General features: G+C 40.2%; 4 protein-coding genes across 7 annotated transcripts; 2 read left to right on the top strand and 2 right to left on the bottom strand.

Moving 5' to 3' along the window:
* Positions 1-12,237: 12,237 nt before the first annotated feature.
* Positions 12,238-26,083, top strand: LOC131356189 (insulin-like growth factor-binding protein 3). Its single transcript, XM_058395091.1, has 4 exons — positions 12,238-12,742; positions 16,171-16,430; positions 22,818-22,937; positions 24,593-26,083. Exons 1-4 carry the CDS (start codon positions 12,388-12,390, stop codon positions 24,713-24,715), a joined length of 858 nt encoding a protein of 285 aa, XP_058251074.1. The 5' UTR covers positions 12,238-12,387; the 3' UTR covers positions 24,716-26,083.
* A 1,608-nt stretch (positions 26,084-27,691) lies between these two features.
* Positions 27,692-32,990, bottom strand: igfbp1b (insulin-like growth factor binding protein 1b). 4 transcript variants are annotated; one of them, XM_058395093.1, is made up of 4 exons: positions 32,419-32,983; positions 32,231-32,346; positions 29,304-29,432; positions 27,692-29,104 (listed from the first exon to the last, which is right to left on the bottom strand). In XM_058395093.1, the coding sequence occupies exons 1-4, from the start codon at positions 32,774-32,776 to the stop codon at positions 28,979-28,981; spliced, it is 729 nt and encodes a 242-aa protein (XP_058251076.1). In that variant the 5' UTR covers positions 32,777-32,983; the 3' UTR covers positions 27,692-28,978. The 4 variants fall into 4 exon arrangements, with proteins under 4 accessions (XP_058251076.1, XP_058251077.1, XP_058251075.1 ...); XM_058395094.1 differs by having other exon boundaries at positions 29,369-29,432; positions 32,231-32,990; XM_058395092.1 differs by having other exon boundaries at positions 32,231-32,982.
* Positions 32,991-39,776: 6,786 nt separating this feature from the next.
* LOC131356288 (trichohyalin-like) lies at positions 39,777-43,959 on the bottom strand. The gene is made up of 3 exons (XM_058395191.1): positions 42,291-43,959; positions 41,827-41,836; positions 39,777-39,879 (listed from the first exon to the last, which is right to left on the bottom strand). Exons 1-3 carry the CDS (start codon positions 43,957-43,959, stop codon positions 39,777-39,779), a joined length of 1,782 nt encoding a protein of 593 aa, XP_058251174.1.
* Positions 43,960-62,715: 18,756 nt separating this feature from the next.
* On the top strand, positions 62,716-65,731 carry LOC131356656 (ubiquitin carboxyl-terminal hydrolase 26-like). Its single transcript, XM_058395803.1, has 10 exons — positions 62,716-63,029; positions 63,163-63,318; positions 63,481-63,612; positions 63,727-63,853; positions 63,971-64,113; positions 64,196-64,295; positions 64,389-64,471; positions 64,592-64,725; positions 65,061-65,127; positions 65,254-65,731. The coding sequence occupies exons 1-10, from the start codon at positions 62,740-62,742 to the stop codon at positions 65,267-65,269; spliced, it is 1,248 nt and encodes a 415-aa protein (XP_058251786.1). The 5' UTR covers positions 62,716-62,739; the 3' UTR covers positions 65,270-65,731.
* Positions 65,732-72,089: the final 6,358 nt, after the last annotated feature.

Here is a 72,089-nt window from a genome sequence, read left to right as displayed (position 1 = left end):
CTCTCTGCAGGATCCCAGTTGTGTGTGTGTGTGTGTGTGTGTTTGAAATGCCAGTCTTTACTAGCACACTCCTACCCACTCTGGAACAGCCCAGCTGATTAAACTTGGTCCCTCTGTGAGCTTTGGCGCTCCCTTCAGATTCTTGGTTTTCTTTTTTTTTATTCCCTCATAGCAATAAACCACATTCTCTCTTTATTCCTTTCTTTTTCTTTTTGTTCCTCTCTCTCTCTCTCTCTCTCTCTCTCTCTTTTACTCCACCACTAGTGCTGCCACCTCACAGCTCCAGGGTCCTTGTCCTTGGTTACTGCCTTTGTGGTTTCACATCTTCTCCCCATGTCCATGTGGGTGTCCTCTGGGTTCTCCAGGTCTATCCAACCTTCCAAAATCATGTAGGTGGATTGGTGTGAATTAGTGTCTTGCAGAGGAAAGCCAGAGTTTCGGTATCAAGTCAGTCTATTTCTATGACTTGTTATTACAATGTCTCTGTTTTTTGTTGTTGGAGTGTTTGATGGTGTGTCGAAATTTTGTTCTTCACACACACACACACACACACACACACACACACACACACACAAATGGATGGATTTCAGAAATATCACCTGAATTAACTTAGGTCTTTATTATATATTTAATATATAGAGCATTCCAATTTGAGAAAAAACGGAATTAATGTGAAAACATTTTTTGCTGTCATTTGAAATATCTGGGGCATTTCCATCATTTTCAGTGGCATTTTTGCCCCGAGCCTCCTTTCATTTCGAATCCTGGTGTGTTGTATTTCTGCATCGTTCCCAGTTATCCTGAAAAACTCCTGAACAACTGTGACCTTCACCAGGATAAACATTTCCTAAAGATGGATCAATGAATGAATGCTGTCTTTCAGGAAACATGATTTAACATGGCACAGCTGAGTGTTGTTGCATCATGAAATATAAGAGCCAATCACGTTTCAGTATGCAAAGGAATGCTGCCTTCAGACTTTCCAGGGCTGTCAGAAGTTGATTATAAGCTTTGCAATATAACAACAAATAAGACTGTAAATTTCGGGGCATATTTTCTCCAAAGCTAGAGTGCTACATCTTTGTTTCATCTGCATTACAATAACAAAACTTTTTCATGGTTAAATAACACACCCTTAGTCTCAAATACAAAGTCCCACTGTAAAAGGTTACTATAGAAACGATAATGTATGAGAACAAGTGTGTTAATGAATTGACTCCTTCTGACCAATCACAATCCAGAAATCTATTGCCGATACCCGAACAGAAATATAAGCAAGACAAATAGGCAGGTCTGTTGCCCAGAGTGGTGCTGCATAAGGTGCCACTTGCAAAAGAAAGTTCCTGCGAAACGAAAGTGTCCGTGTACACTTTGTCACATGCTCGAGGTGGAATTCTCTACATTCCGAGTTCACTGAGCAGCCCTGGAGTGAGTTGGGAGGCAGAGGATCCATGCCAAGTGCTGCAGGGGGTTTGGAGAGTGATCCTGCCTACCACCCGGGACGGTTATTAGAGAAAACACAGATGCGTGTTAGAATAGAACACTTGGCCCTTTCTGCGCAACTGTACGCCTGTTTCGCCCTTCTGTGTTTTTGTTTTGTGTGAGGTGAGCTGCAGATGTGGTCCGCTGGACTCTGTACGTACACTCGTAATTATGCCTTGGAATCTTCTGCGTCTAGGTGTGGAATGCTCAGGCTATTTTCTCCTCTACCTCGGCAATAATGCCCCCCTCTGAGAGAGAGAGAGAGAGAGAGAGAGAGTGAACGAATGAAAGAGAGAGAGAGAGACCCCCTTGTTCTGTGCCACACACATCGTCCTTGCCGAATGGTAATGCTAATGCTAATGGTAATGGGCAGGGTAGGAGTAATTTGGTCACATGTGCTCGTGCTGCTCCACTGCTAAACCTCACATTCAAGTGCGGTGACTCAGGCAGCGATGCGTCACAAAGCTCCCTCAGCTGGCTCGCCTTTCACATCGAGGGCTGCGCTAATGACTAGTTAGCAGACCTGCTCTTTTTTTTCCCCCCAGTGACATGTTTTCCGTTAATCCTGCCTTTGTCTTACTTGTTTGCTTGGGATTTTTATTTGGTTTGTCTGTTTTGAATTACATTTTGGTCCTGCAGTACAATGTCTTGTTGGCCCTCAGAGCTTCACCTCAGTGTAACCTTCTCATGTTCTAATTAACACCGGTCAATTACGTACAATATGAAACTAGCAAAGACAAAGACTTCGTAGAAAGTACTAAAGAACCTGCACCTTGTCAACTCAGGATGTGACCTCAATGTTCCTCAAAGTGTAGTTTCCTTAAAAATGTTGTCAGCTTCAGTATGGTGTAATGAAGTGGAGTTAGTGTTGCTTTCAAACCATTCTATGATTGTGGAAAGTGTGAAAAAAGACCGAAAATGGACAGTGGTTGCTCGGACGGTTAAGGTTCTATGTCGTTGATCGGAAGGTCCGAGGGGTTCCAGCACCAGCACTGCCAAGCTGTGACTGTTGGGCCCTTGAGCAAGGCCCTTAAGACCTTGTCGTGTCATGGCTGACACTGTACTCTGACCCCACTTAGCAATAAGCAGGGATATGTGAAGAAAAAAAATAAACAAAATTGTTATTTGATTTGGCTCATAATCCTTTTTGTCCTACAACTTCATCCTTTCATATGGTGCAAAAAAATACTGACTACACTATTCCATTTCAGGATACTCTTATTCTGCACTCTTATTCTTTCAGCAATATTTTACCAGGCAACTTTTGCATTGATTGGAACTGGGGTGTCCGGTCTTACCCAGAAAGGGCCGGTGTGGGTGCACATTTTCATTCCAACCATGCAGAAGCCACACCCAAATCTTTTGAAAAAGCCAAGATCAACTGATCAAACAGTGGGAATCAGGTGTTGCTTGATTGGAATGAAAACTAAGATCGGACACCCCTGATCTAATCAATTTCTATCAAAATCTACCTGGTAATATATTGCTGAAGGAATAAGAGTGATATGTGCATCTGTATCCTGAAAGATGTTTGATGTCTGTGATTCTAAGATTGAAAAAAAAAACTGCAGCAGACAAAACCCAAGGTCTTTGAACAGTGGCCATAGGGGAGTTATCGCATCACACTGCTAACTCAGGGGTTAAGTATGCTCTGTATTGTTTGTGATATTGCTTCCACCGGCCACAAATGAGTTCATCCTTTGCTTTTATTAAACACCCTATCACCCTGTATTTTAACGATAATAGACTAGGAATTGATGGTGTGGTTCTAGGCTTTGGTTCCGCACAAGCAGTTACACATCTGATTTCAAATCAAGACACTTAGCAAGTCATAGAATTATTTCATTTGGGAATTAGCTTGGTGTAAATCTGCTTGGTTGAATCAAAATGTGAGTCTAATTTCAAAGGGACTTTTAAGGAAACCCACAGCGAGAGACTATCCAACACTGAAGCACTGCTTGTTCTAGCTAAGCTAACTATGTACAGTGTGGTCTAATATTACAGTTTAGATGTAATGGCAACTGTAGCCCAGATTAGCCCACTTTAGCCTAAAAACATCAGTTCATTATGCACAATGTACTTCGCAACCATGTAACATACATCATCTGTATCTTGGGTTACCTTACTATGAGCCAAGTTCCTTTTCTGCTTATTTTCTTTTAAAGCATTGTTTAGTCAGATGACACAGATACACAAATGTTTTCACACATAAAGCTAGCAACTACATAAATATTCTGACTCATCTTCTTGGCAAGTGGTATCAGTTTAACACTGCTCATCTCAAACCAAGAACCAGGGGGGGTCATTTTTTTGCCATGAAGTTATTTCCACGAACAATCATTGATCACATCAATAATTCAAGTTACATTTTGCAGCTGTTGAGGCTGGTCTGAGGGGAAATGGCTATTTTACTGCCAACTGCATCAAACTGAACAGAAATGCTAGTCAATCTTTGTATCTGTTGTACTTCAGTTGTCTGTAATAATAGGACTGTTCTGTGTTTAGATGTTGAAAGATGTGACTTTTTAAGTTAAAACCGTTTTGCTGGTTCTCTAGTGCTCTTGTCCTAATGTTTGAGTGAAAAAGCAGTGTCAGCAAGTCTCAATTGATCTGGAAAACATGGAAGAACCTTTTTGTTTCATCTTTGTTGTGTGTCTCTTGGTACATTGGAAAGATGTTTAAACTAACAAACACAAAAATAGATAGGGAGGGAGAGAATAATTCAAGGATCTTATCTTGTGGTGAGTATTGCCTCAGTTAACAGGGAGTGCCTGTTTTATTAGCCGTTGTTGTTTTTCCTGGACCTGGAGCGAATTCTCCCAAGATAAGTCACTAAGAGTGTGGAGTTTTGCTTGCGCATCCAAGTTATGATTCGATTTTATTTTGGACCAAATTTCCAGTTTCCTGGGCTTCCACCAGTATAGCAGGTTGAATGAGGAAAGCCCATTTATTCAGATCTGGGCCACCTCCCAGATTGCAGACAGTAGGGGTTTCAGTTATTTATTCCAATTTCTGCTAGCTTTGTTTAAAAAAAAGGGTCCCAATCTTGAAGAATTTGTGTATCTGCCTCAACCATTTTGTTTGCAAAGATCATAAAGTATATGGCTAGAGGCATATGGACACCTGACCATCACACCTCTTTGCTATTTGTGTCCATTTCAAAACCATGGGCATTAACATAGAGTTGGTCCAGACTTTACTGTTATAATAAGCTCCACTCTTTGGGGAGGGCTTTCAACAAGATTTTGGAGAGGGGCTGTGGGGATTTCTGTACCTACAATAGAGACATCAGGTACTGATGTTAGGTAAGAAGAGTTCCAGTTCATCCCAAAGGTGTTCAGTGGGGTTGAGGTCAGGGCTCTGTGCAAGACACAATGAATTCATAGACGTTGCTTTGTGCACAGGGACACTGTCATGCTGGTTTGTCAACAGGTTTCTGCCTATTAGAAGAAGAAGAAGAATCCTTTATTATTGTCACAATTCTTTCTTCACATATCGCAACTTTGGAAGCAAGGGTTAAGGACTTTGCTCAAGGAGCCAACAGTGACAGCTTAGCTGTTCTGGGACTTGAAACCCAATCTTCAAGTCAACATCCCAGAGCCTTAACCACTTGAGCCACCACAGCAGTTCCAGTAAAGGGAAATCTTAATACTACATCTCATACAATAGTGTGCGTCCAACTTTGTGGCAACAAGAATCACATATGGGTGTGATGGTGACTCAAGTGTCACCATACATTTGGCCATATTGTGTAGATACCAAGCTGCAAAAGCCACTAGAACTAGTATGGAATGATACTTCAACTTTTACCAGCCAAACCCTTCCTAATACCTCGTCTGGAATCAAGTATTAGTGGATCAAGAATCATCATGGTAGATGTATTTGCTGGTCTATTAGGGGTTAGTTGTGGCTCTCTACACAACCCCAACAGATCTGGTCAGATCCTGCTTAAGATTTAGCTGCCACAGCACACAGCGTAGGGATGAAAAGGCAGAAACAAGAGGTTCATAAGTGTAGAGGAGGAATTGTGATAAACAATGAGTAAAGCCAAGTCTCAGCCCTGCTCCCTCTGCTGTCCCTGTACGCAACTGGTGGCCAATTTGTGTGATGCCCCTTGCTGCAACTGGTTTTTCCTATGAACAGCTGGGTAGAATCATAGGGGTGGGGATGTTGTAGCTCTGGATTACTATTCTTGCAAATTCAGACATTTCGTCAAAGAGACGATCCTCTTTCTCCAGTGTCAGCTCCTGGAACTGAAACAAAACCAAGCTTGTGGCTTTCCATCTCACTCTGCTCTTCAGCTATTCAGCGTCCTGTGAACGCGGCGCCACAAAATACACGCCCACTTTCAAGAAAGAGACAGATAGATGACAAATTCAAGCCTCAAAACAAGGGTCAGTCGCACTCTCCCAGGCTCCTTTACCACTTTCTCTTGAGGTGCAGATCTATAATGAACCCTAATTGTCCAATTTCCTGTTTACGCCGCACAGTGCTTTGTCGTCTCCAACTCTTGTCATTAAGACACGATGAGACAGCTTTTCTTATTCTGACATATCTAACTATAATCACCAAGAGGCTGAGAATTATCTGATGCGCAGAATTGCACATATTTGCGGAAATGCTGCATCACACTGTGCATGAGGCTCCGGTTTTGGGAAATGAAAACCGCCGGTAGAGGTTACACAGAGGTAGACACACAGTCAGAATGAAGTAAGCCAAACAGCTGCCTAGCTTTGCCAACTGTGTCATGTAATTTGAAATATTGCAGCCGATGACATCCTACTATGCAAAATAATTACAAAGCAAGCATGGCATCGTGTTTTAAGCTCTTCAGACGTCTCAGGTCAGATCCTGGGAATGTCCTTCTGTGGACAAGCTGATCTGCTCAGAGCTGGAAAGTCTGAAAATACAAGGTGCTTACCTGTTTCAGGAAACAAAATAAAGTTTATTTGCTGACAGGCTCCTTGATAAAGCTTTAATAAGTAACAGTGTTGAGTTTCTTGGCACACAATAAGCCAATTCATAACATTTTTTGTTTAGCACCCATACAAATGGATGTCAAGGGTATTAAAATAAAATAACCATTGAAAAGCATGAAAAAAAGAATGAATTTTCATCTCCAACAAATTCATAAGACGCAACTTCCTGGTGACCTTTCTAAATATTTCGTATTGGTGAATATGTCTAGGTAACAGAGTTGAGAATATATTATTGAATTAAAATATACATATTTTAGAACCTATAATGGATGACTTAAGCAAAACCCTTCTTGAAACATTGAACTAATAAGAATAAGAAAAGATAATACTGAAAGACACAGGGAGTGTCACCTTCTTGCAATGATGCTATGTGTATTGATTAATAAAAGCAGATGGTGTTGAAATGTCAATGTTATAGCTTACAACAGCAAACACTTGTGGGAAATAATTCTTCAGCTTGAAGAGTTAGCAAATATACAGACATTACCACTGCAGCAGGACCCAGATGAACTCAGCTGCCTTGTTCCCATGCAGTTTCGTGCTTTGAACCCATCAATCCCCCTTTATTCCAGTCCACAAAGCAGCTGTGTGGAGGGTAACAAATGATTAACAGTTGCATCGCGTTTGGGATACGATGCACGGGTTTGGTATTTACGCTACAAAGTACATCTACATCCACAAATAAATTAGTATTCAAAACTCCACCCAAGGCCACCCATGTTGTACAAACTGCACTGGTTACCTGTCCCTGCTAACTTCTTAATTACAGCCTTGTAAGGCAGTGGTCTTGTGCTGCTCACCCACATACTCTATCCATATTCATGTTCAGGACGCCTTATGGTACATGGTACATGTAACCAATTACAAGTACATTATTCCATACACATAGGAGATGTGCTATATATTTCTTTTTTATTTAAAAGCTTGGCAGAAAGGTTAACTGATTGAGATATTAATCTTGCAGGACAAAGACCTCAGCTCTGTCCCAAATCACGTAAATAAGTTGTCTTTATTTGTCACATATACATTACTGCACAGTGAAATTCTTCACATTTTCTTCCAATCCTTAGAGGTTAGGGTCAGAGTGCAGGGTCAGTCATGATGCAGCTCCCCTGGAGTTGTGTGTGTTGGGGGCCTTGCTCAAGGGTTCAACAGTGGCAGCTTGGCGGTGCTGGAGCTTGAACCCAGATCTTCTGGTCAACGACCCAGAGCCTTAACCACTTGAGATATCACCACTGTACTGTACGGTACTGTACACCCTATGTAGTTTCTAGTGTATAAATCTGTGCGAATCATATCGTCTCAAATGGAACACAAATTTTTTTCTTACAGGATGTAGAAGTCGCTAGCTGTAGGCACACCGCTAGCTTAAGCATTTAGAATAACATGTTGAAATAGAAATCACAAAACGAGTCATACTTCAAAATGACATCTGTCCACTGGAGCATCGCCAACCATTTTGAAAATGTTTTACACCCAGCATCTGAACAGGTACAGATGCTGGCAGGGGGTCAGCTCTGTACATCAGAGGGACAGCTCATGTTGGACGTTTGGGGGACAAAGTTAGGGAGGACAGATTAAGATGGTTTGGACATGTTCAGAGGAGGGAGAGTGAGTATATTGGTAGGAGAATGTTGGACATGGAGCTGCCAGGCAGGAGGCAAAGAGGAAGGCCAAAGAGGAGGTATATGGATGTAATAAATGAGGATATGAAGCTAGTGGGTGCAAGTGTTGAGGATGCAGAAGATAGGGATAGGTGGAGAGAGATGATTCGCTGTGGCGACCCCTGAAGGGAAAAGCCGAAAGAAGAAGAAGATATATTTATTAATTATATCACATCACATCATTTAAATTCTCAGTCATATGAATAAAACATATTATTATTATTATTATTATTATTATTATTATTATTATTATTCATAAAATCTACTCACCTAAGGCCCAATCAGCTTTCCTCGTCCTGAAATATCAAATCCGATGTTTTACGAACGATATGCAGATTTAAAAAATAATCGTACGAAATAAACCCAAAGGAAACGCTGCATCATGCTGTGCGTAAACGCATGCGCCTCCTGTTCTGGGAAATGAAAACCACTGGTGGAGGTTACACAGGGCACACAGTCAGAAAGAAATACGCCAAGCAGCTGGTCACAGTAATAACCTAATAAAATGTAATTGTTTTTTTTTTCTTCTTCTTCTTCTTCTTTTTCTTTTCTTTTACAACGTGTTGTTTTGTTTATGTTTAAGAGCCAAGCTCTAGTCTGACTCCCTGCCGCGACATGATCTCCCCATTTCAGCGCAAATGATCGTTACATGAGAAAAAGGCCAGTCTGAGACTGAAAGAGGCTCGTTACACATCAAAGAACGCCATTAAGTACTGGTCAAAATACCAAGAATAATTAAAATATAAATACGGAAGAATGCTTCGTCTGTCATTTTAGTTATTTCTCTATTTATTTTAACAGTATGTAAAAATGTAGCACATTCTAGTAGACTCTTAAATCCAGCTATACAAGAAAAAACATTAACAGATAATATACACTTTAGATATTCTGAGGTTCTGTTTACAGAAGTTGTGTTAAATTATTTATTTTTTATTTATTTTTATTTATTTATTTATTTAAAGAAAGCATGTGAGCATAAACAGTCCCATTTAGCTGCACCTGCTTTCGGCTTGGCATGGATAAAGACAGATTCTTTTAATTACAAATTTCTTTGGATGCATTTTTAGGAACATAAAAACATAACCACAAAAAAATAAATAAAAAACACTGATTACTCATTAAAGCAGGAATTGTAATATCATACAAATTAATTGACCCTCCCCCCTTTCACTGGCACCAATGGTACATTCCAGTAGCCTACACTTTTTTTTTTATCATGTCCAGCTGTATGGATGATTTAAACAAGCATTCTTTAATGTCAGGTGCAAAAGTATGTGCACCCCTGATGATCACACTCATATACGGTTCCTCACTGAAATTCAAAGTATGCAAAAGTCTTTGTTTGTTGTATTGTTACTTATTGATTTTCTTTCACTGGAGCTGAGAGGCTCAAACACTGCTCCAGGGTGACAATGCCCCGTGCACAAAGCACACAGCTCCATGATGAGTTAAGGTTAAGACTGGGAAAGCTCGAGAGCCATGACTTCATCCTCAACAGCTTAAGGATTTGAGTGAGTTTGACAAGAAGGGTCGAATTATGATGGCAGATAAAAGACCGGATCAGAGCAACCGGATCACTGCAGCTCTTGTGGGGTGTTCCCGGTCTGCAGTGGTCAGTATCTATCAAAAGTGGTCCAAGGAAGGAACAGTGGTGAACCAGCGACAGGGTCATGGGCGGTCAAGGCTCATTGATGGATGTGTGGAGCGAAGGCTGGCCCGTGTGATCCGATCCAAGAGATGAGCTACTGTTGCTCAAATTGCTGAAGAAGTTAATGCTGGTTCTGATAGAAAGGGGTCAGGATACACAGTGCATGAGTCAGGACTGTTTTGGCAGCAAAAAGGGGGACCAACACAATATTAGGTAGGTGGTCATAATGTTATGCCTGATCAGTGTATATGAGCTGAAATCATTTACTCATGGCTGAATGTGTCGTGTGACGATGTCACATCACACGTCTCAGAACAATTCTGCAGATAATCTGCTATCATTTTGAAAAATTCTTCAGAATATCATTGATTTTGCTTGATTTTTTGTTAAATCCTTGAGGGACTGAGTAGGAAGCCGGCTTCCTCAAGACTCTAACTCAATTTTCCTGTCTGATCAATCACGATGCTCTCGTCCTCCTCGGTTCTTTCTGCTCTATGAGAGTTTTTCACGCTTTCTAGAGACAGATCGTTTCTAGATTATTTCTCTATCTAATGATTATTGAATATTCTTCTAAGGTATAGGTGTGTGTAGTCAGAAACGAATACATAAATAAATAAATAAATAAATAAATAAATAAATAAATAAATAAATAAATCAATGTAAAATGACTTCAAAAATAAAAATGAACATTAATATACCAAACAAAGCCTCGATGACAAAGGCTCCCATATACAATTAGTTTTTCTAAGGAAATTAGTTGTTAGGGTTTACTGAGAATCTGCCACAGACTTTTACTGTCTCACTCTCTTCTTATTATTGCAGCAAATCCCAGGAGCCTTCATTATCTTTCTTTTGTCTGAAAAGTGGCCTCTTACATAATATGTTGCTTTCTAACTTTATTTCTTGGAAAAGTCATGTTTGGAAATCTGAACTGTTGTTTTTTCCCCCCACTGACTCAATAAATAATGTCGAATTCATCAAACAAATATCTGTAAGAGAAGAATAGGATGTCTAAGACTCTGGATCTATAACTCGCTTGTATCTTTATGATAAGTGTACATGATGAAGGTGTTAATGGTGTGGATACGCTGTTTTATATAAAACGTAGCACCCAAGGACCTGTAGATTGATTTGGGTCGAGCAAAAAGAAGCTTTCAGCCATCTTTCTTAGTACTGTTTTCTCATCATTCGGAACCTTACATACGATGGAAAAGTTGGTGGTGTGAAATGTTGCTTCAGTTAACTGAAGAAGCAAAAAAAAAAAAAAAAAAATCGTAATATTAATTCATTCACTCATTTAATCAATCATTCATTCAGCTTCACTGACCTCAAGTGTATGGGTTTACCGTAACAAGAGCAGTCGTAATTTTGCGTTGTGTTTTTGTCCACGTTACGTTTCTGTTAGCTATCAAACACAAGGTAATTACGTTCCCTCAAACTTGCGTTGCTATGGTAACCTGATTTTCCTTCGCCTACATGAGTAGTGGACACGAGGTAGAAGCTTAGCTGGAATTGACCATCCAAAAATTCTTTCATTTAGTCGTCTTTCTACCAATATTTTTTTGTTTTACATAAAAATAACAATAATCTAAAACTAATAATAAATAATATATATTAGAGTACTGCAATATTTATTCAATTACAGACAAGACAATTGTCTGTTGTTGTTCTTTCGGCTGCTCCCTGTTTTTTGGGGCCGCCACAGCGGATCATTTGGTCCACACATTTCGATTTGGCACAGGTTTTACGCCGGATGCCCTTGCTGATGCAACCCTCCCATTTAATCCGGGCTTGGGACCGGTACTGAGTTAACTCTTCAGCGGCTGGGTTAGCTCCCTGCCCAGGAATCGAACCTGGGCCATGGCAATGAGGGCACGGGATCCTGCAGGTGGACCACCAGGAGGCCAGACAGTTACAGGCTGTTACTAGACAATTATACATAATTAACAAATAAATGTGGCATTGCAGTAAGAATAAGCAGGTGCTTTTACAGTCTTCTCAGTATGATTGTAAAAAAAAAAAAAAAAGGAGGTGGGAAAAAACCAGAGAACCCTGAGGAAACCCACACATGGAGAAGAGCTGATGATGGGACCATGAAGCTGTGAGACATTACCAGGTTTTAATATTTCTAAATGATTTTTTTTTTTTTTAAAAAAAAAGGAGGAAATAAAAATAAAGAAATACGTTCATATATTTAAATAAACTAATCTAAAAATGAGTGACATGTAAGGAACACTAAAAGGGAAACTAAAATATGTGCAAAAAAAAAAAAAACGGAAATAAATTTAACAGAGAAGTTATAATTAGCACAAACACAGTTAAAGCTCCTGTAACTTTGAGGTCTCGTGCTGAACCAGACGGCGAGTGACGTCACACAATCGCTGCTGCATTATTCATTAAAGGGGCGTGGTTTTGAATCTCGGCGTCTATATATAGAGTGAAGTTTTCCATTTAAAACGCGTCTCACGTGGACGATTGGCGAGACCCGGGACGCTATACTTTCACATTTTTTGGGCCATTATTGTTATTATTATTATTACTACTCTTGTTATTATTAATATTATTATTAGAACAATTATTGTGATCATTTGATTTTTTTTCCCCCTCCGTGAGCATGGTGGCCGCGCTCCGCTCCCTGCTCGTGTCCGTGACTCTGGCTGCGGTGGCGCGCCTGTCCTCCGCCGTGGGGGCGGTGATCCGCTGCGAGCCGTGCGACGCCGGAGCGCGGACGCTGTGCGACCCCGTGCCCGAGGACTGCGTGGAGCGTGTGCGCGAGCCGGGCTGCGGCTGCTGCGTGACGTGTGCGCTGGCCGAGGGTCGAGCGTGCGGGGTCTACACGGGGCGATGCGGTGCGGGGCTGGTCTGCCGACACCGGCCGGGCGAACCGAGGCCGCTGCACGCGCTGCTGGAGGGCCGCGGGGTGTGCGTGAACCAGACCGCACCTCCTCCTCCAGTCAGCGCTCGAGAAGGTACAACACTTTTATACAACATGCGCAAAAAGTGTGTGTGTGTGTGAGAGAGAGAGAGGAGATTATATTAAACTTTGGTCGAAAAGGATGGAAATGCATATACTTGTGATTATACATATATACTTAATCTGCGTGCTAATCCACTGGAGGCGTGTGCACGTGCACTGTTGATTTGCTCTGGTATGATGATGCACGAGCTCTCAAGATGCATGCAGCCTTGAATTTTTATAGTGCTTTATTATTATTATTATTATTATTATTATTATTATTATTTAATCTTGCACGTGATCATGCACACTGTACCTTTAATCCTTACTGTAGTGGTACCCTTATGCATGCATTCCGAATGCTATAACACAAGGATGTGACAGTGACAGGTACCATTAGTACTGTTCTGTTTTTGTTTGTTTTTTTTAAAGAGGGAGTGATGGTGCCTGCTTTAATATTTCTTAATATGAAGAGGATTTGGTCATGATTGTGATGTGAATATTTGGTTTGTGCATGAACAAGGAGGAAGACTTGTACACATTCAATGAGAGACAGAAATCCTATCCTATCTATCTATCTATCAGTCTATCTATCAGTCTATCTATCAGTCTATCTATCAGTCTATCTATTAATCTTCCAGCTAAATGATCCCTCTAGAACATCCCCAGTGTGCTGAACAGGTTCCTCTGCACTTTAACAGAAGTGCCATGTTGATGCTTTGACAAATTCCACATCCAATTTGGAAGCACACACTCCAAGCATAAGTTATAAAGCTCCAATAAACCTAGTCTCCTGCTCTTTTCTGAAAGAATAGCAAAGTAGAAATGCAACAACTGCATGTGTGTGTGTGCTCAGTGTGTGTGTGTGCTCAGTGTGTGTGTGTGCTCAGTGTGTGTGTGTGTGTGTGTGTACGCGATGCTTGTTGCAGCACCCCAAGTTCTTCAACATGCATCCGGTTTATTTGGAAATCGGAATTTCTGAGTCAGAGGTGTAGCTGACAGAACTGTAGCGCGTTTCTGCACAGCCATTGTAGCGCTCAGATAAACACACTGACGCTCTCATACCACAAACAAAAAGCTGGACCAAAATGATTATTTCTTTTCTTTCTTTCTTTTTTCTGCAACTGTTTATTCGACTTGGGTTTTGAAAACATGGATATAAACTTTGCAGCCTGCCTTGTTGAGCTGGACGAAAGTACAGAGACTGGGCTGATCTTCTCATGAAAATACTTTTAACTAAACTCTCATTTTAGTCTGTATCGTGATCAGGATCATGATCATAATGTGATGGATCTGATGAAGAGGATCTTGGGTGAGATCTGCTTCCTGATCTGATCTTTTTGGCGCTCGATTCGGACAACACGATGATCAAGAACCTGATATTAGTATCGCTGTAGTAATAAAAAAAAAAAAATACCCTTCATGGGAATGACACCGATGTTCTGTGGCACGCCTCGCTGCTTAACGCGATCTTCCGAGACGCAGACGCAATCTGGAGACGTGAAACAGTAGAGTGGCTGTTTCCTGATTGGCAGGAATAACTCTTTAATGTAGAAATCCTGTGAAGAGGAAGCTAACCTGAGACACACAGGTCACGTGATGTCTCATGACCCTAAATAAAAGTGCTACCTGAGCAGAATTGTTTCTCTTGTTGTGTATTATTCGGTCTCTTCAGGATTTCGTTCCCTTTTTTTAGTAGTAATCTTGTGGCTTTTTTACTGAATTTGTGAAATCGCAAGCTCTTGGATTAAACTCCCAGCAGTGAGACACGTGTACTGACCTTCCGTGAGAGCTGGACTCATGTTTCACTCACGTGAGTCGGCTGAATGCGTGTTGTGATGTCACGCATCCGATTTTCAGAAAATCTCAGAACATCATGTCTCAGAACATCAATACGTTGGCTTGATTTCACTACGTAGTCTACAATTGCAAAAAACAAACAAAAAACATAATCCTGGAGGGACTGATTGTAGCATTAATATATGAAAGGGCAAACTAGCTAACTAGCACATTAGGTTATGCTAGCTACCACTTTTTCCCCAGTGGGTTCATTTTAGATTTAGCCTTCATAATCAGAACTACCAGATTGATCAATTGCAGAAATTATTTCTATTTAAAAATCCTTCTGTTTTCTTGTGTCCATGTTGATGGAGTGTCTGTCATGTCTCACTCCACAGTGGAGGTTAATCTGAAGCTCATATGAAAGTCAGGACTTTAAGAATTTGTAGTTTTTCGGAAGGATTTCTGTTTTTCTGTTGACTACTGGGAGCGATATATTCATAGGAGTTCACACAGATGTTTGTATCTTCAAAGTAAATGTTGATACCGAACCCATTTCTGCTCTCTGAGATGTCCTCCAAGTGCTTGTTCATCTATAAAGCAGCTCAGATTTGATCTTCATCCAGTAAAATTCTGTGTAAGGTTCTCCAACAGAAGGAAAAACACATGTCTAAAACACACTGAAAGACAACGTTTTAGATCAGACTCGCAGCCTGAACATCACTTATTTCTTTACACTGATTGAAAATAAGATGATTTCCATTCTGCTGGAGTACTGGAACACCAGGGTTAAAGGATTGGAGTGGAAGTGTAATGTGGGCAGTGTGATAGTAATGGAATGATGATGCTGCGTAGTGATCGAACACGATTCGAGAAGATCTGATGGATTTTTTTTTTTTACCATGACTAGATTTCAGAACTGAAGGAGTGGTGGGAGTTAGCGGAGTAAAAAGACTACAAAGGCTAAAACGTCTAGATTTGATGTGGTTTTGAAGGAAACATGCCATTGTTTTTTGTTTGCTTTTTTTTGTTGAAAGTTTAAAGCGTGCTCCATATAGAACCTGGAACTGTGGTAGATCTCAGAGGTTCCTCACTGTTTAACTTCTCCATGTTTGTCCTTATTTTGGGCAAGTTCCAGAGCTAAAAACCTCTCTCTCTCTCTCTCTCTCTCTCTCTCTCTCTCTCTCTCTCTCTCTCTCTCTCTCTCTCTCTCTCTCTCTCTCTCTCTCTCTCTCATCTCCTGAATCCTCTTTTTCCTTCTGGACTCTAGTGCAGCACTTTGGCATACTTTATATTTAGTCAAGTTTATTTATAAAGCCTGAAATCACAAGCATGTCTTAATGGGCTTTACAGGCCCTTAACAGCCGACATCCCAGCGTTAGACCCTGGGTGTGCAGTCGGTGATGAATGCAAGGATAAACAACGGAGAGGAAATTGCAGATCTAGAAATTAGACCTAATTTCTTTCCTTCTGACCAAAAAAAATGTCTTGTTAAGAACCTGTGATGGAAACAAGAAAAAGATATATTACCTAGAAAGGTATTCACATCATATACAATGATTGTGTTGTTCCCTAGAATTCTTCTCTAGGGGAAAGAAGAAAAAAAAAAAGTTGGCATCCTAGTTTTGCATCTTCCCAGCATTCCTTCTGTCCGCTTTTCAGTCCAGAGTGCCAGGATGCCTGAGGAAGATTCCAGCAGCAACACAACGAGTCCAACGGTGCCAGCTGGACACGAGCAGTCAACGGATGTCTTTCCCTCCCACGTTCGGCGTCCCCCGCCCTACCGGTTTCACCCCAAAGCCGAGGACATCCGACGCGAGCAAAGCCGGAAGAGCCAGAGCTTCAAAATAGAGGAACCTCTGGCAGAAGCCCCTTCCAACCATGAGAACATCGCCTTCGAGTCCAAGCAGGAGCGAGAGTATGTAAGTACAATGCCAGGAACTGTTGGATAACCAAATTGAATCTGGCCACAGATGGTAGCGTCCTTCATACTTTTTTTTTTTTTTTTTTTTTTTGTGTTGGCTTGGGAAAAGATCCTCTACGCTTCAGATCAGTATACAATCAGCTATTTATGCAGCTTGCGGGTTCGGGGTCCTTCAGGGTAGCACACCGCGTGGTGGATATAGAGCTGGAGCTCATGCAGAATTGAATTCTGACCCTAATCGAACACACCTGGGCCTGATATTCAGAGAGCACTCAGTATTTTAACGAGCTGAAGTAGGTGTGTCAGTGCAGGCTTGGCACCAGACTTGTATTCCCTGTGGTACACCAGGAAAGGGATTACATAATGCTGGCTTTGAACAAGAATGACATTTTACAATGGGCAGACTCTGTGAGAACAGTCAGTATACGGACGCATGTAATTTATTTCCCCACAACGCCTCTCGGTGCCTTCTGCCTCCACGCTCGCTCTCGGTACTGGAAGTTCTTGTGGTTGGTTCTCAGGAAGGTTGCACCGTTCTGTTAAATCTGTTTATGAAGACATCTGATTTCAGTTCTCGAGGTTCTTGTACAGTTTGGATGCCACTCGCGTTGGCGTCTGGCTCAGTAACGGTGAATACATGCAAGTGCACGAGCTCGGCATTAAGCTCATTATTACAGGGTGCAGGAAAGAATCGGAGCCCTTAGCGGGGGTCCGGGGGATTTAGAGCAGGATAATCCTTTAAACGTAGGAATCGAATACAGAAAAACGCAACAATCTGGAACATCGGGAAACCAGGTTGACGCAAACAAGCAATTTATTTGTAAAAACAACGCAGATAGCAACCAGACATCAGAATCAAACATTGGAGCATGGAAACACGAGGCCACGGAGCTACCCGCTGCAAAAACATGCCCTCTTTACACAGCTTACACACTTAGCGTAAGTTTAGCATGAAGTTTTAGCTTCTCTAGCTAATGGTGAACATGGTAAAGGCAGCAGCAGCAGCTTTTGAGCTTTTCCTCAGATATATGTGCAGTCTAGCTAACAGTTTAGGCTAACCTGCTGCAATTCCATGTTACATTTACACATGTAGACACTTGGCTTAAGTTTAGCATGAACTTCTCAAAGTGTGCTAAACAAAAAGGACTAATAATGAAGCTAGATATAAAAAAATCACGGTAAAGTCAGCAGCAGGAAGGGTTTTTTTCTCAGATGTATGCGCTAAAATCAGTTTAGGCTGCAAAAACTATGCTACAATTACACATTTAGCGTAAATTTAGCATGAAGCTCTAGCTTCTCAAGCTAATAGTGAAGCCAGAGAAGGATCGAACATGAACAATTTAGGCTATCTACTGCAAAACCATGCCCTTACACGGCTTACACACACACAAACACTTAGCTTAAATTTAGCGTGACATTCTAGCATTTCTAGCTAATAGTAAAGGCAGCAGCAGCTTTTGAAGTTTTCCTCACAGATATGCAGTTTAGCTTATATTTTAGCCTATCTACTGCAAAACCATGCCCTTACACAACTTGTGCACACACACAGATGTCACTTACATTTAGTATGAAGCTCTAAAAAGCTAGGCAACAGTGAAGCTAAAGAAGATTTTATTATGGGAAAATCCTCTCAAATGTATGTGCTAACTAAAAGTTAAGAGTTTAGGCTGCCACACAAGCGTACACAAACACTTTGCTTAAACTTAGATTGAACTGAAAATAGCTAATAATGAAACTAGCTAAATAAATTATAATGTTAGTCAGCAGCAGGAAAGGGTTTTTTTTTTTTTTTTTTTTTTTCCCCCCCTCACAGATGTATATGCTAAGCTCAGCTTAGCTAACACGGGCTACCTGCTGAAAGACTATTCCACCCTGACACAGACATCTAAAATTTAGCATAAACCTCTCTTAGTTTAGCTTAAAAAAAGAAAAAAGCTAACAGTGAAGCAAGCAAAGAATTTATCATGGTAAAGTCAGCAGCAGTCGTCTTCTTTTTTCCTTACATATATATATATGCGCTAACTTAAATTGATTAAAATTTAGCTTCAGTAAATCGTTTACTTAGCTGTTAGCCATGTTCAAAGCTAAAAGCAAGTAGAGAAATGACTACATCGGTCAGCAGCGGTCTATTTTCAGGTTTCCTCACAGGTTAAACTTTTTAAATTCTACAAATCTTGATGTTTATGTTCAGTCTCATGCCTCGCTATAACTTATTTATTTTTTCTTCTGTCTCTCAGGAACACCCATTAGCATCTTGCCAATGTTGCTAGCCTTCTGAATAGTTTGTATTGAGCGGTTTACAGTGCTACTTTACACTACGTGCTTTATTTTGAATTGCTAGCATGGATAATTCACTGGCTTAAGCTATAGCATCACGCTTCAGATCTCCAACACGGTTTATTACCAAACTGAGCAAAAAGCATGGATTGTTAGCAATTTTTAGGCTGTTAAATCCTTTTAGTGGAAGGATAGACACCGAGCCAAGCCTGTGAGCTCCAAACGAGCCTCGCTACATCAACCCTGACCCGAAATCAACGTCTCGGAGAACTTCAGGTGATTTTCACGTCAGGAAATGTTTAAGTAGGTTCTTGAGGTAGCAGGTGAGGAAGAGGTACAGTGAATGTAGTTCACAGAATTGTTTTTGTTTATTTTATTATCTTATGCTATGAAATTATGAACAGGTGGCTCTGTGTTCATGCTTGGGGGATTTTTTTTTACACAATCTATATAGATTTTTTTCTTTTTTTCCCCAATCAGTAATTTTTTTTTATTTAATTTTTTTACAAATAATTGATAAATTTTATTCTGTTGTTGTTGTTTTTTAACATAGTAAATTTTGGGTTTTTTTGTTTTGTTCCTCTGTTTAGATTAATTCCAGGCATTCTGAATCCAAAGCAGACGCGTCTCTTCCCCTCTCTGACTCTGATCCACCGAGCCGTCCTGGTCTTGTAGATATTCAGAAGAAACTCTAGAAACATTCTATGGATGTAAAAAAATGTTTTCATGTAGAAAATCAATTTTCCCGAGTAAATCTGCTAGCCACGTCACTCATGTAGCGACTGACACGGTTGTCGCTTGTGGGCGGGGCCTTGTCAGCTTTTTTTAAAAAAAATTTAATTTCTGATGAAATGTATGCTATATACAGCATCTAGAGCTAATGGAAAGACAAAGTAAATACTATGTGCAAGCTGCTCAGTTGGGTTTTTTTTTTTTAGCTTAGCTTTGTACTAGCTTTCTGCTCAGGTTGGCAAAGCAAGCTAACTGTACTAGCGATGAGACATCAACGATTGTCGTCTTATTTACCGAGTTAAATTGGGAAATAAAGGAGTTAACATAGCGAGTAGAGAAGTGAGGATATGTAGCTTTAATGCTCCACTGACCTAATCGTTTGGAATTGTGGCTTTAGCGTGTCCTACCATGTTAACCTAGGAGCTGGGAATCTAATTTGTCTGATCTAAAGCTACTTGGTGCTCAAATCTTAGCTCACGCTGGGAATATAAGCTAACAGATCTCTATTTTCGCAGGCTTCTTGCGCTGGTTTTCGTCTCGAAACCAATCAAGGACGCACAAGGGCCGAAAAGATAGCAACGATTCCAAAACTTAGCGACTTTTTTTTTTTTTCTGATTTCTTTTCCCTCATTCTATCCTGCCTCGAGTTCATCCAGATCAGAGCCGGAGAAACGTCCAGCTCAACTCTCCACTGCTACAGAAAGCTCAGTCATCTGTCCATCTGTAGCGCCGCGAGTAATATTCCAGATTTATCAAAGTATGTCTTTCAGGATATTTGGTGCTTTTGGAGCCTTGCAGCATTTTTCAAACATTCCACAGATATCTTGTGTTGTTTCTTGATATCTCCTTTAAATCCAGGTCTGGTGAGCCGGGACTGTGTGTGTGTGTTTGGATGATGCTGTTTGGATCCTGAGGTAGTGATCAGATTTGAGTTTCCATTGGCACATTATCACTGCACAATGAGGAGAGCTTAAGAGAAGTTTAATATCTTAAATGTGTGTGTCTGCGAGGTGTGAGTGTGGGTGCAAGAGGTGTGTGCGTGTCCGTAAGGTGTGCATGTCCATGAGGTGTGTGGGTGCAAGAGGTGTGTGTGCGTGTCCATGAGGTGTGTGTGTGTGGGTGCAAGAGGTGTGTGTGCGTGTCCGTGAGGGGGGTGTGTGCATGTCCGTGAAGTGTGTGTGCGCGTGTCTGTGAGGTGTGTGTCTGCACATGCAAGGTGTTTGTGTGCACACAAGGTGTGTGTGTGTCCGTGAGGTGTGTGTATCTGCACGTGAGGGGTGTCTGCACGCGAGGTGTGTGTGTCTCTGCGTCTGCAAGGTGGGTGTGTGTCCGTGTTTGTGTCTGTGGGGGGTGTGTGTGTGTGTGTAGGGGGGCTGTGAGTCCAAGGGCTGTGTGTGTGTTTGGGGGGGTGTTGGCTTTGCATGTGTATCTGAGGGGTGTGTGTGTGTGTGTCCAATGGGTGTGTCTCTCTGAGGGGGGTGTGTGTGCGTCTACATCGAGGTGTGCGTGTGTCCAAAGGGCAGTGTTTGAGAGAGATTTGTGTCTCTTTTCCATTTCTGTATGTGTGTGTGTATAAGAGATGGAGAAAGAGATGTGTGTGTGTGTGTGTGTTGTAAAATGCATGATTTGTGAACAACCTTTTGTGCTTTTTTTTTGTCTCATTTTATTTGCTACCATTTTGGCACCAGCCAAACCGTAGTGGCGTTTTGGCTCTCGTGTGTGTGTGTGTGTCTGTGTGAGAGTGTGTGTGTGTCTGTGTGAGAGTGGTATTTGCGGACTCTGATGAGTAACTAGAGCTGGTGGCTCTTGGTTTGTGTGTTAGGGCTGTTTTGATGGCCACATTCCCTGCTTCTGGTCCGTTTCTGTTGTAAACAAGCTCTGCCTCCTGGACTGGACGCCACTGAGGGTCTGGGGTTTTCTGGGCTTTGCTTCATGTGGCTTCTGCCTTCCTTCATGTGCTGGAAAGCTGTTCAGAGATGATGAACACCACCGCTGCTTTAGCTTTAGCTAACGTTTCACATTGTTGTGCTTTAAGAGGAAAGTGTTTTTATGTGTAAATAGTTTTCATTTCCACTAAACTGAATGAATCCACACTCCAGTTCCAGTGATATTAACAGAAGAAATCTTTCACTACAGTGCAGGTTCCAGACATCAGAAATCAATGAAAACAGCAAGAAAACCTTTCAAATCTACAGAAGACATGTTTGGACTGTTCCACTTTCCTCCACTAATCATTAAAATACCTCAAATCTTACTGTTTTTATTTATTTATATTTTTTTCTGTAAAGCTTGAAGCATTGTTTTTCAACAAGTAATTTTTGGTAATGAAAAATTTGCCGAGGAACATTACCTGAAAATGTTCACCCCTATGAAATATTTGGTACATTCCACACAGTCACATCTACACCTTTTTTTAATGAAGAAAATTATATTTATTTTATAAATTCTTTTATAATTTTTTTTTTTATATTTTATTTCTTTTTTCTCTATTTCTAATTTCTCTTTCTTTTCTCTATTTATTTTGTGCAACTGTTAACAATATTCTAGAATTTTCTAAGTGTTTCTTTTTCTATTTATTTTTTTTTTTTTAAATAAAAATGGTGAATTTTCAAACGTCAATTCGTCGATTCGAAGATTAACCCCAAATGTATAATATATAGAAATTTTCAGTGTATTTGCATCGTAGTCCTTCGTATTTTATACGCAGTGTGAATTAGGTTTCATTCCTAGCCTGCGGAAGACCAAACAGGAAGGTCATTGAATGCGAGAGTTCTCCTCTGCTTTCACGTTTTACTTCCTCATTCGTTAATTCATGCTTCTGTTTTTAACCTCTCGCGCCTTTCAGAGCCGTGCCTGTACTTCCTGTAGCCTCGTGTTTGCTCGGGTTCTGGAGCCGTTACAGCGTCGAAGTGCTTCTAATCCCGTATTTCTGAGGTACTTGGTGCGGTCTGGTGTGTTTAGCTGCTTTAGTGGAGTTTGGGCTCAGAGGCTTGGAGCCAGACGCTGTTTTCATGGAAAGGATGCCGTTTTCTGGAAATGAACCTCAGTATTTATTTCCCAGAGGACGAATTAGAGTCAAGGTACACAGATAGATTCATAAAAAAAATGGCCGCTAATGTCCAGCGTCTCTATTTTGCGCAGGCTGCGTTCAGGAGGTTTTGGTTCCTGTCGAGGTTTTTGCTTCCATCGCGCCTTGTGCAGTTTACGTCCAGCTCTTTTGAAGGAGGTCTTTATGAGAAAGCTCGGGAAAATAAAATAAATAAATAGATGCCGCTACCGGATTCGGATCCGGCTCCTTCTTTGATAGATTGAATTATTTTTAAATAGATATTAGGAAAAATCTTTTAATTTATTTATTTTTTTTGTTTGTGTGCAGGGTCCGTGTCGAAGGGAACTGGACGGAATAATCAACATGCTGAAGGTCGCACACATGGTGAACACCCGAGGTTTACGCATCCCGAACTGCGACAGGAAAGGCTTCTACAGGAAAAGACAGGTGAGAGACGACAAAACGATTTCTGATGGATGTCTATATCTAAAGAAACGTTATCAGAGGGGTTTCGAAAGTGTGATTTGATCTGAAAGACTTTTTTTTTTTTTTTTTTTTAAATTAAGAACCTCTCACGGTGCTAGGACGTTCTTCTTCTCATGGATCTGAAATGAATTGACATGAAGTTGACCTGAATTGCAGTAATTTCATAATGAAATGCACCTTGTTCCTACCCGTCTCTCTGTCTTTTTTTTTTTTTTCTTCTCTGGGTGATTAGCGCTAAGGGCCCGTCTGTCTCTCTGTCGGGGCCAAACCGAGCGTGGCTGCCGTGGTGGCCATCTTGCGTAACCCGCCCTGAGAGAGCGACGTCAAGGTGGCTACTGGGGTCTGAGCCTCTCCCCATAATTATCGGACTCCTTGTGCCGGCTGCATGAAAATAGATTTGAGCCACTTCCAGATTCACGCGGTCGGCCCACAATCGGTTTATAATAAACGAGTGTCCCAGACGCCTTCATATGGATGCACTTATCCTCCATCGTCAAGAGCAATATTTACACAACATGGCAGGTCCTGCTTAATGGGAGTCTTTTCGTTTGACCCAAAAAAAAAATCTTAATAGATTTGTGTATGTAAAATACAGATATGTAAATATATTCCTGAGAGGGTGAAGCAGAGGGAGCGGTGAGGGTGGTTTTTCTTTCTTTCTTTTTTTTTTACGACGAGGTGTTTACCTTCTGCACTCAGAACAACGCTTAGCCTCACGCTAATGATTAAACCTGACCGTTTTTGTTTTTACCCCCTGTTTTCCTGTGCTAATGAGATTCGATTAGCAGAACGCGAGCCTGCTCCGGGGTCACTTCTTCTTCTTCTCAGTCTCATGAGGACATTTTACAGGTAGCGATAAAATATAGCGTTTTTTCTTTTTTCTTCATTCTATATTAATGAGGCGTAATGCTGAAAAACAAGCTCCTTAGCCATTCACCCTCCCACACAAAGTTTTTTAAGGTTCCCAGTCTGGATATTGTCTCTTGTCTCTCACTTCATTTAGTTCCGCGAGCTCCACACAGGCCTCCCAGTCTGGAGCGAATTCCCTTGGTATCACACGCTGCGAGGAATGAATCAATGGGCCATTTACGAATCATCCAGTCCTCTTATGCTCTCATGGAACCGTTGGTTTTGTTTCGTTGTTGTGTCTCTCTCTCTCTCTCTCTTTTTTTTTTTAACACACTAGACAGGACTTTGACCTTTAGTTAAATTGGCAGCTAAATAACAGCCCTCTAGGCTGGAGCGCCAAGCTCTGTAAGTCATTTGTAGCACCCATAATTTGGAGCCGGGGGTATAATCAGCAATGGATGATTTGTACTGGCCAGCGGGAGGCTGAAAATAGAAGCTGGAGCTGGCGAGCTTCACACACTGGCCCTGAGCAAATATTTCAGCCTCCCTGTGTTTACCTTTAAGCTGCTCTATATGAACACAAAACAGGATGTGCATCGTAAAAAGAAGAGGGGAAAAAAAAGACAACCCCCTGAAAATACCTAGTCGCAGGTCACATCAGCACAGTCTGTGGTGGTGGGGTGTTTCACCCGGAGGTTTAAGGTCATGAGGTTTAGATCTGTTTCAAAGCAAATCGATTAACACTCCTGTCTTTCGTTCTCTCCCAGTGCTGGCCGTCTAAGGGCCGGAAACGAGGCATATGCTGGTGCGTGGACAAGTACGGCCAGGCCCTGCCAGGCTTCGACAGAAAGGAGAAACCTGCGCAGTGCTACGCTCTAGAGAAGCACTAAAAAAAAAGAGCAGACGGGCAAAGGAAAGAGAAGGAGAGATCGATGACGTGTGTGTACAGTACACTGAAGAATCTCCACACTCAGACCCTCCATCTCAGACTCGTGTATCCATCCTCAAGGAAGAAACAAAAAAAATATCGACGGCTTAAAATTCTGGGCTTTCCCGAGCTTCAGCCAGCTCTAATTTGTGTCTGTCCCCCACGCTTTAGCAGCAGTGGAACCCTAGATGCTTGCAGGAGAGAAAGAGATGAGGGGATGTGGGGATGTCGCAGGAGAGCTGTAGTGCGTGGACGGAATTGAGAAGGAAAAAAAAAGGACATGGAAGAAGGCACTAATGCTATAGAGCACTTCCTATAAGTTTGTGTGTGTGTGGCTACTATAATAACCTCCATATGTGCCTCTGTGTCTACATACCCATCAGTGACTTTTTTTTTTTTTTTTTTTTTTTTTTTTCTTTTTTCACGACCTTCACTACACATTCCTCCTGGGTAGGAAATGAAACGGAACTTGACTGTTTTGGCTTCTGTATCAAAAGCATGTGCATGATGCATGAATACAACCGTATAAACTCACTATATTAGGACTGATCATAACTCCTACAAGACTTCCATATCTGCTTTATTTCCTCTGCATATACAATATTTCATAACCATCCATCTTAAAAATGTTCTCAAAGGAAGTGTGCCATTACTTTGAGACATTCTAAACACAGCAACATTATTATTTTTGTTTTTTGAGGTTTGTTTTTTTTTTTTTTCCAGCGTGAGTGACATCGAGCCATTTTTTTCTGGCTTTTAATCAAGTGTGTAAAGTTGAAAGCTTTCCAGAAGACTTCCTTGTTCCCTGCACTCTAACATGAGCCAATATTAGGATGTTGTTGTTGTTGTTGTTGTTGTTGTTGTTGTTGTTGTTTGTTTTGACTGTGTGTACAAAAACTTGTCATGTCACTACATTTTGCTTTATATTTTCGGTTTGCTATGAAATGTCTGGCGGTGGCTTTAAACGTATGTTTGATATTTTGTTTTGACGACTTGCTCAATCTTTCTCACTACAGCCAACTAGCATAAAGGTGTAAAATCTGGCATAAAATAGTTCAATTTCCAACTGAAATAAGTTTTAGACTTTTAGAATGATTCAGAATTTTATAAACAGTGTAGAATTGCAAAACTGAAATTTTCAAATCCACCCAATGAGAGTAAATGCATAACATTTTTACAACTAAATTAACTAACGTAAGACGCTCAATTCGGATTCAGAATGTAAACAGGAATAAGACCCCAAGACTAGAATACATTTCTCCTAAGTAGACGAAGAAAAAATCTCCAAGTGTAGTAAAATTCTGAAGCTAGCATAAAATCCGTAACTACAGTAAAATTCCAAAACGCTCAATTAGTGTAAAAGTGTGGCGTAAAAAAGAAAATCTAAACATTTAACTCGTCTAAAATTGAAGTCAAATTCGTAAACTTTGGCAAACTTAAAATTCAAAATTACAAAAAAAAATGCCAAATTGGAGTCTGAAATTATTTTTTAAAAAAAACCTCAACTAAAATTCTAGTGTGAAATTTTACAATCCTTAACTATAGTAAAATTCCAAACCACTCAATTAGTGTAACACCTGTAAAATTCCCAATTGGAAGCTTTTAACTCCTCTAAAATTGTAAAATACAAAATTGAAGTAAAAATCCATAAACTTTGGTGAACTTAAAATTGGAAAATTTGTAAAAACCCATTTCTAAAGGAAAATTCTAGTGTGAAAAATTTAAAATCTTTAACTATAGTAAAATTCAAAAACTTTGAATTAGTGTAAAAAAAATTCTAATTGGCATTTTAAAAAAATAATCAAAAATTTTAAAACTAAAAATTGTAAAATATCCAGCTGAAGTAAAATACTTAATTAATTTTAAAATCGTACACCATCCAATCGGGGCACATTTCACTATGAACTTGACTAAAATTTTAAGATGGTTAATAAGGAGCTTTTGTCCAGTTCATGGCTGAGGATGGGGGTTTGTACTGATTATACGTACCTTACCCATTATTTCTCATTCTGGTCATACTTATTGACCTTCCCTTCCCCAAATTTCACTATTTTTTTTATAGTGGAAATCATCTTAACATCATGACTGTTCCATTACTTTACTTTACTCCCTGAAGGCAGGTTCGGTAGATGAACCTTTTTAAAGACCTGATGAAATGATTCAACCTCCATGAAGACTTCTGAAGCTTTTTGAGCCGAATTTCTGGAATCTGGAATTCTTAGTCTTAAAAAATGTTTTGATTTGTTCCATTTAAATCAGGTCTTAAATCCGAACCCTGCTGCTTTTCTCCATAACAGCCGATGTTTGATAAGGCCATTACGTAAGCTAGGTCACAGATCGTGCTAGCTACTCAGCTAGCTTGTTTTTTTTTTTTAAGCTGTAGCTCGTGCAAATTGACGCTGAATTACCAAACAAACGACTTTCATCACTGCACATGCACATTTTTTTTTTTCTTTCTTCCTTTTATGTATTTTATTTTTATTTTTTTGTGACCAAAGGCAAAAGACTTTGCTGCGAACAGAGAAACCTAGTACACATTAAACACATACTCAGGCTTCTAGTGATATTCAAATGCTTCTAGTACAGTACAGTACAGTACCGTGTAGCCTTTCTCATCATTATTACTGGCTTCTTTTGGACTAAAATCCCCATTGTGATAAGCTATAAGCATGGAAATAAACAAGAAACCAAAACCTGGGGACATCATGTGTAAACAGTATTTTTGACTTTATTAACTTGTGGCTAGTTTTTATTTTATTTTTTATAAAGTGTCAGGTTATTCCCAGTGCCTTAAAAAAACAGGGAGATATATCTGTGTATATTTTTACTTTCAATAATTAAAGATTTAATTTAAGGAACTGGTATTTTTGTGTGTGTGTTTCTTCATGTGCGCATGAAATGGGGACCTTTTAAAACGAAGGAAGTTCGACGGTTCGTATCGCAATCATTTATTTTTATTCAAAGAATACATGTACAACAGAAATTAGAATGCACACACTGGATAGTTTCTAGTTTTACTACAAAAAAGAAAACGGACATGAAGGTAGCAGATGAAGTGTTGAAGCATGTAAATGTTCCATCATGATTTCTTCCTGATCTGAATGCACTGAATCTGGATGAACTTCAGACATGAATGGATGGATAGATGGATGGATGGATGTGTTTTTGCACAGAGCCAAGGGACACGCCCGCAACATGGGTTTACAAATCCCCGTCTGGTTTTTCTCTCTCTTCCTGCGTTAAAAAAAAATAAAATCAAATAAAAAATGTCCTGGCATGCAGCAAAGTTGGAACCATTTTCATAAAGCGTTCCTGCTTGCAACTAAAATGAATCCCAATGGTGTTATAACTCCCGCTTTCCAAACCAACAGGAAGTCTATTTGCCTTAAAAAAAAAAAAGCACAGCTTTTCTGAGATCTTCTGAAAGTTCAGAGGAACCAACGAGGAAGCGATTTCCAGAGCGACGGAGCAGAGCTGAGGACCCGAGCAAACGGAGGAACCTGCACTTCGGAGAGGTAGAAGCATTATACGAGTCACAAACATGGGCCAGATCTGCGATCTACTTCAAAACATCTGGGATCAATTGGCAGTTGTCCCGTGTAAGTGGAAAAATCCAGAGCTATTCCTTCTAGGGGCAGGGGAAAAAAAAAAAAACAGCCCGGACAAATTCATAAACACGGGCGTCGCAGGTCGAGGCAGAAAGTTTAGTAGACTCGCACGAATGTAGGCCGAATTGTCACGTCGTAAAGCAAATGAATGGTGAAGCTGTTTAAGTACAAAGCTCCTAAATTGGGTTGAGACTAAAAGTATGCGAAGCCACTCTGCCTTCTTTTTTTATAGTGGTGTGTGTTGCAATGGCTTTTTAATATGTCCCATGATTCTATTGCTATTTCTATGTAGCAATGGAGTTGTTTAGTCCAAAAAAAAAAAAGTAACAGTAAAAAAAATATATATACATATATACGAATAAAAATATAACAGTTACAATACGATCTCGGCAAATATAAATACTTGTCAGTGATTACTTATTCAGGAACATTCAATAAATATATAGAGAGATATGTGGGGAAAAAAATAAATTAAGAAAGTTAATCTCTTTAGCGTAGGTACATTTTATCTTAAGCTCTGTGTTGGAACCAAATGTCCCAGTGATATATAAATCTTAGGTAAGAAAAGTGCTTTTTTTCTTAAATGAAATGTGTGTGTGTGAGAAGAGTGGAAGGGTTTAGTGACTGATCTCCTGGTGGCAAAGGGCATCTTCGTGGACATCACTGGATCCTGCAATTCTCTTTCCGTTCCAAGCGGAAACGCACCAACAACGTGCCGGCTGGCCGACGAGGGACGTCTCGCACTGCGTTTGAGAGCAAACATAAAGAGATATGATTTAGTGCATGGTGCTCTGGTCTGTTCTGACCTAAAAGTCCAGATAAAGTAGTTTGAAGTATCACATATTTAACCCGAAGAACATTTGACCATATGGAACCACACACACAGTTACTGGGAGTCCAAGCATTTTGGTAAGTTGAGTTGGAATTCATATCCAAGCTCACCTGCTTGGTCTTGTAGAAGCCATGCTTGTCGCAGTTGGGAAGGTAAAAGGTAGTAAACTTCTCACCCAGAGCCTGCTGCGAGGCCGTGATAGTATCCAGAGCAGAGTGTAATTCAGTATGGCACGGACCCTGCAACGAATTTCAATGAAAATTCAATGAAGCACTTTCTGGTTCTGTAGATAAACTCACGTGGACACACTAAAGACACCCCCCCCCAAAAAAAAGCCCAAAGTCTTAAGCTTGCTGCGGTGTTTGATCTCACTTGAATAGTGTAGGCCTATTGCTGTAATCCTGAAGACTTATTCTCATGCTGCTCATGCTGTACATCACATAAACATACTCCGGGGAAAAGCATTTGGGTTACTGATCAGAAGGTCAGGGGTTCAAGCCCCAGCACCACCAAGCTGCCATTGTTGAGCCCTTGAACAAGGCCCTTAACGCTCTCTGCTCCTGAGTGCTGTATCATAGCTGACCCTGTGCTCTGACCCTAATTTCCTAACAAGCTGGGATATGCGAAGAAAAGAATCTATATGGTAAAAGTGCAATACACACTGAAATGTACTGAAAATGAAGAAGCTCAAGGGATCTGATTTTAGGAGGGGTTTTTTTTGTTTTGTTTTCTAGCTCCTGATCACCTGGATCCTGGGTGTCCAATCTTGGAACAGCAGTTGTCTTAACTGGAAAACGATGCATTTATGGAAATTTATACTGGCTCTCAGTCAGTGGACTGTAAAATCAGATGTTCTCTGAGACCCTCCGATCAGATGTGTCCAAACGTATCTGCAAAGCAATTGTGTGGTTGCGGCTTTCCCTCCAGCTGAGCAGGAGCCAGATCTTGAAAGCCAAGGTGAATTGATTGAACTGGTGGCTGTTGATTCACTGGAATGAAAACCTGCTTCAACACCAGTTGTTTGAGTATGAGATTGGGCGTTGCTGCTCTGGATTATCTGGATAAGGTTGATTTAGACTTGGAATGCAGCAATTTTAAGGTCTGATTTTGGGTCACTGAGAAGATCTGATTTTATGGTCCAAGAAACTGTAAATAGGGTTTAGGGGAAGGCTTCTTAATCCAGCCTTAAGGGCAGGGGTGTCCAGTTATATTCACAAAGGGCTTGTGTGGCTGCAGTTCCAACCAATCAAGAGCCACACCGGTTTAATCGGTTTATCTTGGCCTTTAATCGACTGTCAGATGTGGCTGCTGCTTGAGGGGATGGAAAGATTGGAGACCACGGCCAAATAACTTCAGTCCACAATTACACAAGTGTATCATATTCCATTTCCTTACACTTGGGGTTGCAGGTATTCCACATTTTCTTGTCAAGCATGAAGAAAAATGTAACTGGCATAATGTCCCCTAAACTGGATTGGTAATATGACCTTAAACCACCTCAGAATTGCCCAAGTACCCCTTGTTGGGATGAAGTGGGACTTGATTCAGCTCCACCTACCTGGGCAAAGCTGGATAAAGCAGGTGTTGTATACTGTTGTGTGGGTTAGGGGTTTACAATTAGGAGTTAGACATTAGGGGTTAGGCTTACAGAAGGAGTTGGATCAGATCCAGCTCCACTCCCTGGAATTTTCAACTATTTCAAATGGCCTAGTGTTGCATTCGCAGCGAGTTTGACTCTTGCCAAGTGTTACAACACTGCCCCCTAGGGTCACATAGCTCAAATTACAGCCAGAGTTTTTTTTTTTTATTTCAAGACCTGTCCTTTTAAGAGCTTCGTGTTCTGTTACACCTAAAATGTTGATTTTTACTCTTAATCCATGAGCATTCCAGGAACTGCGCAGTTCTGATGGCCAAACGAGAGATAATGGCTGAAATCTCCCTTGCGGATAAGGTCACATGACACAGTCAAGAAGCTAAACATAAATTACTATTTATTTAAGTTTCTACTATCAGCACACCCCAGCTCACTAATAAATAATAATAATGATGAAAACATCACCCCAGTAAAGCCAGATATGTTCATTTTTTGTCAGATTCTACACAATAAATCGGACAAAGAAGTAAAAGAAAAAAAAAAATCACTGAAAACCTTTCACTTTTTTTGTCCAGTGAAGCAACTTTTTTTTTATTCTCTGTCCTGTTGTCTCCACCTTTTGGAGGGATTTATTTTGCCAGGAAATAGAAAAAGGGTGTTAAAGTTATATGATATGCTGTAATATTTCTTCTATATAAATATGGATAAATAGCAAGACAAGCCTACAAATTGAATAGATGTATAGTTTACTCAAAAATCTTTATTTAGGTTTGAACCGCTGTTTTGTTTTCATACCATCTTGTTTTCATCCTTGTATTATATTGTTTTCTACATTTGATCCTGTTTGCCTACTTTTTCACAGTATGTAATGACTTAATGGTAAGTCAAGTCAGATTCTTTTTAAGTTCTTGACAAATACAAAGTCTGATATTAAACACTGTTTTAAAATCTTTTATTACTTTGTACTTATCCTTTACTGTGTAGTCATGCATGTTCTAATTTAGTTTATAGAATATATTCTATTAAAATTTCTTCCCTTTTTTTCCTGCTGTGTTTGTGCCTTGTTCATTTCTGCTAAATGTGTTGCATTTAAATAAACAGCATTTAAATAAGTCAATACATCAGATCAGAGTCATGCATTCTCATATTTAAGGTAAATGTACCAGTATTGCCTAGTGTATGTTAGTTATCCTACTTTAAGGGTACCAGAGAACTAAGGGTACCTTACATTGTACTTTCTACTGTGGTGCTATCAAGAGTACATGTCCAATTATGTGCCAATGAAGTAAAAGATTCTCTCTAACGAGATGTGCCCTTTATCTGTAGCCGCATTAATTAATTAATTAAAAGGTGTTCACGTGGTCAGCAGCTAATTATATCAGTCGCATTGGTGCGTTTCAAAGGTAAATAATTAAATCGGCTTTCTGTGATGGACACTCTCACCAGTTCCACCAGCTTCTTCCGGATGGCGTTGGCTTTAGCCTTGATGCTCTCGTGCGCCTCCGGGTCTCCGGCTCTGTCCAGTCCGAGCAGCTGGTGTAAAGGGACGCTGGCCTCCTCTGTAAGGAGACGGTTATCGTTTAGCATCTGATCGACTATCGGCGACTCGGCGGTAGAGAGAGGAGACGCACCTTGCGCGGCGTGGTCCACGGTGCACACGGCCTGTCCGCGAGTGAGCGAGTGGAGCGGGTGCGGGTCGTCTGCTCTCGGTGTGCAGCGCAGTCCTGTGCCGCAGTGCGCCGTGTAAACCCCGCACTTGGCGCCCTCGGGCAGCGCGCAGGTCATGCAACAGCCGCATCCAGGCTCTTTTATCAGCTCCCTGCAGCCGGATGGAGCAGCCGGACATGCGCTCAGCTTCTCCGAGGTACACGGCGCGCACCGGATCGGCTCCGGCCCTGTAACAGGGGACTGTTCTGCTGGAGCAGGGATGAGGATGAGGATGAGGGCGAGGATGAAGACGAGCGTGGAAAGCGGCAGTAATCCGCGCATTGCGCTAAACACAGCGTCCAAAACAAAGAAGTGAATTTTGACCTGATCCTGTTCTCGCACTGTTTTGGCCAGTGGTCCCAGCGCGTTGCGTTTTATACCCTGCCGTGACCTCACAAGGGGTTAATATTTGACACCCGTGCCACTTGTAGTAATTAGACATTACGAGAAAAACAAATGTTTTTGCGCCCAAATGGTCGCGGGCGGTTTTGCGTAGATGCAGAGCCGCCGTGTGTTTGAAGTGCAGGTTAATATTTATCGAGTCAGAGCTGCCGTGTCCTCCTGGACCAGGCCTCAGTGCCCCTTCCTCCTGTGGCCTTTGAAACATTATTTACTGTTACACAGACACGACTGGTTTAATGCGCAATGCTGCCTCACTGATAGCAACTGAATAGAGAGTAAACAGAAACGGATAAAACACTGGGCTCTGTTAGAAACATAATGACTACTCATGTACCTTTAAAGTGATTTAGTTCACATTCCCTGATAGATAAATAAATAAAACATCCATTAATGATATCGCCTTAACGATAAGAAAAGCACATTTATTTATTATTTAGACTGATGGTATTTTTATTGCACTGATAAAGACTTCAGAGTGCTTATGTAAGTCTCTCTGGTTGAATGCTGTCCATGTAAACATTTGTATTTCTGAGTGTTTATTATTAACAGATTCTTTAAATTAAATTGTCTTTATTTGTCACATATACACTATATTGCCAAAAGTATTCGCTCACCTGCCTTGACTCGCATATGAACTTAAGTGACATCCCATTCCTAATCCATAGGGTTCAGTATGACGTCGGTCCACCCTTTGCAGCTATAACAGCTTCAACTCTTCTGGGAAGGCTGTCCACAAGGTTTAGGAGTGTGTTTATGGGAATTTTTGACCATTCTTCCAGAAGCGCATTTGTGAGGTCACACACTGATGTTGGACGAGAAGGCCTGGCTCTCAGTCTCCGCTCTAATTCATCCCAAAGGTGTTCTATCGGGTTGAGGTCAGGACTCTGTGCAGGCCAGTCAAGTTCCTCCACACCAGACTCTGTCGTCCATGTCTTTATGGACCTTGCTTTTTGCATTGGTGCACAGTCATGTTGGAAGAGGAAGGGGCCAGCTCCAAACTGTTCCCACAAAGTTGGGAGCATGGAATTGTCCAAAATGTCTTGGTATGCTGAAGCATTCAGAGTTCCTTTCACTGGAACTAAGGGGCCAAGCCCAGCTCCTGAAAAACAACCCCACACCATAATCCCCCCTCCACCAAACTTTACACTTGGCACAATGCGGTCAGACAAGTACCGTTCTCCTGGCAACCGCCAAACCCAGACTCGTCCATCAGATTGCCAGATGGAGAAGCGCGATTCGTCACTCCAGAGAACGCGTCTCCACTGCTCTAGAGTCCAGTGGCGGCGTGCTTTACACCACTGCATCCGACGCTTTGCATTGCACTTGGTGATGTATGGCTTGGATGCAGCTGCTCGGCCATGGAAACCCATTCCATGAAGCTCTCTGCGCACTGTTCTTGAGCTAATCTGAAGGCCACATGAAGTTTGGAGGTCTGTAGCGATTGACTCTGCAGAAAGTTGGCGATCTCTTCGCACTATGCGCCTCAGCATCCGCTGACCCCGCTCCGTCAGTTTACGTGGCCTACCACTTCGTGGCTGAGTTGCTGTCGTTCCCAAACACTTCCACGTTCTTATAATACAGCTGACAGTTGACTGTGGAATATTTAGGAGCGAGGAAATTTCACGACTGGATTTGTTGCACAGGTGGCATCCTATCACAGTTCCACGCTGGAATTCACTGAGCTCCTGAGAGCGACCCATTCTTTCACAAATGTTTGTAAAAACAGTCTGCATGCCTAGGTGCTTGATTTTATACACCTGTGGCCATGGAAGTGATTGGAACACCTGATTCTGATTATTTGGATGGGTGAGCGAATACTTTTGGCAATATAGTGTACATTACTTCAAAGTGAAATTCTTTCTTCACATGTCCCATCCTTGAGGGTTGGGGTCAGAACACAGGGTCAGCCACGATACAGGGCCTTGATCAAGGACCCCTCGGTGGCAGCTTAGCAGTGTTGGGGCTTAAACCCTGATCTTCTGGTCAACAACTCAGAGCTGTTACCACTTGAGCTACCACTGCCCCAGGTAACATTCTGTTGCTGTGTATTTGCTCACTGCTTGGTCTCTTTTATCAGCTACAAAATTAGCTAAAATGTGCACACTTTAATCAACTCCTACTCCATCTACTTATTATTTAATATCTTGGGTTATAGTTACTGAGCGTTATTCTTATTCTCTGAAACAACAGCACCAATCTTTGGATCTATGCCTAAAAATACATTATACATCATTTCTATGGTAACAGAGTCTCTGGATAATCTAAGACTAATGAAAACATTAACATTGACTTAATAAAATAATTTTTTTGGCTGTAAGGAGATTTTTGGAAGGAGTCTCCAATGTCAGTTTTCAGTTTCTCCTGTTTCTTTCAGAATGACAGGAACAAACTCATTTAATGTGACTATAATTGGACAAATACATATTATAAATTATATATATTATAGGGCAGCATGGTGGCTTAGTGGTTAGCACTGTTGCCTCACAGCAAGAAGGCCCTGGGTTGGAACAGGCAGGGGTCATTCTGTGTGGAGTTTGCATGTTCTCCCTGTGTCTGTGTGGGTTTACTCCGGTTTCCTCCCACAGTCCATAAACATGTACATTAGGTTGATTGGTAATTCTAAATTGCTCATGGGAGTGTGAGTGTGTGTGTTTGTCTGTCTATATGTGTGGCCCTGTGATGGACTGGTGACCTGTCCAGGGTGTAGCCCTGCCTTTCACCCAATGTGTGCTGGGATAGGCTCCAGCAGATCCCCGTGACCCTAATTAGGAGTAAAGCGGGTATAGACAATAGATATTTGGTATAAGAGGAATAAAACACTTCAGGAAGTAAGTCAATGAAAATCAAGCACACCACCATGATATTGATTATTTCCCGAGAAGCATGCGTGTTATTATCAGGAGAGATTACAGTTAGAGACTTTTCCACTCAGGTTTCTTTCCTTATAAAACGTTGACGTATTTCACCTCCATCAGATTTTGGACCTTTCCTCCTTCATCCGTGATTCACGGGTCACAAAAACAAGGTTATCAGCGTGTTGAGTAACAGGATGGATTCTTCAGAGGTTCGGCCTCCAGCACAACATGTTTGTCTGTGGGGTAATTACGAGCTTCCTGGTGTAGTATTAATCTCACCTATCTTCTACAAACACTTGAACAGTGTTGTGTCAGTAATAGTAATAAACTCCTGCGTAATAAACACACACACACTTAAAAATGCGACATTTAGTTTTTTGAGCTCGAGAGACTCCGAGACTCTACAGACTATCAAGTCAAACGTTCTAGCTTTATTTGTGAATGAATTTTTATGAGAATTTAGATTTAGATGTTAAGCGAATGATTAACACGGCGACCCCCCTGTGTCAAAGGGCCGAGGGTTGTGTAAGAAGGGAAAGAAAAAGTGTGTGTCAGGGATGACGTTGGAAAAAACAAGAAGAAATCATGCGTTTTCAGTCAGGCTTGTGCAAGTCCAGCACAGGCTGGTTTTTAATCTACGTTTCTGTGCAGGAAAGAAATCAGTAATTTCACAGAACATCCGTAGACAAAAGCTGTTCACACTGCTTTACAATGACATCGTGTTAAAGAAAAGAAAAGGAAAAACAGCACTCTCATGCTTTGCTTCACTTAGAATAGTGCGCGAATATTTTTACTCAACGGTCAGCTCGTGCCTGGTGGCTTCTTCGATGTCAAGCATCAGATTGATGACCCACTGAGGAGCAGGAAGGTCGTCCTGTATGAAAACACACACACACATATGGTTCAGTTCATGGCGATCCCTTTTCAGGATCTTTTCCAGCAAACACAAACAGTAATAAAGTAAATAAGTGTAGCTCAGTGTTGAAATTTATTGATGCGTGCGTTTCAGCCCTTGACCCAGATGATCACGGCCCATTTCCCAGTGCCAAGTGAAAGCAACACGGATCAATAAAAGCGGCGTTGTGCAATCCATCCTGTTTTCTTCATTGACTGTAAGAGTTTTGATCCTCTGTGTGTGTGTTTATGTATTTAAAAATCTCACACATTGTGGAATAAAGACAGGACGTTAGTGCTTTACAGTGATGTATAAATATTGGCACCTCTGGAGGGCATGACGATGATAAACTTCTGACCATCTGACAGGTCAGGTAATTATAAAGATATTAATCAATGAGAGTGTGATGCGATGAAGCAGAGTGACTCACACTGATGCTCCATATCTGATCGGTCAGAAGGTTTGTGAGTTCTTTCTGCACTCATCCTAACGCGTTATCGTTTCCATAGCAACGGCTCATTCGCTAGTACCGCACATGAATCTCAGACTAATAATGAACATTATATTTAAAAAAAAACAGTTATTTAACAAAGACGCATACAATTGTTGACATGGTAAAAGGTTAGGGAAGGAGTCTCCAGTGTCAGTGATTTGTATGGATGAGAATCAAGGTTACGTTTTGCGGTATGTCACTAAAATGAGAGAGAGAGAGAGAGAGAGAGAGAGAGAGGGAGGAAAAGAGCTGCTGGTGATGGAATGAAGGTTTGTAGCGATAGTAAGAACATAAATAAGAAGCTAGTAGTTTGTTAAAGGAGGGTGGAGCCTCTTTACTTTCCTTTCCACCCTCCTGTCCACGTTTCCTCTTTATCTATGTACATCCTCTAACACTAGATCATCAACGGTCATCATCATAGTAAACCTCAGTGTCCTGTATTGAAGGTTTTACAGATTAAATGACAAGTGAATGCTTAATACCAGTATAAAGCACAAAAACAAACCAATAAACGGAAGCTTACCACCCCAGGCCTGGACAGGCGTCCTGCAGAACGACGTCTCGAAGCGTTACGTGGTGCACTTGAGGAAGGAGGTGCTGAGGAGCTTCTTCTGTGAGAACGTCTTGGTGCTGGTGAGCTCATTCCTCTAGAGCTCCATGGTGTTGATGTGTTCATTCTCTTAGACCTCGTCTGTGTTGAGGAGCTACTTCTCCTGGAGTTTCTCGCCGGTGAGGCGCTCAGTCTTTTATTCGCTTCGTCACTTGGTCTTCTCAGTTCCTTCGCAGCCACTGGAGATAAACCTGAGCTGGATTTACGCTTGTCTTGAGAGATTGGTTCTTTCTCCGAGTAAGCCAAGGCGGCTTTGTAAGCCTCCGAGTCAGTCTCATGTCTTGACTTTCTGATGCCTAATGAACCACAGTGACATTTAATTCTACATCCATTTAATAATAAGCACTTTGTATGGGGGATGAATAGGGCCAAAATACAACAGTAATTAAATAGATCTTTCAATATACCTTTGAATAAATAAATTAATTAAAATAAAATAAATAAAATTTTAAATGTAATTAATTAATTACTCTTTTTTAAAAATAATGATTTCTCTAATGATTTGTTGATGAATTTATCGATATGCATGTTATGTAGCTGGGAACACGGTGATTAGACCATTTAGGAATATAAATAATTAATTAATAAAAAATAATAATTAAATCAATTTTAAAAATAAATCTTCGGTTGATTGAAATAACTAATTCATTTCATTAGAATTATATCTTGATGAAATTAACTCATTTTTTAGAATTTGGCTCTCTTAGTCCTGCATACAGCTCTAGAGCATCATGTCAGGACTGAATAAAAACAGGAGTGAAGCTGTACACCAACCTTCTGCCTCATTCTGGCCTTCTCCAGCAGTTTCCTGCAGTTCCTCAGATTCCTCACCTTCCTCGATGGTGTGCAGGAAGTACATGTTGCTGGAGAAGAAGAAGAAAAATAAATAAGCTTCAGGGTGGAGGTTAAAGGTGAGGAAGTCAGGACATCACGTGTCCTGATGACTCCAGCTGACTCAATCAAAGAAAAGCGCTTCAGTATCCATAAATAAGACAAATCGGAATAGCCGTTTAATCAGAACAAAAGTAATGGCACCCTACATTCACCCATACGGTGATTTTATTGCTGCATGTCTCCAGTCGCTGTATGATGACGTGGTATACAGAGATGTGGTAAAGGTGTTGGACTACTGATCGGAAGATGAGCAAGGACCTTAACCCTCAATTGCTTAAAAATATGAGATAAATTGTAAGTCGCTCTGGATAAGGGAGTCTGCCAAATGCCAGAAATGTAAATGAGATGATAAAGTCACCATGCCTCAACCCAAATCCACATAAAATCTGGGGACATTTGAGGAAAAAAAAAAAAAAAGTGCCCAATTTTGTGTTCATTATTAAAAATTATAAACAAACAAAAAGAAAATTATATATATATACATATATAAATCCTGGAGGGGGTGCTTATTAAATACAATTGTGAAACTGAATTAAATAATAAACATTATTAAATATCAAACAAATATTGAAACACACACACACAGAGTCTTAACACAACATTATGTGAATCATCTTTGCATCGTATATAAAAAGTCTAATTCGGATATAAACAGATACAAATAATTCAGATCTAATCAGCTCCTAGGTTTCTGTGCCGCACTGAGCTAAAATAACGTCGAAATAAATGAAGTAAGAAGTAAAAATGTCACTTCAGAGTGTTTTGCTTGCAGCTTCAGGACAGTGATCTCGGTAGCACAGCTCATACGATTGGGTCACCTGGAAACTCCAGTCAGATCATGGCTCTGGTCTCAGGATGATGTTTTTCTCCCCCTCCTCAATGCCTCTGTATTACTCAACAACTGATAGGTGAGCTGAGCAATTGCTCAAACAAGAGCACACACACACGTCCTTGAAAACATCCCTACTGACCTTCCTATTGATGTAAATATTTACCAGAGGCTCGCTGAGGAATGCTTGCGGTGAACTCTGCTCGTAAACAATAGATCACAGCCGAATTGTTGCTAAAGGCAGTGTCCACTTACCTCTGTACTGTACAGCGTCGCAGATATCACAGCTTCACAGTGCAGTTTCTTAGCGTGGTTTGGTGTAAACTGGACGTTTGGGTTGATGAGAGCCACCTGGCAGGAGAATCAAAGCTGGCAGCTGTTTGGCCACACCCTCGTTAGCATTCTGCCTCCACAAGACAAGAAAATAAACCAGATTTTAACCAGACACAGTTTACATGCAGCTTCGTCATGTCTCACTCCACAAGATTCAAGATTCAAGAAGCTTTATTGTCATTTCAACCACATATAGCTGACGCAGTACATAGTGAAATGAAACAGCGTTTCTCCAGGACCTGGTGCTACATAAACATACAACAACAAAGAGTTCAACACAAAACAACACCACAGAGCTAGGACAGAAGTTTGTCTTAGCCACGTAAAGTGCACAGTGTGCAGCTAGGTGCAAACAGAGCATAGACAAGACAGTCCAAGAGACAATAAATACAAGAAAGACAACACAAAAGAACACAGGACACTTAGCGCCGAAAAAGAAAGAAAAGAACATGTGTACTGGAATGTAAGTGAAATAAGATAAGATAAAATGAAATGATGTAAAAAAAAAGTATTGTGCAAAAATACACAGCAGCGGTTGAGGTAGTGCAAATAGAAATAAACATAAATATGACTATAGCAGCGGATGACAGGTTGAGGTAGTGCAATAAGTAATGAACAATATAAATTATGTGTGTGCGTGTCCACACAGTCGAGAGAGAGTGTGTGTGTGTATCTGTGTGTGAGAGAGACAAAGAGTTGATATACAGTTCAGTTCACAGTGGAGGTTAATCTGAAGTCAGGATTTTAAGGATCTGTAGTGTTTCAGAAGGATTTCTGTTTTTCCCTAGCCTACTAGGAGCGATATATTCATAGAAAAGTTAACGTTGTAAAAGTAAATGTTGATCTCGAACCCATTTTCTGCTCTCTGAGACGTTCTCCACGTGCCCCGAGATCTTCAACCTAGTAAAGTTCCGTGTAAGGTTCTCCAACAGAGGGAAAAAACACATACACTGAAAGCTAACATTTTAGATGAGACTCACAGCCTGGACATCATTCATTTCTTTACACTGATTAAGTCTAAGGCATAAAAGTAGTAAAAAAAAGTAGTTCAATATGTGTCTAAATCAAGAAATCTGCTTAACTGTAGCTCATAAATAAGAACAAATCTTTCAGTAATATACCGTGAACTCAATATTCAACATCTTGTTCCTCTCAGATTTCACACATCGTCACATCACCTGAAAAAACATTTATTTATTAAAGCAGTTGGAAGTTTTATATCTTAGCAGGCCACGATTTCCAATTCCTAACTAATAATGCAAGAATAAACTGTAACATGAATCTGTTATTATTTTTAAAAGAAAGAGCCTTTATTTGTCACATTACTGCACAGTGAAATTCTTTTCTTCGCATATCCCATCCTTAGAGGTTGGGGTCAGAGCGTAGGGTCAGCCATGATACAGTGCCCCTGGAGCAGAGAGGGTTAAGGGCCTTGCTCAAGGGCCCAACAGTGGCAACTTGTTGGTGCTGAGGCTTGAACCCTGATCTTCTCGTCAATGATCCAGAGCCTTAACCACTTGAGCCACTCACCGTTCAGGAGATCTGTTTTGTTTTTAATGTTAAAGTGTCATCGATGTGTGACTGTTCTCATACACTGCTTTACTTTTATTCAATGAAACTGAGCTTTTGCTCTTTTAACTCTTCTTCACATAGCTCTTAGCACATATATGCTCCCTTTAGCAGGGGTGTGTTGTTGTGCTGTTTGTGATCACTCAGTGTTGTCTTGGTGCAAAAACAATGTCTGCTTCTGGTCTTGTGGCTCCTTTTTGTATAGAGTAGAGTTGAGTAAAGTCGAGTAGATGTAGTTGTAGGAAATTACAGGATAATAATACGGGATCTTCTCTAACTGAATGAATGATGAGGGTTTTCCCCAAGTATTGAAAATGACTAACTAATTAAAACATATATCGATAAATAAACTAGCCATAAATTACTCCCATTAACAGCGAGTCAAAATAATATTCTTCACCAAATTAATTCATTAGTAATAATTATTATCCCATCCCAACCCCAGCTCTTACTTGTTGTACACTTTACAAAAAAATAAAAAACACAAGGCACAGTAAATGATGTTCAGAATTTTATTAAGGTTTTTTAAATGGAAAAACCTGCAGTAAATCTGCCCTCTCTGTAAAACTGCCCCTACTTCTCTTCACATTTCTGTCTGCGAGCAGCATCTGTCTCTGTTTATCCCAGGCTTCTCTTTCAATCTTCGTTTTATTCTGCCAGTTTTTCATGATGATCTTGAAGCGCCCGCTCTCTTTCTTCCATATCTCTCTCTCCTTCTTCCAGCCCGTTCTCTCTTCCTTCCAGCTGTCTCTCTCTTTCTCCCATCTTTTTGACGCTTCCTCCCATAATGCTTTCTGTTTCTTCCATCTCTCTCTCTCTTCAATCCAGTCTTCTTCATCTTTCTCCAAGAAATGTATCCTCGATTCTGCTATTTCTCCTCGCTCCGTGAAGACTGAGATGGAAGTCTGGAGCTCACAGATGTGTTGCAGAAATGTAGCGTTCCTCTCCTCCAGCTTTCGCAACTTCAGGTTGTTTTGCTCCTCCAGCTCTCGCAACTTCAGGTTGTTTTGCTCCTCCACCTCTCGCACCTTCAGGTTGTTTTGCTGCTCCACCTCTTGCACCTTCAGGTTGTTTTGCTCCTCCACCTCTCTCACCTTCAGGTTGTGTTGCTCCTCCACCTCTCTCACCTTCAGGTTGTTTTGCTCCTCCACCTCTCTCACCTTCAGGTTGTTTTGCTCCTCCAGCTCCTGCACCTTCAGGTTGTTTTGCAACTCCACCTCTTGCACCTTCAGGTTGTTTTGCTCCTCCACCTCTCGCACCTTCAGGTTGTGTTGCTCCTCCAGCTCCTGCACCTTCAGGTTGTTTTGCTTCTTCAGCTCTTGCACCTTCAGGTTGTCTTGCTTCTCCAGCTCTTGCACCTTCAGGTTGTTTTGCTTCTTCAGCTCTTGCACCTTCAGGTTGTTTTGCTGCTCCACCTCTTGCACCTTCAGGTTGTTTTGCTCCTCCACCTCTTGCACCTTCACGTTGTTTTGCTCCTCCAGCTCTTGCACCTTCAGGTTGTTTTGCTCCTCCAGCTCTCGCACCTTCAGGTTGTTTTGCTCCCCCAGCTCTTGCACCTTCAGGTTGTTTTGCTCCTCCAGCTCTTGCACCTTCAGGTTGTTTTGCTCCTCCAGCTCTTGCACCTTCAGGTTGTTTTGCTCTTCAAACTCTTCAGTCTGCATTTCTGCGTCCATCTTAGCATCAGACAGACTTTCCGTCTCGACTTCTTTATCCTCTGTCCTGCTCTTCTGCAGGTCTTTCTGTCTTTCCTTCTGGAGCTGCTCTCTCTCCTCTTCTATCTGAGCCTGGTTTTGCTCCAGATCCTCTATCTTTGCCAGTAATTGCTCTGTCAGCTCCAGGTGAGTGATTTCTCTCTCCTCCATCTCTTTCTTAAATTCTGTAAATTCTCCCTGCATTTGTTCTTGCAAATGATTCAGCTCCATCTTTCTGAGATCATTCTGTGTCTCGTTTTCCTTCTCAAGCTCTCGTATCCTCTTGGCCATCTCCTTCTTCTCCTCTCTGAGTTGTTCCACCATGTGGTCTTTCTCCTGCATCTGCTGAAGCCAGGTCCTGCTCTGCTCTTTCCAGGAAGCCACCATCTCTTGGATTTCTCTCTCTGCCGCAGAGCGTCTCCTCCTCTCGTTCTCCAGCTCGGACTCCTCTCCGTCCTGATGCTTTCTGTCAACAAAAAACATAGCTTCCACACCCCCTAATTTAAGAGTAACGACATTGTTCCTGTCGTCTGCTCTGTCTCTCCTTTTAGTGTCTCTCTCCTCATTTCTGTGATCCTGAGCTTCTTTCAGATTCTTTACTGTGCTCATTAACTCCATCATGAGCATCTGATTAGCTCTATCTCTCTCCATCTGTTCCACCTTAAACTCTGCTAGAGCTCTCTGCATATCTAACTGCAGATTATTTCTCCTCTCTGCCACAGTGAGCGCTTCGATTCTTTCTGTGTCCTCCTCAAGCTCTCTCAACTTTTTAGCCACCTCTTCGTTCTCCTCTTGCATTTTCTTCATCATGCTGTCTTTCTGGAACAGCTTCTGACTGCTGCAGGAGGCCACTGGCTCTGGTTGCTCTCTCTCTGGTTTGTTAAAATCAGCCATTTCTTCACTAAACACTAAACACAGTGAAGATCTCTGTCTGCACCTCTGAGGAGGGTTTCACTGAAATGGGTTTTTTTTTTTACTAGAACGTCTGTGATGTCATAAAGAATTACGAGGGTGGGGGGGTGACGTCGGCGGGGGAGGAGGTGTGCGGGTGCGCCCCGGGTCATCATGCGTCACGTGACGTCGTTCTTCTCGTGCGGAAGTGGCCGCGGATCTCGTGCATTTTAGCCAACTTCGAGCGCCGTTTCCTCCAATGGACTAGAAGAGCTGCAGCTCCGGGCCTCAGCCACTAGAGGGCCTCAGAGACCTGCGGCTGTTTGTGTTTCTTAATCCATCTCATGAGGCTGAAACACGCGACGCGTTAAAGAAACCCCAGCACAGCACGGCTAAACATTATAACGAATGCAAACCTATGGAATAAAATCACTGTCAAAAATAATCGTACGTAATGCAGAACATTTGCGTGTAATTTTAATTTACTCGTGTGCGTAATTTAAAAGTATTGTATGTAATTCTGTGTTTTTGACACAGCACTAGTTTTCACAACGCCTCTGTTACACACACAACCTGAGAAATGACACCCATGAATGTAGTGTGTGTTAAAGCACTGTCAAAAATACGTCAAGCCCACATGCACAGGCATCACTATCCGAGGGAAGATCGATTTTTTTTTCTTGCAAAAAACACAAATACAGTAATACCTCGACTTACGAGTTTAATTGGTTCTGTGCCCGAGCTCGTAACTCAATTTGCTCGTATATCAAATCAAATTTCTCCATTAAAATGAATTGAAATGCTATTAATCCGTTCCAGCCCCCCCCCCCCCCCCCAAAAACCACACCATTTTTTTTTGTTACGTGTTTTTTTAAATAAGAAAAATGTACTTTATAAATAACACATAATGTATAAAACAATAATAATACATAATAAAAGAGAATGTAAGAACTGGTTTTATTAAGTGTATTTACCTTGAAGATCATACGAAGATGCTGGCGGAGGTGGGAGGAGACTGGTGGAGGAGGGGGGCGGAGTTTTTAATTTCGTGCTTAACTTAACTTACTCGCTACACACTTAACGCTACAATTAATTGCTAAATTTAACTTACACACTATGCTACACTTTATCGCTAACCTTAATTGCTACTTTTTATTTATTTATTTATTTTAATTTTTCACTTCATCATCTTCTTCTCTGACTTTTGCCTTTCTCTCCACACTTTCCTCGCTTTCCCTTGCAGGCCGTTTCAATTAAAACCTGTCCAAGGAGGTTTGTTTCTTCCTCCCTTTCAAAATGTTTGGAAAATGAGTGATGAAGTGTCGCTACACAGCGTCAACGCACGACCTGGAGAGATAACCACGTGAACTGACCGCTCGCTGGGTGACCGAGTGGCGGGTGGCGTAAGCTCGCTTGCTCGTAACTCAGATCTCGGCCCGTATCTTAAAGCAAAAAATCGACCGAGCGTCGGCTCGTATCTCGGAAAACTCGTAAGTTGAGTCACTCGTAAGTCAAGGTTTCACTGTACAATAAGGCAATACAAGATCATAAGAAGATCCTTAAGAACAGAGCAGCAATCAAAATGAAAATAAACTAAGAAAAAAGAAAAAGAATGGCACAGTAGGGTCTTCTAAAAGTTTACATTTCTGCAATAAACTAAACAGCATTCTTCCAGTTTTACATTTTAACAATCTTACAGATTTACAGAGCGTCCAACATTCCTTTCGAAAAACAGAAACCAATGGCTTTGTTTTAAGGCACTTACATTTATGAATATAAAATTTGCCCAAAATGAAAATAATATTCAGTACAAATTAAGTATGTACATCTTCCATTAATAAACCAAAGATTATATCATGTTTAGAACAATCGAGACAGCTTGACTGAAACTTGAATATGGAAGTATAATGGTGCCAAAATTCTTGAAAGCATATTGAATCACATGAACTGAATAAAAGCTTGCCGCAAAAAAGAAGTTTTCTGCTTTGTATTTACAAAAAAATACAACCTTCATTATTTTTCAACCTCACAAATTCAGGTGGAAAAAATCCAGGTATTAAAATTCACGTATTAAAATCCAGGTGGAAAAAAACCAGGTATTAAAATGCAGGTGGAAAAAATTCAGGTATTAAAATTCAGGTGGAAAAAATCCAGGTATTAAAATTCAGGTGGAAAAAATTCAGGTATTAAAATTCAGGTGGAAAAAAAACAGGTATTAAAATTCAGGTGGAAAAAATTCAGGTATTAAAATTCAGGTGGAAAAAATTCAGGTATTAAAATTCAGGTGGAAAAAATACGAGCCTTAAATTCAGGTGGAAAAATTCAGGTCTTAACATCCGGGCTATTACAGGAAGAGCAATGGATTGCCGATGTCTCGGGCCCGAGTCTCAGTGCACTTTATAGTGTACATCCTGCTCCCTGTACAGTTCACTTGGAGGGGAATCACACTGCCGATTGGAACACGGCTCTTGGAATGAACCTGCAGGAGAAACGGCTCTGAGGAAGAGTGCAGGGATGGCGGGCTGTGGAGACGATGGACAATGGAATGACAAAGTCTCGGAGATACTCTCTGATGATTCCACCAAGAAAAAGAAAGAAATTCCAAAGAAATAGGACAGAAAAGTCACCAAGAGCATGAAATAGACAAGATACATGGTACATGGTTCTTCATTTAAAAATAGAGCTCTTGGGAAAAATGTGAGTCACGTTATTTCGACTTGATTTGGAAATTTATCTTGGGTCAGTAAAGTTCTTATTAATTTATTTGTCAGGCTACACCTAATAAAATCTTGCCCATTTATTATTAAAGAAGGTAAATGAAGAGCTTCAGTTACACTGGTACTGTATTACTGACCAACAGTACAAAGGCATTTAGAGTACAGTTCGATATCCTGTTCTATTGCTTGTAATCACAATGAATATTAGATTTTCTACAAAAATTACTGTGATCCCTGAGAGCTGATCTTACCTACTGTAGTTAAACTATCTTTGTAATAGAGGCGCCTGTGCATGTGGCCTTGATGAGGTATTTTTGACAGGGCTTTAACACACACTACATTCATGGTCGTAATTTCTCATGTCTTGTGTGTAACAGGGGTGTTGTGAAAACTAGCGTTGTGTCTGTAAACGGTCATAGTCGTACATTTTAGAGTTGTACTCTAACAAACACACAAAATTTCATATCTGTAAACTGTCATGGTCATAGATTTTGGAATCCAATTCGGACAAAACACAGAATTACACACAACACTTTTAAATTACGCACGAGTAAATTAAAATCACATACAAATGTTCTGAATTACGTACAATTATTTTTGACAGTGATTTTATTCCATAGGTAAACCACTAGCCACGTTTGCTAACAGGCGAGCTAGCATGTGTATGGAACTTGGCCTGATCATGATGATAATATTCCATCCATTCTCCCAGATTTGGACTGAAGTTTAACTTTATTTCAGGGATTTATTCGATAATCCATAAATATCATCATTTACGTTTTATTTTATTGTATTTTATACCGTCGACTTTTAGGTCATCTTTATTGTTCTTTATTTCAAATGTTCACCTTTTTGAAAAAAAAAACAAAACAAAACCAAAAGTAAAATGATTCACACAATGGTGGACGCCCCCTAGTGTCAGAGAGAATGAAAACTCCAGGCTGAAAAAGATATGAAGGACCATAATGTCTACTGAGGACCATCTGCTCGTCCAGCTGAAATCTAAGGACTTGATTGTGTATTTTGCATCAAGCTGAGAAGCTGGAAAAAAAAAAAAAACACACCTTTAAATGTCAACATTGGCGAGTCTGGATAAGTTTTCTCACTTTTACATTCCTGGTATTTGGCCTTATCCAGAGTGACGTCCGAAAGTCTCCTTCAGCGAATACATGAGCACTAGTTCACCAGGTCACAGAAATATATAAAACAAAAATACATAAAACAAACAGATCAAATAAGAGCTAGTTTGAGTTTTTCAGGAAGAGGTAGGTCTTCACTCGTCGTTTGAAGGCGGCCAAGGACATCTAGGGGAAGTTCATTCCACAACCTCGGTGCCAGAACTGAAAAGATTGATGTTCGGACGTATTTTGGATCATTTGCAGCGGACAAACTGCATTCAGAGGTAGATCTGCCAGTACAGAGTTGTGGTAATCCAGCCTCGACATGACCAAAGACTAAACAAGCAACTGAGCAGCCCGTGTGGATAAAATAAAAGAAGCCGGATGTTGTCCAGAAGAAACCGACGTGAGCGTGTGACATTAGTAACATGGGAGGAAAAGGACAGCTGATTGTCCATGGTTACTCCAAGGTTTGTGAGCGGTAGCCGAAGGGGAGATCAGAGACCCGTGCACAAGATCCTGGGATGAGGACGAATCACCTTCTTTAATATGCAACACAACAACAGTTTGGATTTCTGAGTCTCTAACCAGGGGGGGAACTTGCATTTACCCCTTCTACCATGCTAATTATTTCTCTTACTACCCCCAGCATTGCTGAGACTTAAACATTCTTGAAAGTGTAATATACAGGAAAAAAACCCATGAAGGTGCTTTTCACCATGTTATGGAAGATTTCCAAAGATGAATAACATGTGGAGGTGAATCAGATGAAAACTAAATTAATTCATCTCTTGTCTTGCTTTCGCTTAAAATTTACAGATGCTTACACTTTTCATAAATATGATATTTACCCTGATACTAACTAGCTCATAAGGAAATGTGGCTACTGGTTGACATAATTATAACATACAGCCTGATGCTAACTAGCTCGTTAGCAAATGTGGCTACTGGTTTACATTAATATAATATTTAGCCTGATGCTAACTAGCTCGTTAGCAAATGTGGCTACTGGTTTACATTAATATAATATTTAGCCTGATGCTAACTAGATCGTTAGCAAACGTGGCCACTGATTTACATTAATATAATATTTAGACTGATGCTAACTAGCTCATTAGCAAACGTCGCTACTTGTTTACATAAATATACAGCCTGATGCTAAGTAGCTCATTAGCAAACGTGGCCACTGGTTTACATTAATATAATATTTAGACTGATGCTAACTAGCTCGTTAGCAAACGTGGTCACTGGTTTACATTAATATAATATTTAGACTGATGCTAACTAGCTCATTAGCAAACGTCGCTACTTGTTTACATAAATATACAGCCTGATGCTAACTAGCTCGTCAGCAAACGTGGCTACTTGTTTACATAAATATAATATAAAGCCGTATGCTAACTAGCTCGTCAGCAAACGTGGCTACTTGTTACATAAATATAATATACAGCCTGATGCTAACTAGCTCGTTAGCAAACGTGGCTGCTGGTTTACATAATTTTAATATTTAGCCTGATGCTAATTAGCTCGTTAGCAAATGTGGCTACTGGTTTACATAAATATGATGTACAGCGTGGTGCTAACTAGCTCGTTAGCAAACGTGGCCACTGGTTTACATTAATATAATATTTAGACTGATGCTAATTAGCTCGTTAGCAAACGTGGCTACTTGTTTACATAAATATAATATACAGCCTGATGCTACCTAGTTCGTTAGCAAACATGGCTACTTGTTTACATAAATATAATATACAGCCTGATGCTAACTAGCTCCTTAGCAAACGTGGCTACTGGTTTGCATAAATATAATATACAGCATGATGCTAACTAGCTCCTTAGCAAACGTGGCTACTGGTTTAGATAATTATAATATATAGCCTGATGCTAACTAGCTCATTAGCAAACGTGGCTACTTGTTTACATTAATATAATATTTAGCCTGATGCTAACTAGCTCGTTAGCAAATGTGGCTACTTGTTTACATAAATATAATATTCATATTATACTAACAATATTATAATAATAATATAAATAAATAATTAATATATAAATAAATTATAAATAACAAGTAATATTGTTGAGTAATAATCTGCTAGCAGTCTTGCTACAAAAACATGTTTTAATGCAGCTTAAAGGTGTTTCTTTCACCTTCATTCATTTCAACACATCTATCTTCTTTATTCCATTTTTAACTTCAATATCGGTCACAGACGAACAAGTGGCCCTGAACTGAATGATGAGCTCCGGGTAACGACTCATGTAATGATGCTTAGGTTTAAGCTGATGATAGGGAAAGGCTTGTTTTTTGGAATACAAGTATTCATCAATAAGGAGTGGTAAATAATCTGGTCAGCTGTCATGGCTGGCGCACAAATCAATGCCACAATTTCTTTCAGATGTAACACTAATTATCAGAAGGAGAATTTTCTCTCCAATTAACACTGGTAACAGTCTCAGTAAACACCAGTTCTGCACAGCATGGCCATTCAGTCTATCACTTCCTGGCCTCGCTTCACAAGGGTCATCATTTGCATCATTACCTAAATATTTGAACTGATGAATTTTTCGATGCAGTTTAATGTCTGTGAATAGTTTGTCAGCACTGACCCGATGGATACACGATGCAAGATCAGAGGCAACAACACCTTCATGTCCAAGACGAAGAGGCTGACATCCAGGAAACAAAGACAGGCTGATGAACAAGGAGAAAATCTGAGCGGTCCACTAAGATTCTGAACATGCTCTTTGTATGACTCTGGTGTCCGAGTGTCGGCTCTGGACAGAGGATCTGCCCGAAAGGCATCTTTGTAACTTTGCCTGTAATTTCAGATCAAACAAAAATAATGCCTCATCAATATTTTCTGGACCAACTTCAAAATGTTCAATATTTCCAACTACATGGATATGTTCATTTATCACATCTCTGTCAATATTGTGAAAGCTTTCAGCTTCAGTCTCTAGTGCTGAGTTTTTCCATCAGTTTGAATCAGTTAGGTTGAACTCTGATGGATTGTGATGTTTTCTTGAGAGGTGAGAGGTAAATGTAGATATTACTGCTTAAAGGGGCATGCCACTGCTCGTCCTTCATTAATGTGCACTTTAAGCTGGGAGTCAGGACACTACACAAGTCCATATGTTCATGTAAGGTCTACTGCAGGGTCAAAATGTCATCTAGGCACCACCACACACTCCTGGTGAGGTTTATGAAGATGTGATTTTTTTATTATTATTTTAACTTCCTGTTGCAGTCCTGGACGCAATGAAGGAACAAGTTAGGAGTATTGCTATGAATCCTGATGTGTTTCAGTAGATCTACACTGACGTCCACAAAACTGACACAGTGACATGTGATATCACATTTCTTCATTGCAAGGGCACCCTAGGGGCACTTTATCACATTTTATCTTTTCGGAGCACCATACAGGGCAGCATACATGCTAGCATATCTACAATAGGAACACCATACAGGATATCACATTTTCGTCACTGTAAGGGCAGCCTAGAGGGGATGTTATCACATTTGATCTACAGAAAGAACACCTTAGAGGGGATGATATCACATTTGATCTACAGAAGGAACACCTTAGAGGGGATGTTATCACATTTTATCTACAGAAGGAACACCTTAGAGGGGATGTTATCACATTTTATCTACAGAAGGAACACCTTAGAGGGGATGATATCACATTTTATCTACAGAAGGAACACCTTAGAGGGGATGATATCACATTTTATCTACAGAAGGAACACCTTAGAGGGGATGATATCACATTTTATCTACAGAAGGAACATCTTAGAGTGCATGATATCACATTTTATCTACAGAAGGAACACCTTAGAGGGCATGTTATCACATTTTATCTACAGAAGGAACACCTTAGAGGGGATGATATCACATTTGATCTACAGAAGGAACACCTTAGAGGGGATGATATCACATTTGATCTACAGAAGGAACACCTTAGAGGGGATGTTATCACATTTTATCTACAGAAGGAACACCTTAGAGGGGATGTTATCACATTTTATCTACAGAAGGAACACCTTAGAGGGGATGATATCACATTTTATCTACAGAAGGAACACCTTAGAGGGGATGATATCACATTTTATCTACAGAAGGAACACCTTAGAGGGGATGATATCACATTTTATCTACAGAAGGAACATCTTAGAGTGCATGATATCACATTTTATCTACAGAAGGAACACCTTAGAGGGCATGTTATCACATTTTATCTACAGAAGGAACACCTTAGAGGGGATGATATCACATTTGATCTACAGAAGGAACACCTTAGAGGGGATGATATCACATTTTATCTACAGAAGGAACACCTTAGAGGGGATGATATCACATTTTATCTACAGAAGGAACACCTTAGAGGGGATGATATCACATTTTATCTACAGAAGGAACACCTTAGAGGGCATGTTATCACATTTGATCTACAGAAGGAACACCTTAGAGGGGATGATATCACATTTTATCTACAGAAGGAACACCTTAGAGGGGATGATATCACATTTTATCTACAGAAGGAACACCTTAGAGGGGATGATATCACATTTGATCTACAGAAGGAACACCTTAGAGGGGATGTTATCACATTTGATCTACAGAAGGAACACCTTAGAGGGGATGATATCACATTTTATCTACAGAAGGAACACCTTAGAGGGGATGATATCACATTTTATCTACAGAAGGAACACCTTAGAGGGGATGATATCACATTTTATCTACAGAAGGAACACTTTAGAGGGGATGATATCACATTTTATCTACAGAAGGAACACCTTAGAGTGCATGATATCACATTTTATCTACAGAAGGAACACCTTAGAGGGGATGATATCACATTTTATCTACAGAAGGAACACCTTAGAGGGCATGTTATCACATTTTATCTACAGAAGGAACACCTTAGAGGGGATGATATCACATTTTATCTACAGAAGGAACACCTTAGAGGGGATGATATCACATTTTATCTACAGAAGGAACACCTTAGAGGGCATGATATCACATTTTATCTACAGAAGGAACACCTTAGAGGGGATGATATCACATTTTATCTACAGAAGGAACACCTTAGAGGGCATGTTATCACATTTTATCTACAGAAGGAACACCTTAGAGGGCATGTTATCACATTTTATCTACAGAAGGAACACCTTAGAGGGGATGATATCACATTTTATCTACAGAAGGAACACCTTAGAGGGGATGTTATCACATTTTATCTACAGAAGGAACACCTTAGAGGGCATGTTATCACATTTTATCTACAGAAGGAACACCTTAGAGGGCATGTTATCACATTTTATCTACAGAAGGAACACCTTAGAGGGGATGATATCACATTTTATCTACAGAAGGAACACCTTAGAGGGGATGATATCACATTTTATCTACAGAAGGAACACCTTAGAGGGCATGTTATCACATTTTATCTACAGAAGGAACACCTTAGAGGGCATGTTATCACATTTTATCTACAGAAGGAACACCTTAGAGGGGATGATATCACATTTTATCTACAGAAGGAACACCTTAGAGGGCATGATATCACATTTTATCTACAGAAGGAACACCTTAGAGGGGATGTTATCACATTTTATCTACAGAAGGAACACCTTAGAGGGCATGATATCACATTTTATCTACAGAAGGAACACCTTAGAGGGGATGTTATCACATTTTATCTACAGAAGGAACACCTTAGAGGGGATGATATCACATTTTATCTACAGAAGGAACACTTTAGAGGGGATGATATCACATTTTATCTACAGAAGGAACACCTTAGAGTGCATATCACATTTTATCTACAGAAGGAACACCTTAGAGGGGATGATATCACATTTTATCTACAGAAGGAACATCTTAGAGGGGATGATATCACATTTTATCTACAGAAGGAACACCTTAGAGGGCATGTTATCACATTTTATCTACAGAAGGAACACCTTAGAGGGCATGTTATCACATTTTATCTACAGAAGGAACACCTTAGAGGGGATGATATCACATTTTATCTACAGAAGGAACACCTTAGAGGGCATGTTATCACATTTTATCTACAGAAGGAACACTTTAGAGGGGATGATATCACATTTTATCTACAGAAGGAACACCTTAGAGTGCATGATATCACATTTTATCTACAGAAGGAACACCTTAGAGGGCATGTTATCACATTTTATCTACAGAAGGAACACCTTAGAGGGGATGATATCACATTTTATCTACAGAAGGAACACCTTAGAGGGCATGTTATCACATTTTATCTACAGAAGGAACACTTTAGAGGGGATGATATCACATTTTATCTACAGAAGGAACACCTTAGAGTGCATGATATCACATTTTATCTACAGAAGGAACACCTTAGAGGGCATGTTATCACATTTTATCTACAGAAGGAACACCTTAGAGTGCATGATATCACATTTTACCTACAGAAGGAACACCTTAGAGGGCATGTTATCACATTTTATCTACAGAAGGAACACCTTAGAGGGGATGATATCACATTTTATCTACAGAAGGAACACCTTAGAGGGCATGTTATCACATTTTATCTACAGAAGGAACACCTTAGAGGGCATGTTATCACATTTTATCTACAGAAGGAACACCTTAGAGGGCATGATATCACATTTTATCTACAGAAGGAACACCTTAGAGGGGATATCACATTTTATCTACAGAAGGAACACCTTAGAGGGGATGATATCACATTTTATCTACAGAAGGAACACCTTAGAGGGGATGATATCACATTTTATCTACAGAAGGAACACCTTAGAGGGCATGTTATCACATTTTATCTACAGAAGGAACACCTTAGAGGGCATGTTATCACATTTTATCTACAGAAGGAACACCTTAGAGGGGATGATATCACATTTTATCTACAGAAGGAACACCTTAGAGGGCATGATATCACATTTTATCTACAGAAGGAACACCTTAGAGGGGATGTTATCACATTTTATCTACAGAAGGAACACCTTAGAGGGGATGATATCACATTTTATCTACAGAAGGAACACTTTAGAGGGGATGATATCACATTTTATCTACAGAAGGAACACCTTAGAGTGCATATCACATTTTATCTACAGAAGGAACACCTTAGAGGGGATGATATCACATTTTATCTACAGAAGGAACATCTTAGAGGGGATGATATCACATTTTATCTACAGAAGGAACACCTTAGAGTGCATGATATCACATTTTATCTACAGAAGGAACATCTTAGAGGGCATGTTATCACATTTTATCTACAGAAGGAACACCTTAGAGGGCATGTTATCACATTTTATCTACAGAAGGAACACCTTAGAGGGGATGATATCACATTTTATCTACAGAAGGAACACCTTAGAGGGGATGATATCACATTTTATCTACAGAAGGAACACTTTAGAGGGGATGATATCACATTTTATCTACAGAAGGAACACCTTAGAGGGCATGTTATCACATTTTATCTACAGAAGGAACATCTTAGAGTGCATGTTATCACATTTTCTTCATTGTAAGGGCACCCTAGAGGGCTTATTATCACATTTTATCTAGTAGAGGGACCCTAGAGGGCACTTTCAGATCATTTTCTTCGATTATGAGAACATCAGATGGTAGAGGATTGGCAATACCCCCCTGAGTATACCTCCTCTGACAATTATGTAACATAATAAAAGACTGGCGGAAATGTTATTATAGGAAATGAATGAAGCTCCAGGTGGTAACTGTGACTCTGCTTCATCTCTCCAGCATGACATGGAGTGTTTTATTCCTTATTTAAAAGCCTAAAGCTTCATTCACACATACAGTGATTTTGTCGCTGCAAGTCTTCAGTCTCTGTTCCATGAAGTCGCTATGAAGCAGGTTCCTATTACTGGTTGCCATAGTAACGGTGTTTATCAATGGGTGGAGCTACTAGTGTTGATAACAAGTCAGATTTCTTGTGGCTAAAAGGTTTTGAGGGAGATTTAGTGTATATCTGCATCACATCATACGCTACTGTCTTAACCCCTGTTGTACCAGGTCGCTCCGTATTAGGAAAAAAAACTTCATGATGTCACTGATTTGGACACGCCCACATCTAGTCTCCAGAGTTCACTGTCACTCACGTCACCGAAAGTCACCGATCTCACTGAAAACGAATGAACTCTGGTCTCGATGTGTGTGTGAATGTGGCTGTATAAAAACAAGTGGACAAGGTCATCACAGTAATCACAGAAACCCTGCAGCTTCTGCTGTGATAAAATCTCACTTCATGTTTCACTGCTGATGGAAATGACATAGATCACCTACTCATCACCACACACACACACACACACCCTACTCATCACCACACACACACTCATACACACACTGAATAGTACAATCACACACACACACACACACGCACTGAATAGTACAATCACACGCTCTCAAATCATTTCTTTTCTTGATAGTATATTATGTAAGAAGGAAAACACATGGTGATGCTAACTAGCTCGTTAGCAAACGTGGCTATTGGTTTGCATAATTTTAATATTTAGCCTGATGCTAACTGGCTCGTTAGCAAACGTGGCTACTGGTTTACATAATTATAATATTTAGCCTGATGCTAACTAGCTCGTTAGCAAACGTGGTCACTGGTTTACATAATTATAATATTTAGCCTGATGCTAACTGGCTCGTTAGCAAACGTGGCTACTGGTTTACATAATTATAATATTTAGCCTGATGCTAATTACCTGGTTAGCAAACGTGGCTATTGGTTTGCATAATTATAATATTTAGCCTGATGCTAACTGGCTCGTTAGCAAACATGGCTACTGGTTTACATAATTATAATATTTAGCCTGATGCTAACTAGCTCGTTAGCAAACGTGGTCACTGGTTTACATAATTATAATATTTAGCCTGATGCTAATTACCTGGTTAGCAAACGTGGCTATTGGTTTGCATAATTATAATATTTAGCCTGATGCTAAATAGCTCGTTAGCAAATGTGGCTACGGGTTTACATAAATATAATATACAGTCTAATGCTAACTAGCTCATTAGCAAACGTGGCTACTTGTTTACATAATTATAATTTTAGCCTGTTGCTAACTAGCTCGCTAGCAAACATGGCTACTGGTTTACATAAATATAATATTTAACCTTATGCTAACTAGCTTGTTCGCAAACGTGGCTACTGGTTTACATAAATATAATATTTATATTATATTAACAATATTATAATAATATATAAATAAATAATATTGTCTGTTGAGTAATAATATATATATATATATATATATAGGCCAGCAGAGAAGGCCTTGCTGACCCTGATGGTCCACCACTGTCAGAAAGCCACTCAGTCCCTTGCAGTGAGTGAAAAGAAGAGACATAGAGCATATATATATATATATATACTTTAATGTTTCAAATATGTTTTGGAAAAATAACTTATTTACTGTCACTTGTATGCTGCCTTTATTTACCTTGATACACTGCAAGATCTGCACAGAAAGTAAAGGCTTGTCTACTTCTGAACATAGATTTCATTCCAGTACCTATCAGTAATAGGTTAAGACCTATTATATACACCGATCAGCCATAACATTATGACCAATGCCAGGTGCCGTGAATAAGACAGAGTATCTCCTCATTATGGCACCTGTTAGTGGGTGGGATATATTAGACAGCGAGTGAACATTTTGTCCTCAAAGTTGATGTGTTAGAAGCAGGAAAAATGGACAAGCGTAAGGATTTGAACGAGTTTGACGAAGGACCAAATTATGATGGCTAGACCACTGGATCAGAGCATCTCCAAAACTACAGCTCTATCGGACCAGTCAGGGTGCCCATGCTGATCCCTGTGCACCACCAAAAGCACCAACAATGAGCTACTCATCAACAACTACTCATCACCACACACACACACACACACACAGAATAGTCCAATCACACACACACACACACACACACACTGAATAGTCCAATCACACACACACACACACACACACACTGAATAGTCCAATCACACGCTCTCAAATCATACAAAAGGCTGTGTGTGTGTGTGAGAGAGAGAGAGAGAGAAACAGAGAGAGACGAGCTTTATTTCTTTTCTTGATAGTATATTATGTAAGAAGGAAAACACTTGGTGATGCTACCTAGCTCGTTAGCAAACGTGGCTATTGGTTTGCATAATTATAATATTTAGCCTGACGCTAACTAGCTCGTTAGCAAACGTGGTCACTCGTTTACATAAATATAATATTTAGCCTGATGCTAACTAGCTCGTTAGAAAACGTGGCTACTGGTTTATATAAGTATAATATTTAGCCTGATGCTAACTAGCTCGTTAGCAAACGTGGCTATTGGTTTGCAAAACTATAATATTTAGCCTGACGCTAACTAGCTCCTTAGCAAACATGGCTACTGGTTTACATAATTATAATATTTAGCTTGATGCTAACTAGTTCGTTAGCAAACGTGGATACTTGTTTACATAAATATAATATTTAGCCTGATGCTAACTAGCTCGTTAGCAGACGTGGCCATTGGTTTACATAATTATAATATTTAGCCTGATGCTAACTAGCTCGTTAGCAGACTTGGCCAATGGTTTACATATTTTTAATATTTAGCTTGATGCTAAGTAGCTCGTTAGCCAGCGTGGCCATTGGTTTACATAATTATAATATTTAGCCTGATGCTAACTAGCTCGTTAGCAAACGTGGCTACTGGTTTACATAATTATAATATTTAGCCTGATGCTAACTAGCTCGTTAGCAAACGTGGGTACTGGTTTACATAATTATAATATTTAGCCTGATGCTAACTAGCTCGTTAGCAAACGTGGCCACTGGTTTACATAAATATATAGCCTGCAGACACATGGAGCCTGTGCCCAATCTAAGAGGACTGGAAATTGTAGGGAATTGCATGTTGTTGTTCGTTTTTATTTATTTAATTATTGTATATTATGGTTTAATTATTGTTATTCAATTCAACATGCTGAATTTAACTTCCACACTGCCTATGGTCTTCACAGACACTGTTCAGAACCTACAGTGGGCAAGCCAGGGGCAAAGATGACCAAACAAAAACAACTAAGCTGGTAACAATGGAAATTGTGAATGAAACCCAGGCCATTTTAAAAGAATTACTGTAGAATGTGTTTATTTTCAACAGGTTTTCTACTACTGAAGCTTCAGAAATCTCATAAGGCCATGGGGGATGAGGAGTGGACGTCCCACCTGGGGCAGTTTTCCAGTACAGGTGTGTGGCCCTCTGCAGCTGGTGACAGACCTGCTCCTCACCACAGGGTATGTATAGAAAAGACATAAAGCCATACCATGTAATCTATAGGTTGTGTGCCAACTGACAGTGTTTTTGTTAATGTTACAGGTAAGTAAAAGTCCAGTGCAGGCCTGTGGACAGTTATCATTTTTTTCCAGATTCTCCAGAATTTGGTACGTAAATATCTCTGTATATTATATCTAAAATATCTCACCTAAACTCTTTACCCATTGCTTAAATTTTACTGCCATGAACGTAGACTGTTAATGTATATTTTATTCATCATGTTGTTTTAGGCATACTGGGACAAGCTGGTGCTGTTCCTATCGGACCCAGCACTTCCATCAAGCATGGTCCCCACACCAAACCCACATTCACTGTGTTTGTGGACCCTGGACCCTCAGCCACCAGCACTCCCCAGCCCAGCAGCTCTCCACCCTCTGTGATGGTCCATCAGCCAAGCAGTGTTCCTCCAGCTTCAGCATTTCAACCACCTGTGCCACGTCCTCCATGTGCAGATGTTAGGTGAGTGGAAGGCGGACACTTACAGACAGTGTGGTCTTTATAGGACATCGGCAACTGGACATAACCAGGACCAGGGCAGAATTTATTGTCCGGTGACAGAGACGATGACAAAAGAGCAGTGGCTCAAAGAAATATAGAAAATATAGATATGTATTTAATATTATAAATATTGCTAGTTTTTTGTTTATAGATTTCTATACTTTGTTAGTATTTTATAATAATTTATCACTTATGTATGTTGTTATGGTGTGTGTCTTGTGCTGTATTATTCTTCTCTTTGTAAAAGAAAAATAAAAGACAATATTTCTAACAGTACATATGTATAGAGAAGCCATATTTTACAGATAATGAAATAATGGAAATCAACAAGAACTACACAGGAGTTAGAACTTGACTCATTTTGACAGCAGGAATGTTTCTGTAGACTAACAGAAGTCATTTCTGAACTGAGTTCAATATTTAATCCTTGTCTGAGGTCGGATTCGAACCGGGTTCAGTCTGGATGGAAGTTGGATGGAATTTTCTAAAAAAAAAAACAAAAAAAAAACAGGTGCATATAAATCACACGTGGCACTTTGTCTCTCATTTCTTTCTTTCTTTCTTTCTTTCTTTCTTTCTTTCTTTCTTTCTTTCTTTCTTTCTTTCTTTCTTTCTTTTTCCCTTCTTCGTCCATTCTATGAACAGAATGTAATACACACTCCTCTGATGTCCTTATAGTAAATAGTTTAATTTAATACCTTCATTAGGTTATTCTTATTAATGTATTTATTTTTAATTCTCATTAGTTAATCCTTCATGGTTTTCTTTGTTATTCAGACTTGTGTTTGTGTGAGAAACCAGGAATGATTCCTTGTAGGTCTGATTTCAGGTGTAGGAGTCCTGTCCCATGGGGCCTGATTTTTCAGAATCCACTCATTAGATACCTGAACTCGTCCTTTTTAACCACCAGATGTCACTAAAATGTCTTGAACATGTTCCTCTCTGTGATGAAAATCTGCATCTCCTTATTATGTTTTATTTTCTCATGATGAAAAGGTGATGTCTATGCAAAAGTTCAGTTCAGTTTTATTTCTATAGAGATTTTAACAATGGACATTGTTGCAAAGGGAAATTCCCTGACCTGAGTTTAAGTATCAAGAAGTGTGTGTATTGAGTGTTTTAGTGCATTTATTTTCATAACATTAAACCACAGTGTATGGAAAAGAAAATTATTTATATATGCAGTTCTTTATAAAATGCCCACTGGGGCAGACACCTTGATGAGAGAGTTCAGAGGAATGACCAGCCTGGTTCAAGTCATTTGGAAAGCTGTTACTGAAATAAGCGCTTTATACAACCATGCTGAGCCCAAAAGAAGACAATCTCAGAACACACAACATGATAAACCTTGATGCAGATGGACTGCTGGTCCACTCTGTCCACTCAGACAAGCACGAGAATCTGAGGCTACAGTAGGTACAGGCTAAAAGTGGACAGTTTAAAGCTTGCAATAAGAACAGTGAAGGTTTTTCTCCTCTGTCCAGTAACATTTCTGTCAGCATGAAGAGCGGTACAGCTGATCCTATTGAAGTGTACATTACAGTAAGTAAGTCTTCTCTCATTGGGCTCTGTATTTTGTTATGGCTGTACAGTGACTTTGGGTATGAAAATAGAGTATATATAAATATACACTCACTGTCCACTTTATTAGGAACACCTGTAAAATCCTGCATATACAGGTCATAAGCTTCAGTTAACGTTCTGACCGGTGAGTGTATATGGCTATCGTGTGTGTGTGTGTGCGCGTGCGTGTGTTTCACTGAGCAGCGTATGCTAATTAGATGACGTCAGTGATTGTAACAGAAGCGCGCGTTCCTCCATGTAGTTATAGAAACGACATAGAGACAGGATTGAAGAGCCCCGTTTTTACTCCGAGCGTATTCACTTATAGGATTTGTATAAGATTGTTTTTAGTTGATTAACTTGATCAAATGTTCTGCTTCCCGTGTATTTGGCGGAAGGTAAGAAATCCTTCAATCAGGAAACTTTCACCCTTTACTTTTACTGTCCGTTTCTGTGAAACTGACCAGATTGATGAGTCCAGTGCGCTTCAACAGACGGACAACAAAATCTCATGTACAGGCAAATTCATCACTTTATCAGCGAATTGAATGTTTTAAAAAGATTTATTTACCGAGAGTAATGTTGTCTTGTCGCTGATAATAATGCCACTTTTACAACAGGAGAAAAAAAGGTCAGACATTGAGGTTATAGCACAATATAACGGTGTTATGGAGTCTGACTTCAGTACGTGTCTGATGGAAATGAACTACTCATATTCAACTAGAATTAAGGACACAGATATATTTCAAATTCTAACGTTAATACAACATGTTAATAGCCTTAGTATTGATCTTTTATTTAATAAGTATCTCTCGTGTGTGTTTTATTCTCTGTAGAAGACTCAGGAGTCACCTCCAGTATCTGTGACATCTTCAGAAAGGTAAGACACATTACAGATATGTACAGCTCAGCTAACAGCATTATTACTGGTAATGAATTCAGACAGAGATCGTTTAGGCTCAGAGCCTTGTGTGACAAACAGCTTCTGTTTATTCCTCAGGACCAACAGGTCAACAAAGGCTACAGAGACGTCCCAAACTAGTGAGAAGTCCACAAAGAAGAAGAAGCAGGGTGGAGCGAGGAAAATCTCCAGATGGTGTTTCTGGAAGGTAAAAACTACATTTATTGAAAATATTGATCAACTAGGATCATATTTACCATTTGTTACTGAAATATTACATTAGAAGTGAAAGTTAGTGAAAGATCATATGAAACGTCTTTTATGTCACAGTTTATTGTGTTTTTTATAAACATCTGTCTGATATCTGTTTGTTTCTTCATGTGTAGAAGAAGAGCAATGTGCAACCTGCAGCATTTACTGAAAGGTAGGTTTAAGCAGAAACTATACAGCTCCATGTTGACATCAGAAAAGTGTAAGAACTTTAGGTTTGTAGAGATAAATTGTGTAGGTTCAGAGCCTGGATTTTAGAAATACTGCAGAATTTGACTGATAGTCACTGTGAAGACAAACAGTATCTGTTTATTCCTCAGCAGCTCAGAATCTTCAGAAGAGACCCCCCAAATGGTCTTACTGAAACTGTTAGCAGGGTCCACCCCGGGGAATACCCCGAAGGCCACAGAGGTCAAAGAGCCCTGTATTCCAAAAGATTTAAAAAGGTCATTCCAGACCAGTCTAAAGAGTACAGTAATGGAGGACAGGCAGGAGGTGATGCTCCATGACCATGAAAGGAAGGAGGAAAGAATTATGCAGTACTACTGGGAGGACAAACTGGAAAGGCTTCTCCAGGAACTGAACCAGTTGGCTTCAGACAACCAACAGAAGAAAAGTGTAACAGATCTACATGCATTCAGGTGAGACACAGACAAGAAAAATATGGCAAGGAAAGCTGTATTTAAAATCTTTTATAGAGTGGAACTTATATCCAAACCTGTAAATGCACAGATCCAAATAGTTCAGTATAAACTCTATCCCTCACCGTTTCAGTTCCAAAAAGATGATGCCTGAGGGAAAGACACCTTCGTCTGATGGACAGAGCCAGTGTCCAGCTTCATCTGATAGTCAAAGCTGGACTTCAGATTCCTTTGACGAAAACAGCATGGCTCTCTCCTACATCCCAGAAAATGAAGAGCTCCTTGGCGGGTATGACGAGTTGACGTGTATCTCATTCATAAATAAAAGTCAGATTGGAATAAAAGATTAATATTTGGTATTAGAATGCATTAGAATATAAATAAGCGTATTAACAGTGCTAGTGTTCTTTTGTGGACCTGAATGTGGATCTAACATGTGGATCTGTTGCAGGTTGCCTAATTTTGGTAACAACTGCTACATTAATGCGAGTCTGCAGTGTCTGTTCACAGCTGAAGCTTTCTGTGAACAGCTCTGCAACCTGCTGGACAATTCTAACCAGAACATAGAGGACACATTCATCAGGTACCAAGACTACATTTTACTGTATATTTATCTTCCAAAATGACAACAAGAGCCAGGTTTAGGAATATCACTGAAGGTTGAGTTTATAGGCAGTTCTCCCTGGATCTTTTGCAGGTGTTTTGCGGAATTGTCGAGGATAAGAAAGGGATCAGAGCCTCGATATGACACGGAGTCTATTCTCGAGGCCCTCATTGAATCAGCTGCTGAAATCAACCCAGAATTCACCATCGACAACCAGAATGTGAGTTCACAAACACACACATAATTACACACACATTAAAACATGCAGAAGTAAACACTCTAGATAGGATTTAATGTTTATTACTGTCTGTGTGTGTGTGTGTGTGTGTGTGTGTAGGATGCCCATGAATTCCTCTGCCACTGTCTGACCCAAATGGAGGAGGCTGGACGATGGCAGGGTTGGCAAGAGGATGTTCACCCTAGATGTCCTATCAAGAACAACTTCATGTTCCAGATGAGGAATATTATAACATGCTCCAGGTACATCACATAATATAACGAGTTTGGAGGTTGTACATGATGCAGATGATGGGCAGATGTTGATGTATTTCATGTGTTGCAGCTGTGGATCCCAGCAGAAAAACAAAGTGGACGTGTTTAATCACATCTCTCTGCCTTTGGTGTACAACTCGGTGGACCAGTGCCTCTATGACGCAGTTAATGTGAGCAACTCTCAGTCTGCTTCTCTTTCTTTTATTCGTCCATCACTTCATATTATCACTGACCGCTTTGTGTATGAATATTGTCTGTTACAGAAAGCATCAGAGATCGAGAGCAAGTGCACAATGTGTGGAGGAGAATATGCCAGCTCCAGGTGGACGTTCCACACTCTGCCCAGGTAAGGATGTTACACACACACACACACACACACACACACACACTGCTGGGTTGCAGGTGCTATAAAAGGTGCATATCGTCAGCTCTAATACTTTTTCTATTACTTTTCTTTTCTGTCCAGGTTTCTGGTTATGCAGCTGAACAGGTTCACGTTGACTAAAAATTACAGAGTGGTCAAGCTGAACACTCCGATGGACATCCAACCTGAGCTGCAGATAGGAGCCTGCCCTCCTCAATCCCACACGCCCGGAACAGGTAGGTCACAAACAAGTAACTGGTCCGAGCCTCTAATCCAACAAGAGTCCAAGAATGTCCCCTAATGTTTACAGCCAATATAAATCACATCCAGGTTAATTAAAGACCAAAGGTAATGTTTAGTTTGTGCTTTTCTTCTTCATGTAGAGAACAGCAAAGCTGAGGTCAGAGAGACAGGCAGAAAACACCTGGTGAGAGACAGACAGAGAGACACAGTAATGGATGAAGTGAGAAAGATAGGAAAGAGAGTTGGGAAGGAGGAATGAACAGTGTAGTGTGTACACATGACTTGTGTGTGTGTGTGTGACCTGTATTGTGATGTGTGTTGTTTTTAGGGTGGATCAACCTCCACGTATCGGCTGATCAGTGTCCTGAGCCATGTTGGATCCTCAGCTCAATACGGTAAGATAGAAACACACGCATACACACACATTTAGAAATACAGACTGCATGTTTAGGAATTATTTAGCATGTAACACCCAAGGTATACTGGTCCATACGTAGTATTTCTGTGTGTATCTTTTCCAGGCCATTATCTGAGTGATTGTTACAGTCGCAGTGATCAACAGTGGAAAACCTACAACGACGAGTGGGTCACTCCGATCACTGAGGAGGACGTCTTAAAGAAGAGGTCGTCTGTCGCCTATGTGCTCCTCTACGAGAGAGTGAGCACTGGCTGAAGTCAGAAACCTGGAGCAGATGGGAGACTACAGAGCATTTCCTTAATAATCACAATAATAGAACAAAAAATTCCTGCAGATACAGGCCATGAGTCTTTGTTAATGTTCACATAAAGTCTTGTTTACATCACAGATCACAATGGGGCTGGTGGTATGTATATATATGTAAAATAAATGCAGTCATAAGATTGTGTGCTACAAGTAAAACTCTGACATTGTTTACGGCTGGTGAAGAGAATATCACTGAGCTGAAACATCAGGCTCTTAATCTGGACTATAATCCATTTTTAACAACATGAAGAACAAAGGCCAGACTGAGGTCCAGTAACTATTTGCAATAACAGTTTTATGGAAGAGAAAACATTATTAAATGGTTTGGTTCATCCCCTCAGACCGGTGAGCAGCTGCATAACTGCTAAGTAGCAGGTCAGGAAGTGATTCTGACCTCTAGTGCTACTAGTACACAGGCCATGTATGCTCTGAAGTGCTAGCCTTTTTGTGGGTAGAATATTTTATGCCAAAAGGGCAGAAGAACTGAATGCCTTGGTGATAGGTTTGCCCTGTATGTTCTGTTGAAGGTTGTTTCCTGGACACTGTAGAATTAAGACTTCTGCTGTAATGATCATAAAGAACACCTTTTTAACACCCTCAGTATTCTCTATATTGTACACCACTGAAAGATTTGAAGAGTTATGATCTATAACATCACAGTCCAGTGTCTCCCAGAAGAAGATGACTTTTTCCTTGCCACCGTTTCCTCTGGCTCGCTCATTAAGGGTTTAAATCTACAGCCGTATCTTTGTGATGATCCGAGATCTGTTAATAAAATTATAGACCTAAAATGTAGCAGCTCCAGATCCACCATCAGCAAGAATAAATAGTGTTGAATCTCAGACTGTGTGTTTTCTTTGATCCTATTTTCAGTCCTACATAAACCTTAAGATTTTGGACCATCTGCCTTATCAGCAGCCGCATTTCATAGCTAAAATGATACAGAGCTACATTTCACACAAGCTTATAAGACCACAGTTACATCTCTAACTAGCATTCATAGCTTTCATCCAGCTGAACGCTCTACTATGTAATCCATAATATTTATACATTTATTCGCCACTTTATTAGGAACACCTGTACCCATCCCCTTGGATTTTTCTGTTAGAAATAACTGTTTTTATTAGCAGATTATTACTTAACAGACAATATTGTTAGCATCAGGCTAAATATTATATTTCTGTAAACCAGTGGCCACGTTTGCTAACAAGCAACTTAGCATCAGGCTAAATATTAAAAATATGTAAACCACTGGCCAAGTCTGCTAACGAGCTACTTAGCATCAGGCTAAATATTATAATTATGTAAACCAATGGCCACGCTGGCTAACGAGCTACTTAGCATCAAGCTAAATATTAAAAATATGTAAACCATTGGCCAAGTCTGCTAACGAGCTAGTTAGCATCAGGCTAAATATTATAATTATGTAAACCAATGGCCACGTCTGCTAACGAGCTAGTTAGCATCAGGCTAAATATTATAATTATGTAAACCAATGGCCACGTCTGCTAACGAGCTAGTTAGCATCAGGCTAAATATTATAATTATGTAAACACACACATTATTACACACACATTGGAACATGCAGAAGTAAACACTCTAGATGTGATATACTGTTTATTACTGTGTGTGTGTGTGTGTGTGTGTGTGTGTGTGTGTGTGTAGGATGCCCATGAATTCCTCTGCCACTGTCTGACCCAAATGGAGGAGTCTGGACAATGGCAGGGTTGGCAAGAGGTAGAAGACCCTATAGATGCCCAGGATGTCTATTTTCCAATTCCAGATGAGGAACATTATAACATGCTCCAGGTACAACACATAAGAGGTTGGAGTTTGTACATGATGCAGATGTTGATACAGATGTTGATGCATTTTGTGTGTTGCAGCTGTGGATCCCAGCAGTACAACAAAGTGGAGGTGTTTAATCACATCAGTGTGGCCCTGAGAAACAACTCTGTGGAGCAGTGCCTTTACACGTGAACAACTTTCAGTCTGCTTCTCTTAGTAACGTGGCTACATTTAACCTGATGCTAACTAGCTCGTTAGCAAACTTGGCTACTGTTTTACATAATTATAATATTTAGCCTAATGCTAACTAGCTCGTTAGCAAAAGTGGCCACTGGTTTACATAATTATAATAGTTAGCCTGATGCTAACTAGCTCGTTAGCAAACGTGGCCATTGGTTTACATAAATATAATATTTAGCCTAATGCTAACTAGCTCGTTAGCAAACGTGGCCATTGATTTACATAATTATAATATTTAGCCTAATGCTAACTAGCTCGTTAGCAAACGTGGCCATTGGTTTACATAATTATAATATTCAGCCTGATGCTAACTAGCTCGTTAGCAAACGTGGCCAGTGGTTTACATTAATATAATATTTAGCCTGATGCTATCTAGCTCGCTAGCAAACGTGGCCATTGATTTACATAAATGTAATATTTAGCGACCTGTCCAGGGTGTACCCCTGCCTTTCGCCCTATGTGCGCTGGGATAGGCTCCAGCAGACGCCCGTGACCCTAGGAGTCCCAGGAATATGCGGGTATAGACAATGAATGAATGAATGATAATATTTAGCCTAATGATAACTAGCTCGTTAGCAAACGTGGCCACTGGTTTACATAATTATAATATTTAGCCTGATGCTAACAATATCGTCTGTTGAGTAATAAGCTGCTAATAAAAACAATTATTTTTAAAAGAAAAAAAAAAAAATATATATATATATATATTTCCTAGCACTTAGCAGTCTTACTACAAAATAATTCAATAATAATAATAATGTTTTAATACAGTTTATAAATGCAGACTTTGAAATATAACATTAAACATTGGACAGAAATAATGCAGCTTAAAAGTGTCATTTCAACACATCTATCTTCTTTATTCCATTTTAAGCCTAAAGGAAATATTCTCAGAATTTGTGAAGAACTGAATAAACTTACAGACATTTATAGAAAATAAACAAATACTAAATGAAAGACTCAGAGAACAACTGAGTGAATAAGAAATAATAAGAATGAATACTTGAAAAAAAATGGTTTAATGTAGACATTATAGGTGTGTGTGTGTGTGTGTGTGTGTGTGTGTTAGAATGATTAGGTACACTTATATGAAGTCCCACTTAAAGCCCATCAGTTTCTTAAGAAAAGTTGTGACATGAGGGATGACCGATGTTTTTTTGTGTGTCTTTTTCTTCCCTGTCCACTTCTATAGGACTTGTCCAGCTTTGGTGTTTCTCTCAGGATTAATCCCAATGAAGCGCCTGAAAAACAAATAAACAAGGTAAACAATACTTCATGAGATAAACAAGCTATCTCACTTCATGTTTCACTGCTGATGGAAATCAGCACAGATCACCTACTCATCACCACACACACACACACACCCTACTCATCACCACACACACACACACACACACACACACACACACACACACACCCTACTCATCACCACACACACACACACACACACACACACAAACACAGTGAATAGTCCTTAGATCTATTTAAATTTTCTCACAAACACACACACAGATCTCTCACACTGTCGTCCTCTTTGCCCCTGTCTCAGGTTATATCGGGGTGGTGAACCGCAGTCAGATGGACATTGAAGGAAAGAAGGACATTAAAGCGGCTCTGGCTGCAGAGAGGAAGTTCTTCCTGTCTCATCCATCATACAGACACCTGGCTGACAGCATGGGTACACCTCACCTGCAGAAAACCCTGAACCAGGTAGCATCTAAAACTCCCTCACTGCATGCTTATGAAAGCCCAGAGAAACCACAAACCTCTGTCCTGAATACTTTCCGACATGTGAGAGCGCTCCAGCTGTGAGCTCAGGCTCTGAGAAATAAATCAGTGAGAATGAACAGTAAGGAATTGTGATATCGCCGAATTACAGAGACGCTGGAAAGAACAGTACAATGTGACACAGAACAAAAAAATCAGTATGTTCAGTGGTCTGAAATGTTGTCTGTGATCCACAGATGGAGTGTGATGACAAGGAGATGCGCCGAGAGATCAGCTACACCATCAAAAACATCGACGGCATCAGGTGAGGGTATCAACTCAACCCTGTTAACTGTGACAGTTTATAATTCGACAAACATACTTCATTAAAACTCTTGTCTACTGTTGGGGACGTTTTCATCCACTAGGGGTCACTTTTCACTCTTAATTTAGTTATAACTTTCTCTGTGTTTCAGTAAATGGAATGGTTTTTGGTGAGAAATCTTATTTTGAAATACATTTTGGAAATATATAAAATACACTGTGGGCAAATTCACTACCCTTATGTTATGTTCAGGATGAAAACATCCACTAAAATAAACTGCTGTAAAAATAGGTCAGGTAAATCTTTTTTTCAACTTGTTTTGCATAAATCTGTTAATCCACCTCAGTTCTGATCAAAACTACTAAATGTTTAAAAACAATCCAGGATTTTAACCAAGTGGCACCATTAACCCTTTAGATAGGCCTGTGCAAAGAAAGCTTAGTTTCTGGCTTTTTTATATGGAGTATATCAGCATATTATAGTGTGTGTGTGTGTGTGTGTGTGTGTGTGTGCGTGTGAAAGTAAGAGAGTGACCTTTGCACACTAACCTTGATGTGTCTGAGAAAATCAAAATATGTTCCTCAGCTCTCAGAACTACATGGAGTTCACAAAAACAAAGTGAAGGGTATTTATGCCCCTGTGGCCTTTAGATGGTGAGAAGTACAGAATAAAGAAAAACAAGGTAAGTGGATTTAAACACTTGCATGTCGTCCTGCTGGTCATTCGATGGTGAGAAGAGCAGCAAGCACCATGAAAAAAGGCTTCAGTTTTACCAAAGTTTTGGAAATGATTATGCAGCCTGACCCCTCCAGCGAGCTGCAGGATATATTGATAAGACAGATGTTCCACAGCATAGAGGTCCCTCTAGATTTTGCAGCAAAGGACAGTGTCAAAGGGAACGCCCATGAAAACTGGTCATTGCTACGATTCCTACCCCTCATAATTGGATCCAAACCTGTAAATGCACAGATCCAAATAGTTCAGTATAAACTCTATCCCTCACCGTTTCAGTTCCAAAAAGATGATGCCTGAGGGAAAGACACCTTCCTCTGATGGACAGAGCCAGAGTCCAGCTTCATCTGATAGTCAAAGCTGGACTTCAGATTCCTTTGACGAAAACAGCATGGCTCTCTCCTACATCCCAGAAAATGAAGAGCTCCTTGGCGGGTATGACGAGTTGACGTGTATCTCATTCATAAATAAAAGTCAGATTGGAATAAAAGATTAATATTTGGTATTAGAATGCATTAGAATATAAATAAGCGTATTAACAGTGCTAGTGTTCTTTTGTGGACCTGAATGTGGATCTAACATGTGGATCTGTTGCAGGTTGCCTAATTTTGGTAACAACTGCTACGTTAATGCGAGTCTGCAGTGTCTGTTCACAGCTGAGGCTTTCTGTGAACAGCTCTGCAACCTGCTGGACAATTCTAACCAGAACATAGAGGACACATTCATCAGGTACCAAGACTACATTTTACTGTATATTTATCTTCCAAAATGACAACAAGAGCCAGGTTTAGGAATATCACTGAAGGTTGAGTTTATGGGCAGTTCTCCCTGGATCTTTTGCAGGTGTTTTGCGGAATTGTCGAGGATAAGAAAGGGATCAGAGCCTCGATATGACACGGAGTCTATCCTCGAGGCCCTCATTGAATCAGCTGCTGAAATCAACCCAGAATTCACCATCGACAACCAGAATGTGAGTTCACAAACACACACATAATTACACACACATTAAAACATGCAGAAGTAAACACTCTAGATAGGATTTAATGTTTATTACTGTCTGTGTGTGTGTGTGTGTGTGTGTGTGTAGGATGCCCATGAATTCCTCTGCCACTGTCTGACCCAAATGGAGGAGGCTGGACGATGGCAGGGTTGGCAAGAGAATGTTCACCCTAGATGCCCTATCAAGAACAAGAGCCAGGTTTAGGAATATCACTGAAGGTTGAGCTTAAAGGCAGTTTTCCCTGGATCTTTTGCAGGTGTTCTGCCTTTAGCCGGGTTCTGCCTTATGAGGATTGGGATATTCAAGCAGTGCTGTGGACAACAGCCTCCTTATTGACTTACATAACATTATACACATACTGTATCTGCATCACACAATTGTCACCCAAATGAGGATGGGTTCCCTTTTGAGTCTGGTTCCTCTCAAGGTTTCTTCCTCATACCATCTAAGGGAGTTTTTCCTTGCCACAGTCGCACCTCAGGCTTGCTCACTTGGGATAACATCTAGGACTGTCTGTCTGTTTGTCTGTTTATATGTTTGTTGTTTTCTTACGCGGTTTCTCATGTAAAGCTGCTTTGAGACAATGCTCTTTGTTAAAAGCGCTATACAAATAAAATTGAATTGAATTGAAACTGAATTTAGCAATATACTTTATTAATTTATCCACGACTCCTGTGAGTATTATTTTGTTAAAATCTTTGTTGATTTGAGTAGCTCGAGAGACGTGACCGTAAACCCCGTGTGGCAGCAGACGTGACACAGGCTATCTGCACCTGTTGGTTCGTCCCCTCAGACCGGTGAGCAGCTGCATAACTGCTAAGTAGCAGGTCAGGAAGTGATT

Source organism: Hemibagrus wyckioides, linkage group LG07 (genome assembly GCF_019097595.1).
Source record: "Hemibagrus wyckioides isolate EC202008001 linkage group LG07, SWU_Hwy_1.0, whole genome shotgun sequence".
In the NCBI taxonomy this organism is placed as follows: domain Eukaryota; kingdom Metazoa; phylum Chordata; class Actinopteri; order Siluriformes; family Bagridae; genus Hemibagrus; species Hemibagrus wyckioides.
Note: the sequence above shows the minus strand (reverse complement) of the source record. Positions and strands in the feature narration are given on the sequence as shown.

Coding starts and splice junctions, on each gene's coding strand:
- LOC131356189 (XM_058395091.1), top strand. CDS start 12,388: ATGGTGGCCGCGCTCCGCTCCCTGCTCGTGTCCGTGACTCTGGCTGCG. Junction 12,743..16,170: donor TCCAGTCAGCGCTCGAGAAG/GTACAACACTTT, acceptor TCCGCTTTTCAG/TCCAGAGTGCCAGGATGCCT. Junction 22,938..24,592: donor GCTTCTACAGGAAAAGACAG/GTGAGAGACGAC, acceptor GTTCTCTCCCAG/TGCTGGCCGTCTAAGGGCCG.
- igfbp1b (XM_058395092.1), bottom strand. CDS start 32,776: ATGCGCGGATTACTGCCGCTTTCCACGCTCGTCTTCATCCTCGCCCTC. Junction 29,433..32,230: donor GGAAGAAGCTGGTGGAACTG/GTGAGAGTGTCC, acceptor AATTCGTTGCAG/GGTCCGTGCCATACTGAATT. Junction 29,105..29,303: donor GCTTCTACAAGACCAAGCAG/GTGAGCTTGGAT, acceptor TCTCAAACGCAG/TGCGAGACGTCCCTCGTCGG.
- LOC131356288 (XM_058395191.1), bottom strand. CDS start 43,959: ATGGCTGATTTTAACAAACCAGAGAGAGAGCAACCAGAGCCAGTGGCC.
- LOC131356656 (XM_058395803.1), top strand. CDS start 62,740: ATGGTCTTACTGAAACTGTTAGCAGGGTCCACCCCGGGGAATACCCCG. Junction 63,613..63,726: donor ATAGAGGACACATTCATCAG/GTACCAAGACTA, acceptor GATCTTTTGCAG/GTGTTTTGCGGAATTGTCGA. Junction 63,854..63,970: donor TCACCATCGACAACCAGAAT/GTGAGTTCACAA, acceptor GTGTGTGTGTAG/GATGCCCATGAATTCCTCTG.